The following is a 72089-nucleotide window of genomic DNA, read 5'->3' on the forward strand; positions in this document are numbered from 1 at the left end:
GAAAGCCAGGACCACAGAGATCTCTGTAGGGGAATGAGCATCCATCATTCCAACTGGGGCAAAGTCGTTACACAGATGAGCTCCGACGTAGAAGAAGCTCTACTGGGGAAGTTGTCCAAGAGGAGGATGGATCTCTGAAAGGGAACAACCATAACCAGAATCTTCCAAAGATCATCAGATACTGTCCTACCAATAAGATCATTTCTGCCGGGGAAGGAGAAATGAATAATCTTATCCAACACTCTGCTTGAGAGAAAGAACCATAAGAGGTTTCGGAGGAAGAGGACACAAGCATGCCAGGAACATGAACAAATGTCTTACCCTGTCGAGAATCTTACCATCCTTGGGAGAGCACTGAAGACATCCCCAATATCCCTTTGTCATTGTGGATATTCACCTTATTTAAAAACAAATTATGAATGATTTGATTAAAACAATGATATTTTTTTTCAATTAAAACATGCAAAACATTTGTTGAAATAGAAACAAATAAGAATGCAAATAATTGGATAAAGGCTCAAATTTATTTGATGGAATAGTAGTCTGCAGATGGCAAGACTCCATAGATCTTTACAAATTTGAAATTGGTGATATATATTGGAAAAGGGCTATATTGAACATAATGACCATTTCTCCACCAATTCTGAATCCGATGTATTTGAAACTTTGGTTGATGATGAATGAGTGAGAATCTCTGACAGATGACAGTTGTAGAACAAAGTCTTGTCAGGATGCAGTTACTTGCCAAATCCCTATTATTTTGCCTAGATTGCCCCAGGGTGAGGTACTCAATCTAGCGGGATATATACATTCATTTTTTTATGTCTCTAATTTTTGCCTGGATCGCCCTTTCAGGTTTTCAATCCACCGAGACGCTCATTTTTGCCTAAGTTGCCCTTTCGGGTTTTCAACTTAGCGAGCTATTCTGTTTTTATTTTTAGGCGAAGTATTTCTTGACTGCATCTGAATTCACAGGACGAGTGAAATCCTTCCCATCCATAGTTGTAAGTGTCAATGCACCGCCTGAAAAGGCTCTCTTAACAATATATGGTCCTTCATAGTTTGGAGTCCACTTGCCCCTGGAATCGGGCGCGAAAGACAAGACTTTCTTGAGCACAAGGTCGCCCTCTCGGAACACACGAGGCTTGACCTTCTTATCAAAGGCTTTCTTCATCCTTTGCTGATATAACTGACCATGTCACATAGCAGTTAATCTCTTCTCTTCAATCAAATTTAACTGGTCATAACGACTCTGAACCCATTCAGCATCAGTCAACTTGGCTTCCATCAAGACTCTCATTGATGGGATCTCCACCTCTACTGGGAGCACGACCTCCATGCCATAAACGAGAGAGAAAGGGGTTGCCCCTGTTGAAGTACGGAAAGATGTACGATATCCATGTAAAGCAAATGGCAGCATCTCATGCCAATCTTTATACGTGACAACCATCTTCTAGATAATCTTCTTGATATTCTTATTAGCAGCTTCAACAGTCCCATTCATCTTAGGTCTGTAAGGAGAAGAATTATGATGTGCAATCTTGAACTCAATACACAGCTCTTTCATCATTTTGTTGTTCAAGTTAGATCCATTATCAGTAATGATCTTATCTAGCACACCATATCGGCATATGAGTTGATTCTCGATAAACTTCACAACCACCTGTCTGGTCACATTTGCGTATGATGCTGCTTCAACCCACTTAGTGAAGTAATCAATTGCTACGAGAATAAATCTGTGTCCATTGGACGCTTTCGGCTCTATCATGCCAATCATGTCGATTTCCCACATAGAGAAAGGCCATGGTGATGAAATCATATTCAAAAGTGTCGGAGGAATATGAATCTTATCCGCATAAATCTGACACTTATGGCATTTCTTCACATATTTGCAGCAGTCAGACTCCATTGTCAGCCAATAGTAGCCTACTCTCAACATATTTCTAGCCATGGCATGCCCGTTGGAATGAGTACCAAATGAACCCTCATGGACCTCAGTCATCAACCGGCCTGCTTCGTGGCTATCCACGCATCTGAGCAGCACCATGTCAAAATTTCTCTTATAAAGCACATCACCATTAAGGTAGAAACTTCCTGATAATCTCCTCAGAGTCTTCTTATCTTTCACAGATGCCCCAGGCGGGTAAATCTGGCTTTGAAGGAAACACTTGATGTCATAGTACCATGGCTTATCATCTTTCACCTCCTCTACTGCAAATACATGAGCTGGTCTATCCAAGCGCATCACAGTGATATTGGGAACTTCATTCCAAAGTCTTACCACAATCATTGAAGTAAGTGTAGCAAGAGCATCTGCCATCCGATTCTCATCTCGAGGAATATGATAGAAGTCAACCTCAGTAAAGAATGTTGAAATCCTCCTCGCATAATCCCTATATGGAATGAGGCCAGGCTGATTCGTTTCTCATTCACCCTTAATCTGATTAACAACGAGGGCCGAATCACCATACACATCAAGATGCTTGATCCTAAGATCGATGCATTCTTCCAATCCCATAATACAAGCTTCATACTCAACCATATTATTCGTGCATTTGAAACTTAGCCTTGCTGTGAAAGGAAAATGTGTGCCCTGAGGAGTAATAATCACTGCCCCAATACCATTTCCATATTGATTTACAGCGCCATCGAATACCATACTCCATCTGGAACCAGGTTCTGGCCCTTCATCAAGCGTAGGCTCATCACAATCTTTCATTTTCAAATACAGAATCTCCTCATCTGGGAAGTCATACTGAACGGTCTGATAATCCTCAATCGGCTGATGTGCCAAATGATCAGCCAAGATACTACCCTTAATAGCCTTCTGAGCTCGATACTCAATATCATACTCAGATAATAACATCTGCCAACGGGCAATCCTTCCAGTTAAAGCAGGCTTCTCGAAGATATACTTGATTGGATCCATTTTGGATATCAACCAAGTCGTATGATTCAACATATACTGGCGTAAGCGCTTAGCAGCCCAAGCCAAAGCACAACATGTTTTCTCGAGCATTGAGTATCGAGACTCACAATCAGTAAACTTCTTACTCAAGTAGTAGATGGCATACTCTTTCTTTCTTGATTCGTCCTGCTGACCAAGGACACAACCCATTGAGTCTTCAAGAACTGTCAGATACATAATCAATGGTCTTCCCTCCACCGGCGGCGACAGGATCGAAGGCTCATACAAATACTCTTTATTACTGTCAAAAGCTTTCTGGCAATCCTCGGTCCAATCATGGGATTGATCTTTCCGGAGGAGCTTGAATATCGGCGCACATGTGGCAGTCATGTGGGATATGAATCTGGAAATGTAATTCAAGCGGCCAAGAAAACCTCGGACTTGCTTCTCAGTTTTGGGCGCAGGCATCTCTTGTATTGCTTTGACATTTGCAGGATCAACCTCAATACCTCTCTCACTAACAATAAAGCCCAATAGCTTGCTGGAACGGACTCCAAATGTACACTTGTTGGGATTCAGACGAAGCTTGTACTTCCTCAAACGCTGAAAAAGTTTCAACAGGTGTTCTACATGTTCAACTTCTGTTCTCGACTTAGCAATCATATCATCAACATATACCTCGATCTCCTTATGCATCATATCATGAAACAAGGTGGTCATAGCTCGTTGATACATGGCTCCAGTGTTCTTCAAACCGAAGGGCATCACTCGATAACAGAATGTTCCCCAAGGTGTGATGAATGTTATCTTCTCCATATCCTCGGGTGCCATTTTAATCTGATTATATCCGGAAAATCCGTCCATAAATGAGAAGATATTGAATTTAGCTGTATTATCTATCAACATATCGATATGTGGTAGTGGAAAATCATCTTTTGGACTAGCTTTATTCAAGTCTCTATAGTCCACACACATTCGGAATTTTCCATCTTTCTTAGGCACGGGCACAATATTGGCCACCCACTGAGGATACGTAGAAGTCACCAGAAACCCCGCATCAATTTGCTTCTGAACCTCCTCTTTGATCTTTACTGCCATATCGGGATGAGTTCTTCTGAGCTTCTGCTTCACAGGCACACACTCAGGCTTCAAAGGCAGGAAATGTTGCACAATATCAGTATCTAGACCAGGCATGTCTTCATATGACCAGGCGAAGACGTCAACATATTCTCGTAGCAACTCAATCAACCCCTTCTTAACAGACTCTGCCAGGAGTGCCCTAATCTTTACTTCTCGCACACAATCTTCAGACCCTAAATTGACTGTTTCCAGATTCTCAAGATGCGGCTGAATGATCTTCTCTTCATGCTCAAGTAGACGGGTAATCTCGTCAGGAATCTCTTCAACATCATCTTCTTCCGCCTCAAATACAGGGAATTCAAAGTTGGGAGATGGTGTTGGATCATTATGTTCAATGGGTTTGATCAATCTGCATAATGATTTTGGATATAAAAAACTTTTAGAATTCAAGCAAGGAAAATCATTATGCAGATGAAAGGATTGATTTTATTTTATCTTTTTAGGGTTTTATGTGATCACCAATTTCATGCAAAAAAGCGAAAAGGGAAAATAATTGGAAAAACAAACATTTAACATGAATTTATTGAATGAAAGTATCATTGCATTTATGCGCCAACAATGTCATCACTTCTCCTTTTGGCATGGGAGAAGGGTTTTCAAACATAATGAACATTACTTTGACTTATGGATAACTGTTGGAATATCCACAGCGACCCAATTATTGCAGATCCCTCCAGGGATGATGAAGTTGCCAGAATCCTCTTTGTCCTCTTCCAAAATGGCATCAGCCTCTTCGTCTTGACCAGTGTGGATGAAACCTCCACTCTTGAACAAACCTTGCTTGTTGAAGACCCCAGAAGAATAGCCTATGCCAGCCCGGGACTTGTTGTCTTCTAACTCAATCATTTGCCCCAATCCAGCAGTTGCACCATGCTCGATGGCCAACTTCGCATCTTTGTAGGAAGCAAATGAAGAAGTTCTCTTTTCAACAGGTTCAACAATAGATAAAGCTTGGAATAGAGTTCCAACTTCATCCTTAGCATCTATGTATGAGAAGGAAGATAAATGGCTAACCAGGAGAGCCTTTTCTCCCCCTACTACTACCAGCTTCTTATTCTTTACAAATTTCAGTTTCTGGTGTAGGGTGGATGTCACGGCGCCTGCCTCGTGAATCCATGGTCTGCCTAAGAGACAGCTATACGATGGGTGAATGTCCATGACTTGGAAGGTAATCTGGAAATCACTTGGTCCGATTTTGACTAGGAGATCAACCTCACCAATCACAGTTTTGCGAGACCCATCGAAAGCCTTCACAACTACTCCACTCTGCCTCATGGGAGGCCCCTGATATGACAACTTCGCGAGAGTGGTCTTTGGCAATACATTCAACGATGACCCAGTGTCCACCAACACATTGGACATGGCGTCATCTCTGCAGCTCATAGATATATGTAATGCCAAGTTGTGGTCTCTTCCCTCCTCGGGGAGATCAGAGTCACAAAAACTCAAATTGTTATAAGCGGTGATATTTGTAACAATGCTATCAAACTGTTCTAGCGTGACATCGTGATCTACGTGCGCCACATCCAACACCTTCTGCAGAGCCTCCCGGTGTGGTTCTGAATTCAATAGTAGTGATAACACAGATATTTTGGATGGCGTTTGTAGAAGCTGGTCTACAACATTGTACTCACTCCTTTTGATGAGCCTTAGCATCTCATCACAATCTTCTTTCGTATTTCCACTCAGGCCAACAGAAGCAAGAGTTTTTAACATGGAGGCGGGCTTAGCAACAAGTGCCGGATTCGGAGTGCTCACAGCATTCCCAATCGTGCGTTCAACAAAATCAGCGTCAATACTTCCTCGAGCATCAGCCTGGGGTTTCACCGAAGCTGAAAATACACGACCGCTGCGGGTCAAACCACTGACGTCAGCAATGTTTACAACAGACGAAGAGGGTAATGGCACCTCTTTCCCACTTTCCACTGCTACAGCATTGTAGCGATAAGGAACTGCCTTCTCGGAGGAGTACGATACAGGTCCGACTGGCTTGATAGTCAGAGCTGGAGAAAACTTCTGCTTGCTACCATCATACTTGATGACAACAGGCTCAGGTATCCGGAATACCGGAGAAATTACGTTGACTTCGAGCTCATCTTCGTCAACATTTCTATTTTGAAGGATCTCGATGACTCCTTCGTCCAACATCTCTTGAACATCTCTGCGCACCTGGCGACATCCTCTCTGATTGACAGAACATACTCTGCATCTATCATAGTCATGCTCATAATGGCTATAATCACACAGCAAGCGATGCATCTCAACCAGCGATTGTCGGATATGGCTGACATATTTAACTTTGTACTTGCCAGGACAGCCCTGGACCATATTAACAAACTTCCCATGCTCGGGCAATAGGTTCTTCTTCACATTCGGACCTACGTCCTCGAAAAACAAAATCCCGCTTCTCACAAGGTCTTGCACCTTGGTCTTCAAGGGATAACAATTTTCCATATCGTGTCCGGGAGCACCGGAATGATACACACAATGAAGCTCAGGCTTGTACCACCACTGGGGGTTAACAGGTACAGCGGGAGGGTCTCGCGGAGTGATTAACTTTCTATCGATCAGAGATGGATAGAGTTCAACATAAGTCATTGGAATTGGATCAAAGGTGACCCCTTTCCTCTCATAGCTAGTGCTGGCATTGTTGTTGTTATTTCGAGGCTGGTAGGCCTGCTGTTGTGGACGCTGTTGTTGTTGCTGATATTGCTGAGTTTGCGGTTGTTGATAATGTTGAGCTTCCCTGAAAGCAGGTGCTATATGAGCCACCTGATGTTGATTATTGACTGGGCGAGCAATCTTCCTCTTCACAGAGGGTCTTCTCTTGACATGGGAAGACACAACATGTGCCTCTCCCTCCTTCTTCTTCGCAAAGCTTTCATATCTCTTTGCTAAAGAGCCTTCTTCTCGAGTTAAGCGTTCTTCACGGACCCCTTCTTCCAGTCTCATTCACATATTCACCATCTCGGTGAAGTCTGAGGGAGCACTGGCTATCATTTTCTCATAATAGAACGAGCTCAAGGTCTTCAAGAAGATCTTGGTCATCTCTTTCTCCTCAAGGGGTGGCACTATCTGAGCTGCCAATTCGTGTCACCTCTGGGCGTATTCTTTGAAGGTCTCTTTCTCTTTCTGGGACATCGCCCTCAACTGGTCCCTATCCGGAGCCATATCCACATTATATTTATATTGCTTGACGAAGGCCTCGCCAAGATCATTGAAAGAGCGGATGTTCGAACTTTCCAAACCCATGTACCACCGGAGAGCGGCACCGGACAAACTGTCTTGGAAATAGTGGATGAGCAGTTGATCATTATCAGTTTGTGTCGACATCTTGCGAGCATACATCACAAGATGACTGAGAGGGCATGTGTTTCCCTTATACTTCTCAAAGTCAGGCACTTTAAATTTAATAGGGATCTTCACATTGGGCACAAGGCACAACTCAGCAGCACTCTTACCAAAGAGGTCCTTCCCCCTCAAAGTCTTCAGTTCCTTGCGAAGCTCAAGGAATTGGTCTTTCATGTCATCCATCTTCTCATAAACGTCTGGGCCCTCAGATGGCTCAGAATGGTAGATGGTATCTTCAACCCTTGGTAAAGTGTGCACGACAAGAGGTGGCACGGACATGACCGGGCTAGATGCCGACAAAGAAGCAAGAGTTGGAGCAAAACCCTCTGGCATGAAGTTGGCGGGCATTCCCCAAGGGAACCCAACTGGCATAGATGGCGCAAAGTGAGTTGTTGCAGCAGGCACAATAGAAGTTACGATCTCAGAAATGACCGTCCTCTGGGGAGGAGTTGAGGGTGTTGGAGAAGACTGGCTCTGGGCAGCCATGAATGACTCCATCAGGGCAGTCAATCTGGCTACTTCTTCCTTCAGCTCGCAGTTTTCTTGTTCCAAATGATCCACCAGTCTTGGAGAATTGGCTCTGGTGTAGTACCGGTGAGTCAGCTTATCTTCAAAATAAATGAAGAATCACAGAGTTAGACCATAGGACAAGAAGCCTAGAGCAAAAACCTGCTTATGCACATGATGCATGCAATGTTTGTGCATATGATTTGTTTTTATTTCAGAGGAACTTTAGAGTTCTATTTGCAAATTTTGGGAAATATTACACTTTTATCACATATGGAAACATCTTATCAATAATATATGGGAAATATTTTTACACCAAAGAAGTACAACATTGGTAACCAAATACAAGGGAAAAGGAAAATGATCATCCTATGGATCCCTAAAAACAATCATCTAAAGCTCGGGACACAGGGGGATAAGATGCACAAAGCTTCTTCACCTCCTCCTCGTAGGCTGCCTCCATATCCGCCTTTTCCTTGGCGAGTCGATCGTACTTCCTCTTCCAAAACTTGGAAGACTGAGGAAGTAGAGAAGTCCATGTATCATTAGGATCATCGATGACCTGATGCTCGAGGAACTCAATCAAAGCATCCTTCTCCTTAATCTGCTGAAGCAACTCTTCTCGTTCACGGATCCAAGCACGTGAACGGTCTTCGTCTCTCAACTCCTCTACTCCTTGATCAGGGAGGGTTGAAGGCCTAGCCATAACCATAGGTGTAGGTCTAGGATACTCGTAAGGCATGAGGTACTCAGAAGCTCTCTTCCTAACCCAAGCAGTGTAAGGCTCCAAAGCAACACAGTTCTTCGGACCCAACTCATTCCTTCCTTTCCTATGAATCTTGCGCCAAGCGCGGACCATCCTAGCTTTCAAGCCTTGGGGATATTTACCCTCTTGAAAGAACACACCTTCTAACAGAATGTTATTGGGTTTATCCTTTAGGGGGAACCCAAACTGACGACGTGCCAAAACAGGGTTGTAGTTAATCCCACCACATGTACCAAGAAGAGGTACATTAGAGAATTCACCACACGAGTCGATAATCTGCACACCATCATACACACGATTGTACCAAGAGATATCATCATTAGTGAGAGACATAAGTCTCGTGGACCACAATAGACATCCCTTGTTCTCCTTGAAGGCGACCGTCTGTGGCAAGTGAGAAATAAACCACTTATACAACAGAGGCAAACAACACACAATGGCACCACCACCCTTTGCATTCCTTATATGCAAAGAAAAATAAGTGTCACCTAACAGAGTCGGAACGAGATTAAGAGCCGAGAAAATCCTAATAGCGTTCACATCCATAAACTTATCGATGTTGGGGAATAACACTTACCCATAGATGAGAAGTACAAATATGGCCTCAAAGGCGTCCTCACTCATGGCCTTCCCATAGATAGTAGCTTGAGCAATGAGGAACTCAGAAGGGAGACCTTGAATTCCTCCTTTGGTAGTCATATGAGCATCGACCAGAGATTCATCTATATGTAACATATCAGCAATCTCTTGAGAAGTAGGAATACTCTCCAAGCCACTGAACAGCAACTGGTCTAGAATAGGTATGCCCACAAGATAGGCCTACTCCTCAAGCGTAGGCAAAAGTTGGAAATCTGGAAAAGTGAAGCAATGGTACAAAGGATCATAAAACTGCACCAATACACTCATAACCCTTCGTCCACCTGAGTAGTCAGAAGAGGAAGAAGCTTCCCAAAATAAGCCTTGAAACCCAAGGGATATACTACATAGGATGTCAAATTCCTTAGCTCTTTTAGATCTGGTTATCTGAAGCTGTACTTCTTTGTATTCCTTCTTTGTCTTTCCATGTCTGAAAATTGGCAAATAGACCTCTTAATTTCCTTGAAAATTTTCTTATTATTTTGATGATATGGATGCAAATGGGTGCATGAATGCATGGATGCAACAATCACACTCAAGGATCAAGCAAAGCACACCAAACAAAGGTCATGGGATGGATCATATCATCCTTAATATCAATCATCCATTTTGGTGGATTATGGTTTACACCTTATCAACACCCAAGTTCCATTGATATTAAGGATACATGAACGGATCAACCACGAATCAAGGGTTTGTTGCAAATCATGAGCATGGAGTCTCGGTTTAGAACCACCCAAAGGGAGTGTACTAGGGTTTAACCTGTCAAACATGTTCTACAAGAGGTTCCCATAGTCATCATCCCATCTTTCGGACATTATCGGAGAAACGACTATTCGTATTCCAAAAACATTCTCAAGAGAGACTCTTATGAGTGTAGTATTGCATAACAATCGTATCAAATCTTACACTTGAACGGCTTTCGCACTACATCCTAAGAATAGGCCAAGATGGGCTTGGTAGACTAAGGTTCTTGGCTTCTAAGGTCTATATTGGAAAGAATAATGTCTAACCATAATTACTTGTGTGACATTATTGATCCCAACATGACCTCCACCAAGTGAACGGACTTGCAAGTCAACTTGCTAAGGAATAACTCCACACAAGTCAACAAGACTATGCCATTCTCTTATCCTAAGTGCACTCGAGTTCGGGTATAGAACTCATCTCACAGAGATCACCAAGCATACAAGGAATTAATATTCAAGCAATTCAATCATTACATACAATACAGTAATCCCAAATTGCAAAAAATATGTCACAAAATAATATACAACACAATATGAAAAGTAGGCAAAACCCACTTGGTCAATCATTTCCCCAACAGAGTCGCCACTTTTCTGTAGCGGGGTATTCTTTACCATTAGAGATATTGACTAAATCTAAGGTAAATCATACAAGTCGAGTCGCCACCGCACTTCTATTTATCCAAAGGAATGATTAGAAAGCGAACAAAAACCTAAAAGTTTTATCGAATCAAAAACTAGTAAGAATTTCAGAGATCTGGGTAAGGGGGTTGGTTATGCAATGGGAAGGTGTTAGGCACCCAAAACATCCTAGGTACTCCTAGGGAGCCCTTTTCATATTGGTTGTAAGGTTGGTATTTTATGAAATTTGTTTGTGCAAACATGATTGAAGAGATGAGAAGAGAATATACAAGTTATTTACATTTTGTGTTTGGATGGATAAACCAATTGCCTACGTACCATCTTTAAAAAAAGATTAGGATCAAAACCTCGTAGTTCGGGGTAAAAATCTCAAAATGAGTTGGTGAATTGATTGGTCCAAAATCCTTAAGGTCTTTTGTTATCCAAGGGAGAAAACTCAACCTAAAACCACAAATCCACCATGTGAGGATAGCTTCAACATGCTAGTGAGGGGTTAACCCTATAATAAGCATGGAAGACTCATTGTCCATCACTAAGGATACAGGTGAGTATTACATCTACCTCAAGGATAACTCAAACCTAATAGCTAAAGGTTATGGAAAAATTTGATTAAGAAGGTGGCCATTGAAACCACAAAAAGACATTTGAATGGGTTGTATTTACCAATGAAAAGTATTTACAAAATGGTCAAAGTTGACTTAGAAGTTCAATTCAAAATAAGTGTTATGAAAAGAAAGTTTGAAAATCAAAAGCATAAGGCTTAGGTTTCTAATGTTTGAAAACAATTGTTAAATGTTTGCACAAAAGTTTTGGCTTGGGTTAGAGTGGAGAGAAGAAGAAGAAAGGCTAAAGTCCTAAGCATACAAGAGGTAAGGGATAAAGAATAAGACCACAATGGAGTTCCTCTCTTGAGATCATATTGATGATCCAAGTAGCTCCCATCCTTTGGAATAAGCAATCACATAAGCATAAACTCAAGAAATCAACAATCAAATGGACTTTTGGAAAGCTCCTCAATGTATCTTGGATCTCTATCTCTTAGAAGCTCATGGCAATGGTTCCTCCATTTGGATCAATGTTGGAATCCCTAGCACAAAACACACACATCAAAAAGTTTTATAAAAACAAATGAGGAATGGACAATAGGAGTTTAGAAGTTGGTCCTTTCAAAGTCATCTTCAATATTAAGCATTCTAAAGGCCCAATGCCTAGTTGCTCTTTGACTTTTATAGCACTCTAAAGGCCCAATGCCTAGTTGCTCTTTGACTCCAAATTTGCATAGGGAAAGTCCTAAAGTCTAAGTCCATTTGTCCATTTTTTGCATTTGGTCAACAACAAACAAACAAAACACAAGCACAAAAGTATATACACAATTATGTGCTCAAATGAGCAAAAGGCAAATGTCATTAACATAAACATGTGCTCAAATGAGCAAAGGAAAAAAAAAGCAAATGAATAATATGTACAAGAATAGTAAATTGCATAAAAATAAAGTGCAAAAAGTAAATGTTAATGGTTAATGATTAGTGTTAGTAGTTAGTGTGCCATAAGGCAAATTTAGCGTTATGTTAAGCAATCGTAATTGGACTTATGTAGAAGTCACAACTATCTGAGGCCGGTCAATAATAATGTAGGCAACAACACAAGTTAGAAGTCTTGATTAGTGAACCAAGTTCCAACAACTTGCCATGCCAAAAGAAAAAAGAGGATTGATCTTGTATTGGTTTAAGTCCTTTGCATGGTTTAGGAAACAACATATCCTTAATGCAAAGCCATTCACTTGATCAATTGATCAAGATGAATTAGATTTGAATCAAGGAAGATTAAGTCTCCTCAATCAATGCTAACTTATCAACCTTCAACTCATTGATCAAAAAGAAGAAAGAAGAAGAAGAAGGAGATGAATAATGGATAATGGAAAATAAAGAACAAAGTGCATTAAATGAAATAGAATGTACCAATCAACAAGTGTTGACCAATGACATTGAGGATCATGGTCAAACAATCAAAAACAGAAATGAGATGAAGATTGGAGGTCAAGAAATGAACAAAATATTTTTTGGCATTTTTAATATTTAAAATAAACTTGAATTAAAATATTAAAGAAAGGTCAAACTTCAAAATCACTTCAAATCAACTTTGAAAAGTCCAAGTGATTTATCCTAAGTTCAACAAGGTCAAACAAAGTTTGACAAAAAATTTCAGCATTTTTAAAAGTCAGAAACTATTTTTAATCAATTAAAAATGAATAAAAATAACCTAATTGAACTAAAATCTCAAATAAATCTCAAATCAATTAATAAATTGATGAGAATATTTTTCATAGATCCATCATCATTTAAATAGGTTAGGAAAATATTTTTGTATTTTTTGAATCTCAAAAACTATTTAAAATGAATTAAAGATAACCAGAAAAGAGAAAATTCACAAAAAATATCAAATGATGAAATAAAAAATATTAAAAATCAATTTTAGAAACTAGAATTTAAATGGAGAAAAATGCAATTGGTCCCATATTTTTTGGAATTAAAATGAAGAAGTTATGAATTTTTGAAAATAAAGGAAATAAAAGAAATAAAATCAGAAATTAAGAAAAATCAAAAAAACCACAAGCGTCTGATCAAGCCTCATTAATTGACGTGGCTGATCAGACGGATGTGAGATGCGCGTTCATGGTGAGTCCAAGTCAAACGCGTCACACCTAGCATTAAAGCAAGTAATCCAAATGCATGGCTGAGATTAAAACGTGGGAGATGCATCCAATGGTCCAGATTCAATCTGGCATGGTGGACGGTTGCCAGCGCCACCGTCTTCTCCGGCGAGCATACAAGCTCCGGCCAGAGTTGCAGGTCCTCCAAACTCAACCAAAATTCACGATCCAGGTACCAAATTAAAGCTGGGGTGATGTACATCACCCCTGTGCCATCTATTTCTACTCTAGATCTCCATAGTGAGAGAAATCAGAGGTTGAAACTTGATGGTGTTCATCATGAACTTGCTTGATTTTGAAAATTGAGCATACAACAATGATGCCTCTATAGAGAGGACTTCAGATAACACAATAGCCAGGCAAATAGATCAAAGATTACGGAGTTTCGAAGAAAAAACCAGTTGATGAAAACCTTTGAACTGTGGAGCTTTGAGTCACTTTCCTTGCTTCCTCTTGCTAAACAGAACTTCTATGGACTGGATGATGAAGGTTTAGGAACTTTAGATCTAAAGATTCAACCAAATTCAGTTGAATTTCAGATCTGAAATTTTGAAGAAAATGTGAACTAGTTCCTTTAGGTATGGTTGGGGATTCAATTGTGCAGCATATCAGGCGCCTTCAGGTTCATTTAGGATGGAGGTAGGCACCTCTATTTATAGCTGGAATTGGCTGAACAAGTGAGTTTCCTCGTGTGCATGGCAAGTGGATTTCTCTTGCATGGGCTTGCATGATCATGTAGAAGGCCCAAACTCAATTGCATTTGTATGTTGATGACCAAACAACTTGAAATGGACGTGCAGATGGCAATGCAATGGCTTGTGCAATGAGTTTCAACATGTTATGCATAATTGAGCCTAAAACTTCACCTCTTCGAAAATGCCACTTGAAAAATTGAAACATAGGCATGTGGGTAATGGTTGGAAAGGTCTTGACATAAGGAACAAATGTTATGTTGGATCAAAACTCATTTGGAGTGTGGAATTTTATGAAAATAGGCCATGAAGTTTATAGTGCAAAACATGCCCTTGAGAATTTTGCCAAATTGGTCCTACTTCAAGCCCTTCTGTTTTGATGATGCAAGCCCCAAATGGAAACACCTCCAACATAAACGTTGTAGATATTTTCAAGACAATCAAAATGGACTTACATTTTGCATCATTTGGAGTTTTGATGAAGGAGTTATGGCCACTTGAAGTTGGACTTTTTTGCCTTTCAATGCATTTGGTCCAAAGTGACCTATAATGTTTTGCATTATCACATGTATTTCCTTTGAGAGTTTGAAATTTTGTTAAACATAACATTTGAAGTAGACATCTTAAGCTTTCCAATGCATTTGATCCCACTTCAAAATAATAAAAAATGAATGAGTTATGTTCTTGGGAAGTTGACCCAAAATTAGGGTTTCAGTCAAAATGACCTATAATGTCTTGGAATGGGAGATGACCTTCCAAGCTTCAAATCAATTTTTGATGAACTTGAAAGTTGTTCATATTGTCCTTAAGAACATGTTTTCTTTTGGGATCATCTCCATTTGACCAACACATAAAAAGTTAGGTCTCAGTGCACTTCAAAATAGTCAGATGGATTGACTGATCAACTTCTCAAGTCCACAACTCATATCTTGATGAATTAATGATTGAGGAAACTCAAATAAGTTCAAATATGCATGAAATGATGAATTTAAGAACTTCCCTTGATTGTATTTGACCATGGGCTGAGGTTGCTTCATTAGCAAGGCATTGTGGGCACACAGATAAATTAGGGCTCTTTGGGACACAAACTTCAAACCCTTTGACTTGCTTTGATCAAAATGATGAATTGAGATGCTAGGGAGGCATATTTAATGGATGAGAGCTTTGGGAACCATTAACATGCTTTCTTTCATCTCCTCTTGGCCATATCTTTGCAATAGTGATCTCCTAGGAGCTTGTGGACCTTGTGATTGCTCAAGCTACAAACAGAAGATGTTAGTGACATATTTTTGTGCTTTTGGTTAGTGAGTAAAGATGAGAAAAGCAATAATATACAATTGAAGCACACTTGGTGATCTCAAACCACTCACAAGAGGTCCCACCCAAAGGCAAGGGGAACCAAGATGCTTATGATCCTTGAGGCTTTACAAATGCAATGTTATGATGCCATGAGGGATCTTAGGGACAAAATTAGGGTCTTACAGATGCCCCTATTTAAGGTCATTCTAGCCGAAGAAGCGAAGGTTAAAATCTTCGTCTCGACGGGGTAGAATGGGCTTAAATAATAACAGAGAGACGAATTTTGGTCCCTAAGAGACCTCGTGATGCAAATGTATGTATGCAAAAGGTAACACTCTATGGAGATATGTGTCCACAAAGGAAACGATCAGGAGGAATTGACAATCCATTTGAGTAGTACGCTCAACGGGACAGAGACTCTTGGGACTCTTATGGGGATAAGAAAAGGGATAAAATGCGTGAGCAGGTCACGACTTGAAACTTGGGGAGCAGAAATCAATGGGAAGACCCGAGCTGACTCGAAGATGCATGTATTGGGGAATATGCCAATACAACAAAAATTGTCCATTTCGGATACTTCAGATGAAAATCCGGACTCAGGCTGGGAGAATCCACTAAGGGACCTTGCTGGGGAAAACCCAAACAAAAACTCCTCTGAGGAAGCAACAGGATGAGGTATTACCGGTTACTGGGTAATAAACTCAAAGAGACATATGATCTGAACACCGGTATAAGGGTGAGAGATACAACATGCTCGGGAAGAATGAATATCTAAGACCGGTATAAGGGTGAGAGATATCAAACATCCGAAATCATCTGAGGAAGACCTAAAAAGGTATACTTCAGCTCAGGAGAATCTGACTCCGTAGGGAATAAAAGTCATAATAGGGAGCAGGGAGGAAGGAACACCAGGGATACCGGTTACTGGGCATATAATAGGTGACCAACCAAAGCGTGAATTGGGGAATATTCCCAAGACACTCATCATCCAAAAGAGGGCTAAAAGCAAAACTCGATTATAGGATGGACATTCGATTCCAAAAAAAGGGATACGAATCTTACTCGACTAGGGAAGAACAAAAGGCTTCGACCAAAGAGTGCATGAGATATATTATCTATTACCGTCAGAACGTAGATAAGTTTAGGGACAAAATTGGGGTCTTACACTGTCATTCTTATATTATGAGTCTGGTATGAAATTAAGTTATCCTAGAACTCACTTGCAACAAAATCATGGGATATAAGTTTAATTTTCAACATTAATAATGTTTAGATTTTGGCATGAGACTTTTTCTATTTTGTATTACTTTAACTCTTATATCTTGTGCTACATATTTTTAGTAAGGTTGGGAACATTTATTCTTAGGTTATGTGGTCTTTTATGAAGTTTTTTTATAGTTAATAGAGAAAATTACACTCATTTTTCAAATGAAACGAATTTTGCGGAGTGTTCTTCATCTAGAATGCACAATAATATATTACCACAGTTATCTGCACCGTGCATGCCCATTTTTTGTAATTACTGCAAGCAACATGGTCATATTATCTCTGAGTGTCCCACACGTCCTCCACGACCAACACAACGTTCAATACAGGCATTCCATACAACTACAAATCATGCGGTTGGTCCATCCACTAATGGGGCATCAAACAATACTGCTATACAACCTGAATTGATTCAACAAATGGTACTTTCCGCTCTTTCGGCATTGGGAATTCAGGGTAAGTCTTCTAATGTTTCTAGCACATGGTTTCTTGATTCGAGTGAATCCAATCACATGACAGGTTCTTCAGAGCATTTGCACAATTTACATTCTTATCATGGTAATCAAAAAATTCAAATAGCTGATGGTAATACTTTATCTATTACTGATATTGGTGACATAAACTCTGATTTTTGGGACGTGCTTGTATCACCTGGACTTGCGTCTAATTTATTATCTGTTGGTGAATTGGTAGATAAAAATTATGATGTTAACTTTTCTAGTGATGGTTGTCTTGTGCAGGAGAAGGTGTCGGGGAAGGTGATCACGAAGGGGCCTAAAGTGGGAAGATTGTTTCCACTCCAGTTTATTTCTAATCATATATCTCTTGCTTGTAATAATGTTTTGAACTCTTATGAGGATTGACATAGAAAATTAGGTCATCCAAACTCTGTTGTTTTGTCCCATTTATTTAAAAATGGTTTGTTGGGAAATAAAAATGTTTTTAATGCCTCTATTTCATGTTCTGTTTGCAAATTGGCTAAGAGTAAAACACTTCCTTTTCTGTCTGGTGCTTATCGTGCTTCCACTTGTTTTGAAATGATTCATAGTGATGTATGGGGTATGTCTCATGTAGTTTCTCATTCTCACTATAAATATTTTGTCACATTTATTGATGATTATAGTCGTTTTGTTTGGATATATTTCCTTCGGTCTAAATCTGAAGTGTTTTCTATGTTTAAGAAATTTTTGACATATGTTGAAACTCAATTTCAAGCAAGTGTTAAATTTTTTCGCTCTGACTCTAGTGGTGAGTACATGTCTCAAAAGTTTTAGGAATACCTTCAACAAAAAGACATCTTGTCACAACGATCTTGTCCCAATACCCCTCAACAAAATGGTATGGCAGAACGTAAGAACCGTCATTTGCTTGATGTAACTGAAGGAGAATTGCGATCCAAAACGCAACGGAAATTAAAATTTCTCCTTTAGAGATCCTTACGAATGGGCATGATCAGTGATAGAATAGTTACCTCTTGCGACGATTGAAACCTTTGATGCAGATCTCTTGTGACGATTGAAACCTTTGATGCAGATCTACGGAGCGATCACGAACGTTGAATGATGACAACGCCTCTACTCAGTCCACACGAATGGATTCCTTCAATCTCAGTGCTAGCTGCTATGAATGAAGGCTTTGAGTGAGTGAGTGAGTGAGTGAGTGAGAGAGAGAGAGAGAGAGAAAACGAAAATAATGCAACCGCAATGAATGCTTCTGCACAAGGGTTCTATTTATAGAACCACTTGTGTGGGCTTCAAGCTAAAAAGCCCACTTAAGTATATTTGACCCATATCTTATAATATGCCCAAAATCACTTAAACCCATGGTACCTTACCATATTTCGTATTCTACTTAAGTACACCGTACCTTATGATGTTCTACAACTCACTTAAGGGCACCGTACCTTACGGTGTTCCTTAGTTACTCTATCTCTCATCAATCCGTCCTTTGTGTGTGACCCTGTAGGTTTTCACGGCATTGGCAATTATATTAAATCATGCATTTAACATAATAAACAGTGAGCGGTATCTAGCAACACATCACTGCTACCCAAAACACGAAAATGTCATGTGATCTGACAAATCCTTCTGTGATAATACTTATGTGCATAATTACCCTTTTGCCCTTATATCTATATTGAACACAAGGCATAGACCGTGTCATCCTTGTCCAGTTCAATATTGGGCCCATAGACATTTATCCTGTTATGTAGAATGGGCAAATTCCATCTAGGTCACTCATGTCCCTCAGCATTCTTCGTGGAGTACCCATCAACTGTCTTTATGGTTATCTAGTTACGGACAATGTTTGATCAGCAATAAAGCACTCGACTCTACATCTAGGGTCCATAGTGGTTTCAGGTCGAAGGGTTGTGTACACCATTATCACCATGAGAATAACTTATGACACTTTGCATAACATTCTATATAGTATTCTCATAGCGGGTCAATCCGGTATAAATATTACTCTTAATATTCATACCTATGTTTAAGACTTGATAACTCCTTATCCATGATCCATGAGATGTGATCATCAGTCTATATACATAATAGTCTTAATGCTTTAATGTTATCCCACTTCACAATAAAGCTCGACTACTGATACTTTAAGAATATTGTCCTTATGTTTAATGTGATCTCATGATCAAGTCACATTTGATACATTAAACGTACTAGCTATTCTAGGGACTTTATTAAACAAACGTAATAAAGAAAAAGCCTTTTATTATTAATAAATAATTCGATACAAGTACTAAAAGTATTGGCCTCTAGGGCTTACACTAACAATCTCCCACTAGCACTAGAGCCAATCAGGCATACCCCTAATGCCCACAGATCTAGTATGGCCATCATGCTTCTGCTGCGCAAGAGGCTTTATCAGTGGGTCTGCAATATTGTCAAGTGTAGGTACTCTGCATATTTTCACATCTCCTTTATCTATTATCTCTCGAATGAGATGATAACGTCTAAGCATGTGTTTGGATCGTTGGTGAAATCTAGGCTCCTTAGCTTGTGCGATAGCACCATTGTTATCACAATAGAGACCAATGGGATCCACAATGCTAGGAGCTATGCCAAGTTCACTAATGAACTTTTTGATCCAAACAACTTCCTTTGCTGCACTTGAGGCAACAATATACTCGACCTCGGTTGTAGAATCAGCAACTGTATCTTGCTTTGAACCTTTCCAGCTCACAGAGCCACCATTTAAGCAAAAAACACATAACCATTGGAATCATGCATATTAAAGCGTATCAACACTTTGTCTATGTATGTACTCTGACTTAGGCCAAGCAGTTTTGTGATCTATCTCTATAGATTCTGATTCCTAATATATAGGCTGCTTCACCTAGGTCCTTCATAGAAAAACATTTCCCCAACCAAGACTTTACTTGTTGTAGGGTAGGGACATCTTTTCCAATGAGTAATATGTCATCCACATATAATACCAGGAAAACGATCATGCTCCCACTAACCTTCTTGTAGACACAAGGCTCATCTTCGTTCTTGATCCATGAGTAATACATCACCTTGATTAGTTATGAGATATCCATATCTCTCAGGTAGGTGACGTATCCTGCCTGACCTACGCTGGTCTTGTTCTACTTGAGCAGGTTGCTCTTACACAACTGCTTGTGTTTCCTGCTCTAATTCCTCCATAGGTGTATCAATACTTTGTGATTCTTGAATTTCTTCAAGCTCTACTTTCCTCTCACTGATTCCTTTGGAAATAAAATCCTTTTCTAGGAAAACTCCAGTTCGAGCGACAAACACTTTGCCCTCAAAAGGATTGTAGAAGTAATACCCTCTTATTTCTTTAGGATACCTCACAAATAAGCATTTGTCAGATTTGGGCTCAAGCTTAGTTGAAATTTGTCGTTTCACATAAACTTCGCAACCCCAAATCTTCATGTAAGACATATGTGGTTTCTTACAACTCCATATCTCATATGGTGTCTTCTCAACCTTTTTGGATGGAACACGGTTAAGTGTGTAAGCTGTTGTCAATAGTGCATGTCCCCAAAAAGGAGTTTGGAAGATCGGCGTGACTCATCATTGATCGGACCATGTCTAACAGGGTTCGATTTCTTCTCTCAGATACACCATTCCATTGGGGTGTTCCAGGAGGAGTAAGCTGGGATAGGATCCCACACTCTTTCAGATGGTCATCAAACTCTAGGCTTAAGTACTCACTACCTCGATCTGATCGAAGAGTTTTAATATTCTTACCTAGTTGGTTTTAACTCGTTAGGTTTCACCCTTTTAGTATTAATGTTATAAATAGGCATTTCGAGATCAAGGACATATAGTCCATTGCTCATTTGTGCAGTAGCATAGAATATATCATTCAAATAAATTGAGCAACAATTGTTCTTTATTATAAATGAAAAACCAAACTTGTCCAAACAAGAAATGGAGATAATATTCCTGCTAATTGCAGGTACATAATAACAGTTCTCTAACTGAATTATTAAACCACTAGGTAAATTCAATACATAAGTTCTTACGGCTAAAGCAACAACCTTTTCTCCATTGCCAACTCGTAGGTCAACTTCACCTTTTGCCAAATCTCTACTCCTTTTCAGCCCCTGCACATTTGTACAAATGTGAGAACCGCATCCAGTATCTAATACCCATGATGCAGAAGTAGATAAATTTATTTTAATAACAAAAAATACCTGAAGTTGAAGTCTCTACTCCATTCTTCGTATCTTCCAGGTACTTTGGGCAGTTTCTCTTCCAGTGTCCAGTCTTACCGCAATGGAAGCAGGTGCCTGCCTTTGCTATGCGTCCACTAGGCTTCAAAGCAGCAACAGTGGGTCTGGGTTTGGAAACTTCCTTGCCTTTCCCTTTATCACCCTGCTTAGTGGACCTTTTGTTCTGTCTCTTTCCATTCCCGATCATCAGAATGGACTTCCCTTTTGACTTCAGATTTTGCTCAGCAGTTCTTAACATGGCCAGCAGTTCAGGAAGAGATTTGTCCATATCATTCATATTGAAATTTAGGACAACTTGACTGAATCCATCTGGCAATAATTGCAATATCACATCAGTCGCAAGTTCCTTTCCGAGGGGAAAACCCAACCTTTCAAGGTTTTCCACGTACCCAATCATCTTGAGCACATGGGGACTTACAGGGGCTCCCTCAGCTAACTTGCCTTGAAAAAGGGCTTTTGAAACTTCAAACCTTTCACGCCTTGCTTGCTCTTGATAGAGCATCTTCAGGTGTTCGATCATATCGAACGCTGTCATGTTCTCATGTTGCTTTTGCAATTCTGAGTTCATGGTAGCTAGCATGAGACAAGCAGTTTCATTGGCATCATCGACATGCTTATTATAAGCATCTCTTTCTGCCTTAGGTGCAGAACTAGGAGGTTCCTCTTCAGGAACAGGTTTCTCCAAGACATACAACTTTCTATCATGTTTGAGGACAATCCTTAAGTTTCGGCGCCAATCCAGAAAATTTGTCCCAGACAATTTTTCCTTGTCAAGGATTGATTGCAAAATGTTGTTAGAGGTGTTGGTTGTCATGGTAATCTACATGAAATTAATGAAAATATAAGTATCATTAACATATTTAATTAGGCATTTAATTAAATATGCTCCCACTATTTTACTCAAAACAAATGACCCTCATCATTTGATTCGGAAAATCCAGTTGGAAGATTTTCTAGTGGGTCGAGATCCATATTTCACTTTGTTCTAAGTCCGCGTAGGCGGATTACACAAAACTAGGTTATTTAGGTAGGAACTCCTTCCAATTGTATCTAATACAACTCTCGAAAATTTCAGTTGGGTGAATAACTCCTTATTCCAATCCATCATATGGATCATTTCCAACTCTTGCTTCTAAACATATATAATATTATTATAATTTGTTTAGTTAAGTTTGACCCATCGTTTTAGCAGTTGGATATTACAATTATCCCATCGCACCTTACTAATATAGAACATGCACCTCGCGTAGGCGAAACCTACATTATCTGATACTAGTCTTGATGAGTGCTAAAACTTGGAAAGCAAATATATATAATATTATTATAATTTGTTTAGTTAAGTTTGACCCATTGTCTTAGCAGTTGGATATTACAATTATCCCATCGCACCTTACTAATATAGAACATACACCTCGCGTAGGCGAAACCTACATTATCTGATACTAGTCTTGATGAGTGCTAAAACTTGGAAAGCATAAACTTAATATTTAATTTGAGGGAATTATAATTATTCTGATCTCACCGGCTAATTTATCATATAAATCATCTCTCACATGCATCAACACATATTCACATGCATCAACATACATACACATGCATCAACATACATAATGAAACAGTTATGGCCCCTAGCGCAATTGTTCTCCCAAGCCAATGAGAGAACCTAAGCTAACCTAATAACGATCTAAGCTTCTCCGAGCAAGATCTTCAAGGTTGTCCTCCTTTGATCTTCAAGGTTGTCCTCCTTTGATATTGAAATCTTCTCTTTCTTCATAAGATTGTCTTCTTCTCTTTCTTCATAACATTACATTACAGAAGAAACTCGTTTTACATACGAGGGATTGAGATGAGAAAAGAAGTTACATTAAGAGATTAAAAGGAGAGGCACGACACACAGGTCGTATTTAAAAACCCAAAACAAAATAAAGGAAAACTAAGGCCATAACCGATCACCACAAGACAATAATAATAAACACATTATTATTATTAATTTTAATTCCTTTAATTAATTAAAACCAAATTAAATTTCGGCGACCGATCACACTACGCAGAGTTAGTCGGGGGTCCGCTGCCCGAAATTTTTAATGAACAATTTATTTGAAATTGACGTCGTTTTGCATCAACACAACTCTTGCGCAGTCACAAAACGGTAAACCCCGAGAATTCTGGCTCTGTGAATGTGACGACCGTCACAAGCATGTTACGACCGCCACGTCCAGCTTGTTACGACCGTCAGAGGCCCATGACGAACGTCACGCGACCAAAATAACAGAAACGCCTAGAATTCTGGATCTATGAATGTGACGACCGTCACAAAGCATGTGACGACCATCACGTCCAGCTTGTTATGATCGTCACAAGCCCATGACGATCGTCACGCGGCCAAAATCAGCGCTTTTGAAACAGTCAACAGACTGATCCAAAAAGCCCTTAATTCACAACTCTTTGACTGCACAACCCTTGCGCCGTCACTAACCCTAATGCACCAATTTCAGACCGTCAAACACACCTCGATTGTTGATTCAATATGATTTATCAACAGGTCATTGCTTCACCATACTATTGTCGGATTCCGAAGCAAATGACCATTGATCGCTCAAAGGAAAACAACCATTTAGTATTTGAATGAACGAAACAGAAACAATATATCATATATACCGTACTTTGCATTAGGATTACTTATATCATATATAAGTTGATCGGTCTCAATTGCATAACCTATGGACGATCGATGTATCACTGCTTCACCATACTAATGTCGGTTCCGAAGCATAGTCAACATCAATCATCCAACTCGTACACTCATGATGCCAAATTTAATTACCCGTTTAATTAATTGATTCATTTTATCTTTTAATCATATTAATACAGAAAATAAACAGCTATCCGATTCATGGTTTCGTAAGTGGCTCTGATACCACTGAAGGAGAATTGTGATCCAAAATGCAGCGGAAATTAAAATTTCTCCTTTAGAGATCCTTACGAATGGGCATGATCAGTGATAGAATAGTTACCTCTTGCGATTTGATGCAGATCTCTTGTGACGATTGAAACCTTTGATGCAGATCTACAGAGTGATCACGAACATTGAATGATGACAATGTCTCTACTCAGTCCACACGAACGGATTCCTTCAATCTCAGTGCTAGCTGCTATGAATGAAGGCTTTGAGAGAGAGAGAGAGAGAGAGAGAGAGAGAGAGAGAGAGAGAAAACGAAAATAATGCAACCGCAATGAATGCTTCTGCACAAGGGTTCTATTTATAGAACCACTTGTGTGGGCTTCAAGCTAAAAAGCCCACTTGAGTATATTTGGCCCATATCTTATAATATGCCCAAAATCACTTAAGCCCATGGTACCTTACCATATTTCGTATTCTACTTAAGTACACCGTACCTTATGATGTTCTACAACTCACTTAAGGGCACCGTACCTTACGGTGTTCCTTAGTTACTCTATCTCTCATCAATCTGTCCTTTGTGTGTGACCCTGTAGGCTTTTGCAGCATTGGCAATTATATTAAATCATGCATTTAACATAATAAACAGTGAGCGGTATCTAGCAACACATCACTGCTACCCAAGACACGAAAATGTCATGTGATCTGACAAATCCTTTTGTGATAATACTTATCTGCATAATTACCCTTTTGCCCTTATGTCTATATTGAACACAAGGCATAGACAGTGTCAGCCTTGTCCAGTTCAATATTGGGCCCATAGACATTTATCCTATTATGCAGAATGGGCAAATTCCATCTAGGTCACTCATGTCCCTCAGCATTCTTCGTGGAGTACCCATCAACTGTCTTTATGGTTATCCAGTTACGGACAATGTTTGATCAGCAATAAAGCACTCGACTCTACATCTAGGGTCTATAGTGGTTTCAGGTCGAAGGGTGGTGTACACCATTATCACCATAAGAATAACTTATGACACTTTGCATAACATTCTATATAGTATTCTCATAGCGGGTCAATCCGGTATAAATATTACTCTTAATATTCATACCTATGTTTAAGACTTGATAACTCCTTATCCATGATCCATGAGATGTGATCATCAGTCTATATACATAATAGTCTTAATGCTTTAATGTTATCCCACTTCACAATAAATCTCGACTACGGATACTTTAAGAATATTGTCCTTATGTTTAATGTGATCTCATGATCAAGTCACACTTGATACATTAAACCGACTAGCTATTCTAGGGACTTTATTAAACAAACGTAATAAAGAAAAAACCTTTTACTATTAATAAATAATTCGATACAAGTACCAAAAGTATTGGCCTCTAGGGCTTACACCAACAGTAACACGCACATTGCTTCTCCAAGCTTCTGTACCATCCCGATTTTGGGTAGAGGCTCTTTTCACAACTGTCTTCTTGATCAATCGTCTTCCTTCTACAGTTATTGAACTTGATTCTCCTTTCTTTCGTCTTTTTAAAATTCATCCGGATTATAGTGCTTTACATACTTTTGGGTGTGTGTGTTTAGTTCGCTTGCCTCCTTTTGAAAGGCATAAGCTTGGAGCACAATCTGTTCAATGTGCATTTATGGGATATAGTCACTCTCATAAGGGATTTGTGTGTTATGATGTCACTAACCATCGTTTTCGCATTTCTAGAAATGTGACATTTTTTGATAATCAGTTTATGTTTCCCCGTGTTTCTCCTGCCATTAATGATATTGTTACTCTTCCTAAGTTTTCTATTATGCCTCAATCTATTGAACGTTATAAACCAGGTCATGTATATGTTAGACAACACAGGCATCAGGGTCCCACACCCCTTCCCAACGCTGAACCGCCACCTGATCCTATACCGGTTGAACCACGGCGTTCTGGTCGAATATCTCGTGCACCAGATAGATATTCACCAGACAGGTATGATTCCTCACATACTTCTCTGACTGCCACACTCTCTAGCATATCTATTCCTACTTGTTACTCACAGGCTGTTAAGGATGTGCGATGGATAAAAGCAATGAATGAAGAGCTTCAAGCTCTTCAAGAGAATTTCACATGGGATATTGTCTCTTGCCCTCCTGATGTAAAACCTATAGGTTGCAAATGGGTGTATTATGTGAAATTGAATTCGGATGGGTCCCTCAATCGTTACAAGGCTCGTTTGGTTGCGTTAGGAAACAAGCGGGAATATGAAATTGATTATGATGAGACATTTGCACCGGTTGCCAAAATGACAACTGTCCGCACGATCATCTATATAGCTGCTTCTAATGGGTGGACTCTTCATCAAATGGATGTGAAGAATGCTTTTCTTCATGGTGACCTGACAGAAGATATTTATATGACTCCACCTCAAGGCTTATTCTCTTCATCTAAAGGCGTGTGTAAGCTCAAACGCTCCTTATATGGTTTGAAACAGGCACCTAGAGCGTGGTACGAAAAATTCCGCTCCACTCTACTTGGATTCTCCTTTACTCAGAGTCAGTATGATTCATCTTTATTTATTCATAGCACATCTGCGGGTATTGTTCTGCTTCTTTTGTATGTTAATGATATGGTTATTACTGGTTCAGATCATGCTTCAATTCAGCAACTTAAGCAACAATTACAAGCATCATTTCACATGAAAGATCTGGGTAATCTACATTATTTTCTTGGTCTTGAGGTTCATTCTACATCCAAGGGCATCTTTCTTCATCAACACAGGTATGCTAAAGATTTGATTTCTATGGCCGATCTCGAATCGGCTAATCCGGTAGATACTCCTCTTGAGGTTAATCTTAAATATCATCGTGATGTGGTGATCTTTTGCCTGATCCCTTATTGTATCGACAACTTGTGGGTAACCTCAACTACTTGACTATTACTCGCCCCGACATATCTTTTGATGTTCAACAAGTAAGTCAATTCATGCATTCTCCTCGCCATCTTCATTTGGCTGCGGTTCGTCGTATAATTCGCTACTTAAAGGGAACCTCTCACCGCGGATTATTCTTTTCCGTTGGAATTTCTCTTCAGTTGAGTGCTTATAATGATGCTGATTGGGCAGGGTGTCCTGATACTCGTCGATCTGTTACTGGTTGGTGCATGTTTCTTGGTTCTTCATTGATCTCTTGGAAAAGTAAGAAGCAAGCAAGAGTTTCTAAATCTTCTACTGAATCAGAGTATCGTGCCATGTCTGCTGCTTGTTCAGAAATACTTTGGCTTCGTGGTCTTTTGGCTGAACTTGGATTTCCCTAAACAGAGCCAACTTCACTTTATGCTGACAATACAAGTGCCATTCAAATTGTTGCAAATCCCGTTTTTCATGAACACACCAAACATATCGAAGTTGATTGTCATTCAATACGTGACGCCTACGATGATCGAATAATATCACTTCCTCACGTCAGTACTCAGTTGCAGGTTGCAGATATTCTTACCAAGACTGTTCCACGCCCACGACATCAGTTTCTTGTTAGCAAATTGATACTCCTTGACCAGCCGCATCAATTTGAGGGGGGATGTTAATCAGGAAATAATCAAACACATTTATTGTAAATAATTTACATTCATAGGATAGAAAATTAGTCATTAAGAGTTGTAATTAGTTATGATTAGTCATTATGAGTTGTAATTACCGACACTATTATATATAGTATCAAATGCAATGAGAAAGGCATCGAGTCAGAATTTGTAACATTTAACACCTCTAGACACATAACTTATATGTTAGAATGGTATAATAAAACATCTCAAATAAAAAAGATTAAGCACATTGCTTCCATGTAAAAATATGTTGAGTACATCAAACACAATCAAAATAAAAAAGGATAATTTAATTTGATTTTGGATTCACAATATAATCAATCAAACCATCTAAATAAATGTAAGAAGATTCACCCTCTAACAAAGTTTTTCTACTTTTTTCACCCTCTAACAAAGTTTTTCTACTTTTTTCACTCATCTCCTTCACATTCTCTCTTACCTCTCCATCTTTATCCAACACACTCCTTATTCCTCTGTCAATTTTATCCACAGTTACAAAATAGTTAGGTCCACTATTAACCTCCACCCTATAATCCAACGCAATCTCCACACCTCTATCCAATCAACCATCACCCATAGCACATTATGTTGGACAGACCGCCTTCAATCACGCAAGCAAGTTATAGTAGACAAGAAGCACCGACAAATCGAATTCTTGACGTTAGGAGGTGTTCAAACATGCCAAATAAGGTCTCACTTCCACGGTTGCTAATGTCCGATTTATTGATTAGCTCATTATAATCATGTACTACTAGAAAATGGATTTGAAGCAGAAAATCATGTAATACTAGAAAATGGATTAGAATCCAAAAATGGAATAATATAAAAAAGATCCACACAAGTACCATCCTACAATGTAATGTAATTATTAATGGCGGAACATCATGAATGATGATTTAACTAGAATTTTCGTGAATTATAGATGCTTTCTTAAAGCATTTCTTTCAAAACAAAATGTCTACTCTTATTATCACATGCATGTATTTCCATGAACCTTTCATATAACGTATCTAATCAGTTTACTCATTTCCTTATCTTCCATCACCTTTTCAACTCCTTCTTCAACATCCTTACGCCCATTCAGTCTTAAACCAACTCTTCATGCCTCAACAATATACGCACAGTTCAGAAACTGATCTCCGGCCAAAGGGTAGCACAACATCTTTTTTCAAAATTCTAAAAATTCTCTTTTGATTCCTTTATAAATAAATACTACTACAGTACCTGGCTCCCACCATCTATCCTTTTCTCCCATGACATGAAGACAAAAACATTTCAATCTCATTTCACAATCATTTCACAAAGTTGTCATCCCATCCAGCAAAGCCATGACATCACTCCAAGATTCCTCTTACTTATGACAAAGACATACATCAAACACCATCTAACAATCCAAAACATACCTCTTTTTGGGAATTACAACTCAAATGTAAACACTTCTAAAAACCAGTGGTGTCTCATGCACTCTATAATTTTTATATATTTATCTATTAGTGTCTATTGTGTATCAAGAAGTGAAAATTCAAGATGAAGAAAGCACAAGTGGTGATCATCCCTCATCCTGGTTTGAGCCACCTAGTTTCAACTCTTGAGTTCGCTAAGCTTCTAATCAACCGTCATAACCGTCTTCGAATAACCGTCTTAGTTACAAAATTCCCAAACAACACTGAACCCAATGTCAACGCTGCATCCCTCCCCATCTCGGATTCACTTTACCTCATCAATCTTCCAGAAACTTCTCTTCCTCCAAACATGGATCGACGTTCCGCCGTTAACGCTCTCCTCGAAGCTCAAAAACCAAACGTCAAACAATCTGTCTCTAACCTCACTGCCGAAGAAGACCAACATGGACCCCTAGCCGCTTTTGTTGTTGATATGTTCGGCACTACCATGGTTGATATTGCCAAAGAATTTTCCGTCCCTGCGCTCGTCTTCTTCACTTCCAGCGTTGCTTTCCTTGGTTTGATGTTTCATCTTCACACTCTCTTTGAAAGAGACAACGGTGATTTGACTCGGTTTCTGCAGCAGAACGAGTTGGCCATCCCCAGTTTCAACAACTTTGTTCCTTCAAACTCTTTGCCCAGTTTTGTGCTTCATAAGGAATGGGAATCGTTTTTCATAAACTATGCAAGTGGCCTCAAGAAACCAAATGGCATTATAATAAATTCATTTGAAGAGCTTGAATCACATGCGGTTCACTCCTTTTTCTCTCATCCTGATCTAGCAAATTTACCAACTATATATCCGGTGGGACCTTTATTAAACCATGAACTCAAAACAGATAAAATCGTTGGATCCGATGATATCATCAAGTGGCTTGATGATCAACCTTCTTCCTCAGTAGTTTTTCTCTGCTTCGGGAGCATGGGTTCTTTCGATGAGGAGCAGGTTAAGGAGATAGCACATGCTATTGAAAATAGTGGTATTCGCTTCGTGTGGTCTCTGCGTAAACTATCACCGAAAGGCTTTATGCACGCGCCATCTAATTATCCACTTTCAGAGTTGGTATTGCTTTTACCCGAAGGATTTTTAGACCGGACTGCTGAAATAGGAAAGATTGTTGGTTGGACTCCACAGGCTCAAATACTTGCCCATCAAGCTATAGGAGGATTTGTTTCGCACTGTGGTTGGAATTCCATACTGGAGAGCATATATTTTGGTGTGCCTATTGCCGTGTGGCCTCTTTATGCGGAACAACAGACAAATGCTTTTGAATTGGTGTGTGAGCTGAAGATGGGTGTGGAGATCGCATTGGACTATCGGGTGGAGTTTTATGGTGAACGTAACTATCTTTTAACTGCAGACAAGATTGAAAGAGGACTAAAAAATGTGTTGAATAAGAATGGAGAGGTAAGGAAAAAAGTGAAAGAAATGAGTGAAAAGAGTAAGAAAACTTTATTAGAAGGAGGATCTTCCTACACTTATTTAGGCAATTTGATTGATTATATTATGAATCAGGTATGACATTAAATTGTCCTAGAACTCACTTACAACAAAGTCAGGGGATTTAAGTTTAATTTTCAACATTAATAATGCTTTGTTTTTGGCATGAGAATTTTTCTGTTTTGTATTATTTTAGTCTTATATGTTGTCACCAAAATCTGTTAGTTCTTTATAAATGACATTTAGAAGTCCCATAATAATGGTAAAAAGTTACTACATGATGAAGCTTGGATGAGAAACTGAGACTATCATAAGACCAAGATATAATTGTTACAATCTTACCATCCCAATTTCCTGTTGTGCAATGTAACAAAACACATATTTAAAATCAAGTGATTCTTGTACCAGAATCTAAACATCAACTACGCGTTATTTTCCAAACATAATCAGGAAATTAACTCATAGATGTCGCCGATCGAGCAAGAACATGAGCTACTTGAATAGCTTATCATAAATCAAATTTTACACAAGTTTGTAGAAAGGAAGGAAATAAACACCCACAATCAACAAATTCGGTTACTGTCATTCTTACTATCGCTATGGAAATAATCAACAAATTTTTTTAATCAAGTTCAAAACCATGTGCAGTGTGCAAGCCCAAACTCTGTTGCACAGTCCGCCCCGAGCTAAGTTCTAGTAGACAAACAGCCCCGAAAAATACACCATAACAAATTCTTGAACTTAGGAGGTGTTTGGAGACACCAAATAAGGTCCCATCTTCTGCCAATTTTGATGTTTAGCTCTTAATCACACAACCGAAGGAAACAAGCGTATACGATTGAATTTCATTAATCATGGCTGAAGTAAATAAGTCAATAATGAGAAGAATATTCTGAGATTTGTCCCCTAAGTTTATAATGTTGGAAACACAAAGCTGGTCCAAATGAGCCTTCTCTAGGGGAGGTTTTGAAATTAACAAGCCATTATGCAATTATGCAGTCTAATCCCACAGTGAGATATTTGTGCCTGAGTCTATATACATCTGTTAGCACTCCAAATACTTCTCAACACATAAAACAAATGTTAGAATGACATGATAAAACATTTCAAATGAAAAAGTATTAAGAACATTGCTTCCATGCAAAAATATGTTGAGTACATCAATCAAACACAGTCAAAATCAAAAAGCATAATTCAATTTGATACTTGATTCATAATATAATCAATCAAATGACCTAAGTAATTGTAAGAAGATCCTCCCTCTAACAAAGCCTTTCTACTCTTGTCACTCATCTCTTTCACTTTCTTTCTGAACTCTCCATCCCTATCCAACACACTCCTTATTCCTCTCTCAATTTTATCAGCAGTTACAAAATAGTTAGGTCCGCTATTATCCTCCACCCTATAATCCAACACAATCTCCACACCTATTTTCAACTCGCATGTCAATTCAAAAGCATTACTTTGTTGGTCAGCATGGAGCGGCCACGTGGCTATGGGCACACCAAAGTATATACTCTCCAGTGTCGAGTTCCAACCACAATGCGAAACGAATCCTCCTATGGCTCGGTGAGCTAGTATTTGAGCTTGTGGAGCCCATCCAATTACCATTCCAATCTCTCTCGTCCTATCTAAAAAGCCTTCGGGTAAAACCGAATCCAAGTCTGAAAGAGGGTAATCAGAGGGCGAAGCCATGGTGCCCTTCGATGGAGGTTTACGGAGAGACCATACAAAGCTGGCCCCACTATTCTCAATAGAAAGTGCGATCTCTTTAACCTGATCCTCATCGAAAGAACCTCTACTCCCGAAGCAGAGGAAAACTACTGAGGACAGAGGTTGATCATCGAGCCATTTGATGACATCAACAGAATCAGTTTTACCCTCGGTTTTGTGTTCATGGTTTAATATGGGTCCAACCGGATATATTGGTAAACAGCATAAACCAGAATGAGATAAAAACGATTGAACTGCATAGCATTCTAGCTCTTCAAATGAATTTACTATAATTCCATCAGCATTCTTGAGGCCATTTGCATAGCTCATAAAAAACGACTCCAGGTCCTTACGTAGCACAATACTAGGCAACAATTTTGAAGGAACCGAGTTAGCGAAACTCGGGATATCCAACTCAGGGAGATGCAGCAACTGATCTGAATCTACGTTGTCTCGTTCACGGAGAGTATGAAGATGAAGCACCAAACCAAGGAAAGCAACACCAGAAGTGTAGAAGACGAGTGTAGGGACGGAGAATTCTTTAGCAACATCAATCATGGTGGTGCAGAACATGTCAACAACGAAAGCGGCGAGGACTCCGTTTTCTCCTCGTTCAGTAGTGAGGTTAGCCACAGCTTGTTTGACATTTGGTTTTTGAGCTTCAAGGAGAGAAGTCATGGAGGAAGTTATATTGGAGGTTGATGGAAGAGAACATTCTGGAAGGTTGATGATGTTGAGTGAATCGGAGATGGGAAGGGACTTAGTGTAGACATCGGTTTCTGAGGCGTGTGGCAGTTTTATAACGAGGATTGTTATTCGGAGACGGTTATCACGGTTGATTAGAAGCTTCGCGAACTCAAGGGTTGATACTAAATGGCCAACATCGGGAGAAGGGATGAAAACCACCTCTGCTTTCTTCATCTTGAAGCAACAGGTTATACACTTATTGATTGTGAATGACTTTGTTTTGAATTGTTTATTTATACATTCATGTGTTATTTTATAGTAGTATATAAGAACATATCATGGCTTGGATAACTGGTATGAGATAATGAAAGTGAGGTGAGATAGTATATAGTGACCATGAAAAATTATGTGGTGAAGAAGGATTTGTAAAAGTGAATGGTTGTTATCTATATCTTGTTGGAGTTATATTCAATAATTCACAATTTGTGGTTTAGAATAATATCCTCTATAGTTCAATCTTATGGTTCTAGCTTCTTATAATATGTTTGAGACCATAACAAGTTCTTGACCTTAGGAGGTGTTTGATTTGGTTTTACTTTTTACTTTCTAAATACTCTTTTGAAAATCATGTACTACTAGAAAATGGATTAGAAGCCAAAAACGGAATAATATAAGAAAGATCGACTCAAGTATCATACAATGTAATGTAATTATTAATGGTGGAACATCATGAATGATGATTTAACTAGAATTTTCATGAATTATTAGATGCTTTCTTTAGCATTTCTTTCAAAAGAAAATGTCCACTCTTATCATCATATGCATGAATTTCCATGAACCTTTCATATAATGTATCTAATCGATTACTCATTTCCTTATCTTCCATCAACTTTTCAACCCGTTCTTCAACATCCTTTAGACCAAGCCCATTCAATCTTAAACCAACTCTCCATACCTCAACAATATATGCACAATTCAGAAACTGGTCTCCGGCCAAAGGGTAGCACAGCAACTTTTTTCGAAATTGTAAAGCCTCCAAAGTAGAATTCCAACCACAATGTGTGATAAAACAGCCAACTGAATCATGTTCTAAAATCTTTGATTGTGGTGCCCAAGAAACAATCATGCCTTTCCCTTGCTTGAAAACTCTCTCCAAAAACCCAATTGGTAACCATTGATGCAAAGTGGACCTCAAGACCCAAATGAAAGGCCTCGTTGTAGCCTCAAGAGCTAGTGCTAGTTTTTTCAAATTGGATTCTCCTATTGGATTCACCCAACTTCCAAATGACACATAAACAACTGAATTAGCCTTTTGATTTGTTAGCCACTTCAAACAAGTTAAATCTTCTTCCCAGAAACTTAGTGTTTTAGTTGATTCTTGAGGCCTACAAATAGAGCCTATAAATAATACATTTTGCTGCTTAACTCTGGTTTCAGAAGGAAAGGAATTCACCAAGATCCATTTAAGGTCTTTTGATCTTTCCAAAGTTCTCATCCAAAACTTAAATCTTGCTTTTCTTGCATCAATTGTTCCAATAAGCCATGGTAAATCATTGGTTGAGACTAAGGGCAATGTAGGTAAAAAGGTAATTTTTCCTTCATGTTGTGGAACTCCTGCAAATATATACATAATAATGTTATCATTAACTTATAATTATGACGGTTGAAAAAAATACACACAAACTAAATCAAATTGAATTGCACTAAACCGGACTATTAAACCGCACCAAAAAGGGCCGACTAATTCAAAATGATTCATTTCACCGTCCACTAGCACGGTCTATTTAAAGACAGAATTGAGTTCTGTATGGACTGACTCAACACAGAGATTGTTAGCACTTAATTCTAACTAAAGACCTTGAGAAGAAAACACTCAAGTCTCAAGCTTTCAGCAACAGACCAATCTCCGGAGGCTATGGAAGAAGGATGTGATGTTAGAGAAGAAAACAAACCTGTATCGGATATGAGTCCAGTCCTAAGCATCTGAGGTATGGCTTCAATCAAAAGATAAGATGCAAGCATTGCTGGCCAAAACCCAACAGTAGTGATCCCAAACTTCCCAGCCACTTGTATGGCCCAAGATGCCAACAAATCAACAACCATCAAACACACTTCACCAAGCCTTTGATTATTTTGAAGAAACTCTTCCAAATGGTTTGGCATTATGTTCTCCATGGATGACTCAATGGCAAAGAAATCAGGTGTTGTTGTTTCCTCTTCAATCCCATCTTCCAAACCAACAACACACTTAACAATCTTATCATCATCAACATTAATCTTCTTATGAACATGTTGAGGGAGGATCATCAAGGTTTCAAATCCTTGAGCTATAAAAGATGAGGCTAGATTTTGCATGGGATTAACATGTCCCTGTGCAGGATAGGGAACCAAAAGGATGATTGGTTTCTTCTTCATATTCATTAATTAATATGGTATACTTCTAATTCCCTCTGAGGGACACTATATATACTAATACTCAATGTTTTAAATATCAATCACGGTCGCATTGCGGTCGCATTGCAGTCGCATAAAGATTTTAGGAGTTTTGATCAATACATGTATAAATATTGTGATACTGATTACAAACCACAATTTCTATTTTATTATAAAAATGATGAATAGTATCGACTCATTTCGATATCGTTATCGTCATAGTTGTTTTCTAGGTAAGTTACCTTATTTAAAACCTTAGTTATAGTTCTATACAACATGTTTATATGCATGTGCCCCTAAAGAGTATATTCAATTGGAGGATGACCTGTGATATTTAGTTCACACATAGCATTTGAGCTGTTTGTGCCTCACTCATAGTGGGAGTTTGCCGGAATTATACTCAATTGGTTGTACACAAAAAGCAAAAGCTTTCTTTCTGAAAAAGCAACAGTATGAATGAATGCACGTGTTAATCATGCAACGACTCACTTCTTCATAGGGCATGTTCGGTTGGTTCTAGAAATAGGAATGCAATTAATTAGCAATAATGTACTTCCTTTTCCACTAGCTTCAAAATAAAAGCTCAAGTGGAAACTTTTTTTTTCTCGTGTCTAAAATATAAGTGCTTTTTATTTATTTTATTCATTTTTAAAATAATTGACAGATGATTTTTCCGTTTCTTTGGACTTTTCATAACATTCAATGATATTTAGAGTGTTAATTAGAGGTTTATTGTCAAATTAAAGATGTTTATTTTTCAATTAGTATGTGTTAGAAGTGTAATCCTAATTCAACTTACACTTTATTTAAGTGTCATTTAAGAGTTTAATTTGAGACTCATTTCGGTTTAACAATTCAATTTTTGAGTATGTATAAATAATGAATTTCTATTCATTTAGAGTGTGTGAATCAATTGTAGCAAAATTTCAAATTTTAATAGTATAAGTTAGTAACATATTTACATTCTCTCTCTTCCATCTTTATCATCTTCATCTTCTTCCTTCTTGTGCACTAACAATTGGTATTTAGAGCTCCGATTCATATTCAAATTGAGAAACACCAGTGTACGTGAGACATGTATGATTGATTATGCTCATTTAATTCATAGTGAATTGAATATCTGAATCGAAACAGAATCACATTTTTTTATTATGAAGGATTGGGAAACACGAGTGTTAATGAGATTTGAGTGAATTTGCACAAGATCGAAGATCAACGGTGGAAACGGTAGCTTGAACACAAAGCTTCCAGTCTTTGACAAAAAGAATTGGGATCGATGGATGATTCAGATGTGTGTGTTATTTGGCGCTCAAGATGTTCTAGATCTCGTCAATGACGGTTATGCAACAGTTGCAGTTGAATCACAAAGAAACACGCATAGAGAGATGAAGAAGAAGGATCAGAAGACTCTGTTCTATATCCATCAGTGTGTGGATCTAAATGTGTTTGAGAAAATCACTGATTCAACGACGACGAAGGCTTCATGGGACACACTGGTCGATGTTATGGTGGTGATGCATCAATGAAGAAGGTGAAACTTTAGTCTCTACGTAAGCAGTATGACAATCTCAACATGAAGAACAATGAGAAAGTACCTGACTACATCTCCAGAGTGATTCTGATCACAAATGAGATGAATTCTTGTGGAAAGACTCTCTATGAATAATTAATTATTGAAAAGGTATTGAGATCACTTACTCCTAAGTTTGATTACATTATTGTAGCAATTGAACACTCTAAGGACCTTAGCAACATGAGAACTGAAGAGTTACAAAGCAGTCTAGAGGCACAAGAGTTGCGTCTGACTGAGTGAAACTCTGAAAGAGAGGTAGAGCAGACTCTGAAATTATCTTCTAGTAAGAAGAATTTGAAGCAGTCTTGGTCAAGGGCCAAGAAAAGACTTGATGGTGGTTATCTTAAGTCAAAAGTCTCCAACTCTGATGAGAAGAAACATCAAAAGGGAAATGAGAAGTTTGACAAGAAGAAGGTTCAATGCTACTATTGTAAGAAGTTTGGTCACTTTGTTGTTGACTGTTGGTCAAACAAGGAAAGAAAATCAATAGAAGCAAACATAATCATATGAAAGTCTAATGATGAACATATGTTGTTGATGGCTTTTGAGTTTGATGGTGGATATTTGGTAGATTGGTGATATATGGACATTGGTTTCTCAAATCACCTAACTAGGAACAAATAATGGATGATTAATTTTGAATCTAGAAAGAGGACAAAAATAAGATTTGTTGATGATAAGTATCTAAACGTTGAAGGAATAGAAAAACAGTTATTAGCGTCGGCCACTTTCGGACGCTAAAGGTGGAAAAACAGACACTAATATGTGGTTAGCGTCGGTTTAGCGTCGGTGTCGGGCCTTGAGTAAAAGGTGCGAAGCTACTGTGTAACGTCGGCTGAAGATACACCGAGGCTACGTAGCATCGGTGGAACGGAGGCTAACGCGGACACTAATGGGACCGACGCTATATTGTTTAAAAACCATGAAAAGTCAATATTATGTTTAGCGTTGCCCTGTCCGACTCTAAAGTCAACAAAAAAAGTCAACGTTTTTTGTATGCATCGATCGACTGGCATTGAGGTCAATTTATAAAACTCATGAAAAAAAGATAGCGTCCGTGTCACCGACCCTAAAGTCAACATAGAAAAGTCTATAATAATATTTAGCCTTGCATACACCGACTCTAAAGTCAACAAAAAAGGACAATAAAGATGTTTAGAGTCGGGTTGCAACATGACAACCTCACTCGAACAAATTTTTTCAATCCACTCCATCAACCGAACAATATCATATTTATGGTAAAACATTTGGAAACAATCTTAAACATTCGTGAAAGAAACTACAAAAATTCTACCCACATTAACTTTCAAAAAACATACACAAAAAGTAATCACATCCGAGATTAATTCGTTCTACTAAAAGTACAAGATCAATCTTCATCTAATGATTGATCATCCAAATCGTCATCATAATGATGAGAATGTGATACAAAAGTTGAACTGTCAAATTTCTTCATCATAAATTCCTTCCAAGCATTCATCTCCCTCTCCATCCTTTGTGCAGTCTCGGTAGCAGCTTTTGCAGCCTCGGTTGCAGCTCGCATTGCTTCGTTAGCCTCTTGTAATTGGGCCGTTGCAGCCTCGGCAATTTGTTCACATTTAACTAGCTTCGATTTCACTAGTTTAAACATCACAGTTCAATCATTTTAACATCACAGAAGTACATAACCTTCTATTTGCATACACTTGATATACATATTATCATGAACCATACCCCCACACCATTTCACAGAACTTCCAACTAACAAATTATCATAACTGCAACTTAACATTTTTAGTTTCGTTATTCTTATATTTATGCTTATATTTAAATCTCTACCTTTATCTAAAGGAGCACTTTTTCCTTTGTTCTTACAGCTGTCTTGAAACTCGAGTTGTTCTGAATCTTTAATTTTTTTGTATGTTCCTTTTTTATCGTTTAGATCCCTATATACAACCGCAATATGACTGTGACCCTTCTGAAATTCATTCAGTATATCATACAGAGGCATATTCTCTGAAACACTGCAGAATGAAGAGTAAATTGTGACCACCGGGTTACCATAAAAGCATATCCACAACAAATTCAATTTCAATCTCATGTAAGGGATTTACCGAGGAATTTTTCTGATCATCATTTTTCTTAGAGGAACTGAAGCCTTTGAATCAACCATAAAGAGATTTTTAACCTGAATATATAAGTAAAAACCATTAAATTATAATGAACTCGTGACATGATAGTGAATAGGAAGTGCTTTAGTAATTTATAACAAGACGGAAGAAACTTCACATCATGATTTTCATTTCAATATCAACTCATGTCCAACATTGTTACGAGAATAACGAGAAATTCCAAGGCGTTACAAGATTTACGATAGAAGGCTAATAACGGACATTATCGTTAATTGTACTAGTAATCCACCATCCACTAAGAAAATCTCAAAAGGAAGAAGAATTACCAGAACAAGTCCCATAATGTTTGTCCGCTCTCCTGCATAAACCGGGACTCGACTATGACCCATTGTCATTATTGAATTCAGGGTTTCCCTGCAGAAAGAAAAAATAAAACGGTTAAGAACAAGAGAAGAGAGAAACATAGTGGAGAAATGACAAAGAATGCACAAACCCACAAATTTAGAGTTGCATCCAAATCAAGGGAAAATGCCTTTGATATGGGAGTCATGGCATCTTTTGCGGTCTTTTCAGTCAATTCAAGCGCTCCGGCTATGATGGTTGTCTCATCGTGCGTTAAATCTCCTCCCTTCCCAGCCTACACAAGAAAACGAAATGAATTCCAGCCATGCTAAGTCAGAGCACGAAGCAAAGCACCTAGTTCCTCTCTAACTAGGTATTTTGAATTATATATACCTCATTCCCATGGAAATTCACAAAGGTCTTGAGCTCTGCCCTCTTTAAAAGAGCAGCTTTTCCTTTACCTAACATCCAATCAAGCACCTGAAAATATCACAACCTTCTTATAGCATAAAAACTTATCTTTTAAGTGCTTATGTATAAGTCATTTCTATAACAAAAGATAAAATAAACTCAAATTGTTTTCATATAAGCTATAAACTATTTTCATAAGCTATCATAGAGAGAAAGCTAGTACAAACAAGCTAAAAATAACTTATGGACATGCCTTAAGCTGTTTTTATAAGTTCTTCCAAACAGTCTCACAACTGTCTATGCTGAAGTTAATTAAATCTAAGTCTAAGTCAATCCAAGCGTGCAATCCAAGTGTGCGCACACACACACACCTTACCTTGCTGATGGGATAAGCGATGGGATAAAATACTACAAGAAGAACACGAACAAGCGGGGCAAGCGTTGCGCCAACCATCAATCCATATCGCGTACAAATTGCTTGCGGCAATATCTAAAAACGGAAATCAGTAAACAATGCATAAGCTTCACAAAACAAGAAATTTCAGCACAATCGATTTAGTTCCAGTTAATCACACAACTAAATAAATCAACACAAACATGAACCTCTCCAAAGATGAGGATTAGAGTAACCGAAATCAAAACAGCAGCATAAGGAGGCACATTTAACTAGCTAATCGCATTCTAACTCAAACCAAATTCAAACAGAATATAGCAACCCTAACTCTGCTTTCACCCTTTAACAACCTAATTGTTTTATCAAACCAGTCCCATACATGCTAACAATCAATCACATATCAGTTTAACATTTAAAGCACTAGTTCACCCTAACAGTCGGTTAAGCATCAAATTACCATCATATCAATTGATTCAAGCATCTCTGCATAGCCATAAAAAACCCAAACCAGCAAGTGTAAAAACTACCTACATACAACCTATCAACAATCTACTTTGCATACATAAATACATGGACAAGTTGCTGCACTCAAGAGCATGAAGAGGAAGAACCAATTTGCACCAAATTCAAACCTTTGGGAAAGTCATAACAGTTACACTTGCTTGCTATTTTAACATCCTCCATTGGAAATTCATAATTCTAAACATTCTTCATTTTGACGGTCATTTTAACAAGTAACAGTTGGCTTGCTAAACTAACATCACAATTATCCATCCTAACTTTACTAACTGTCAACATAACTCTAATTTCAACTAACAAGCTAACTTGTTAATAAAACTACAACTAACTACTAACTAGCTCGAATCTTAATCACTAACACCTAACTCTAGACCAAAATAGCATCACAGATTTATCCATAACTAACTAAACCAATATCACACCATCCATTCAAGCTATGATAGTCCAACTTCATTTCATTTCACTAACCTGCTAACTGAACTAACTCAACTTAACAATGCTCTCCTTCACTAATTGATATCATAACAGACAGTTCAAACAAAATTTAACTCTTTCCTAACTAACTAAGTGCAACTAACACTAACTTAGACTCTAACATCATAACTGAATTAAAAAAACAAGGTTAATAGAAGCTAAGAGAGTTATCCATCACAACTAACTTCAACTGAAAAAACTAACATAGTTAACATTGCCCTAACTTCTAACTGTGATTTCCCAAGCTACCCAAATCTATTACCGCTCTCACTCTATAAATCAACATCATCATCAATCATTTAAGGGATGGAATCATTTCCGGTCACTGCAGAATCATCATTCAATCATTTTTTTACACATAATCATTTTTCAATCATCACCAATCGCTCATCACAAATTCTCTCACTCTCATCAAATTCTCAACTCTCATTAAATTCTCAACTCTCTGTATCTCTCATACACATCACAAGAACAACAACCACAAAACAAGGATAGTCAGAACCTATAGGCTAAAGAGATTGGAGAAGAAAAATAAAGAATCAGAGAGAATAAGGAGCAATAGATTCAGAGTTACCTGAGTGGAGCTTGTTCTTTGTTCATCCTCATCTTCATCAATCCCTACAAGACCGGGGAACTTCTCATCCTCGTAGGTAGTATTTCTTCGTTCTTCTTCCATTTTTCCTTGATTCAAGTTGCAGTCATGTAGCCTCGAACCTGAGGAATCAAAGTCCTAACACTGTAGGCTTTGATTCCTTCATCACAATGTTTAATTTTTGAATTCGTGAATTAGGGTTCATAGGTATTTCGATTCGGTTTGAGAATTTGGTTAAAAATCAGAGGAAGAAGATTTTAGATTGTGGAAGATGAGTCAAGGCGAGCAATTTGATATGTTTATTTGGAGGTTTTGACCTTCGCCACTGCCAGAGGCAATTTCCGGCGCGGCGGAACCTTTGGCTTAGTGAAAAACATGGAGAACGCCTTTGTTAGAACAAAGGATAGAGTTAATTGTTTCTTGATCCAGACTCTCCTCATTTGGTTCACGAAATAGGGAAAAAAGGGATTCACGAATTAGCATGGAATTAGGGTTTTGGTTTTGTGAAATGAAATGGAGGGAGAGTGAAAAATGACGAGGGAAAAGGAAAGAGGGAAATAAGCTGTCGCGTAATTTTTGGTCCGAAATAGAAAATTCCATAGAGTCCACCAAGCGGACTCTAATTAATAAATAAAATAAGAGTAGAGTCGGCTCAGCGGACTCTAAGTAAATAAATAGTAATTGAAAAATAATGCTACTAGATAGAATCGGTCTCACCGACTTTAAATAAATTAATCAAACATTCTGCAAAGATAACATAACAAGTAGAGTCGGTTTTGCCGACACTGATAAAAAAATAACTTGTCTTAAAAGATGTACCTTGATAGAGTCCGTTAGTGTAGGCTTAGCCGACACTATTAGTGTCCGTGTCGGTGGCCGACTCTAAACTAGGAGGCTAAAATGACTTATTCTAGTAGTGACCAGTGTACGTGAGACATGTATGATTGATTATGCTCATTTAATTCATAGTGAATTGAATATCTGAATCGAAACAGAATCACATTTTTTTATTATGAAGGATTGGGAAACACGAGTGTTAGTGAGATTTGAGTGAATTTGCACAAGATCGAAGATCAACGGTGGAAACGGTAGCTTGAACACAAAGCTTCCAGTCTTTGACAAAAAGAATTGGGATCGATGGATGATTCAGATGTGTGTGTTATTTGGCGCTCAAGATGTTCTAGATCTCGTCAATGACGGTTATGCAACAGTTGCAGTTGAATCACAAAGAAACACGCATAGAGAGATGAAGAAGAAGGATCAGAAGACTCTGTTCTATATCCATCAGTGTGTGGATCTAAATGTGTTTGAGAAAATCACTGATTCAACGACGACGAAGGCTTCATGGGACACACTGGTCGATGTTATGGTGGTGATGCATCAATGAAGAAGGTGAAACTTTAGTCTCTACGTAAGCAGTATGACAATCTCAACATGAAGAACAATGAGAAAGTACCTGACTACATCTCCAGAGTGATTCTGATCACAAATGAGATGAATTCTTGTGGAAAGACTCTCTATGAATAATTAATTATTGAAAAGGTATTGAGATCACTTACTCCTAAGTTTGATTACATTATTGTAGTAATTGAACACTCTAAGGACCTTAGCAACATGAGAACTGAAGAGTTACAAAGCAGTCTAGAGGCACAAGAGTTGCGTCTGACTGAGTGAAACTCTGAAAGAGAGGTAGAGCAGACTCTGAAATTATCTTCTAGTAAGAAGAATTTGAAGCAGTCTTGGTCAAGGGCCAAGAAAAGACTTGATGGTGGTTATCTTAAGTCAAAAGTCTCCAACTCTGATGAGAAGAAACATCAAAAGGGAAATGAGAAGTTTGACAAGAAGAAGGTTCAATGCTACTATTGTAAGAAGTTTGGTCACTTTGTTGTTGACTGTTGGTCAAACAAGGAAAGAAAATCAATAGAAGCAAACATAGTCATATGAAAGTCTAATGATGAACATATGTTGTTGGTGGCTTTTGAGTTTGATGGTGGATATTTGGTAGATTGGTGATATATGAACATTGGTTTCTCAAATCACCTAACTAGGAACAAATAATGGATGATTAATTTTGAATCTAGAAAGAGGACAAAAATAAGATTTGTTGATGATAAGTATCTAAACGTTGAAGGAATGGGAAATGTCAAAATCGGAGTAAAGAGTGACAAAATTGTTTTGATCAAGGATGTTTGGTATGTTCCTGGCATGAAGAGCAATCTGATGAGTGCAGGCCAACTAATTGAGAAAGATTTCTAGTTACTATGAAGGAAAATCTCTTGAAGTTGTATGATTCTGATCAGAAGCTAATTATGCAATCTGATCAGGAAAGCAACAGAACATTCAAGGTGAATGTGGAAACAAATTAAACTAAATGTCTTAGTATAAAAGGTGTTGAAGGAGACAGTGAGTTGCGGCACAAGAGATTGGGGAATCTGAGTTCTAAGAAGCTGGTACATGGCATTCCTAATATTATGAAGCCTAAGAAGTCTTGTGAGATATGCGTGAAAGGCAAGCAACCTAGATTTCCATTTGCATCAAAAGTGGCTCCAAGAGCAAAACATGTTTTGGGAGTAATGCATTTTGATGTATGTGGACCATTTGAAGTACCTTCACTTGGAGGAAACAAGTATTTTATGTCATTTATGGAAGAGTTCATAAGAAAGACATGGGCAAAACTCATCAAGTTTAAGCATGAGGTGTTTGTTGAGTTTCAGAAGTTCAAGGTGAAGATTGAAAAACAAAGTGGTCAAAAGCTGAAAATTCTCAGAACTAGTGATGGAGGTGAGTACAAATCTATAGAGTTCAGAAAAGTTCTGTGAGGAGAATGGAATTGAGCATGAGGTTACTGCTCCATATACTTCTCAACACAATGGTCTTGCTAAAAGAAGAAACAAAGTCTTGCCTAATATGACAAAGAGCATATTGGATGAGAAGAAGATTCATCATAACTTGTGGGGAGAAGTTGTTGCCACTGCAACATATGTGCTCAATAGGTGTCCAACTAAGAACCTGAAGGAAATTGTTCCTTTTCAGAAGTGGAAAGGAGATAAGCAAAGTGTTCGCCATTTAAAGGTGTTTGGTTTTGTTTGTTATAAACATGTATCCGATGCTAAGAGAAGGAAGTTGGATGACAGAAGCAGAGTCATGTTGCTTGTAGGGTACCACAATACATGTGCTTATAAGCTCTAATCTCCTGTCACTAACAAAGTTGAATTCATCTGAGATGTTATTGTTAAGGAATCAGAAGCGTGGGATTGGAACAAGTCTCAATCCAACTCTGTTGCAGTGTTAATACATGAGTTAACTTCTAAAGACATTTCAGACTCTGAAGGAGAATCTTCTTCTGAAGGGGATTCCGAGTCTGAAGATGAGACAATGTCTAAAGGTGATTCTGATTTTGAAGGAGAGTCTGAAGGCGAGTCTGATTTTGAATGTGAACCTGAATCTAATCTAGATTCTGATGATGATCTAGACTCTGGTGGTAATCAAGCCTCTGATGGTGGGCATACCTCTGAAGGGGGACCAGACTTTGAAGGTAGTCCAACATCTGATAATGTTCCAACATTTAAAGAAGATTATGAACAAGTTCAGAGACCACAAAGAATCAGACAAATACCAAGAATATTTTTAGATTTGACATGCTGCAAGATACTGAGATAGACTCTGAAGGGGACGTCATTCAGTGTACCATGTTGGTTAACTCTAAACCAGTTAGTACTGAAGAAATTCTCAAGAAGAAAGTTTGGCTTAAGGCCATGAAAGAATAACTTAAGGCTATAGAAAGAAACATGACTTGGGAGTTGACTGAACTTCCAAAGAACAAGAAAGCCATCATGTGAGATAGGTTTACAAGTTGATGCTGAAGCCAGATGGATCAATTGGAAAATACAAAGCAAGATTAATAGCTAGAGGATTTCTATAAAAATTTGGATTATATTACATTTAGGTGTTTACACTTGTAGCTAGACATGAAACAATCAAACTGATGATTGTTATAGCTACTAGTAGAAATTGGCCTCAGATGGATTTAGATGTGAAATCTGCATTTTTGAATGGTCATTTACAAGAGAAAGTTTATGTATCACAACCTCTTTGATTTGTGAAAAAGAATTAGTAAGGGGTGGTGTGCAAGTTGCATAAAGCATTATATGGACTGAAACAAGCTCCTGAATCTTGGAATCTAAAAATTGATTCATTTTTCAAGCTTCAAGGATTCATAAAATGTGAGATGGAGTGTGGTGTTTATGTTCAGCATACATATGATCGCAATATGATTCTGGTGTGTCTCTATGTTGATAACATATTTCTAAGAGGGAAATATTTATATGAGATAGCTAAGTTTAAAAAGGTGTTGATGAATGAGTTTGAGATGACTGACCTAGGAAAGATGGTATACTTTCTAGGAATGGAAATTCGTTACTCTGAGAAGGGTATAATTTTGCATTAGCTAAAGTACGAATTTGAGCTACTGAAGATATTTGAGCTTACAAATTTCAAGTCTGCAATCAGACATGCTGAAATAAATCACAAGCTAGATTATGATGTTGAGGGTGATAATGTAGATGCTACAATTCTTAAACAGTTTGTGGGCTTATTGAGATATCTTTGTAATACCAGCCCTGGCATTTGCTATGTAGTTGGAATGGTGAGTAGGTTCATGAACAAACCAAATTGGTCATGTTACCAAGCTATTGTTAGGATACTGAGGTATATTAAGGGGACTCTGAAGTATGGAGTTTTTTTTCCTTTCTGGTGTTAAATCTAAGTTAAAGATGATGTGATATTCAGACTCTGATTGGTATGGAGACAGATTTGACAAAAGAAATACTTCTAAATATTTTTTCAATTATCTGAGAGGTCTCATTTCTTAGCGCTCCAAGAAGCAACCGATGGTTGTATTGTCAACCTGTGAAGTTGAGTACATTGTAGGTGCATTGTTGTTTGTCAAGCTGTGTAGATTCTGAACTTACTGCAAGATTTGAAGATCAAGGTGGGAAATCCTGTGAAGTTGATGATCGACAACAAATCAACTATAAGCCTTGGCAAGAATTTAATGATGCATGAAAGAAGCAAGCACATTGGCACAAAGTTCTATTTTCTGCATAACCAGGTTCAGAATGGAGTGCTTGAAGTTTCTCACTGTAGCACTCAGAAGCAGCTGATAGATATTCTGACCAAAGCAATCAAGACTGAACACTTTATCCAATTGAGGAATGAAATTAGTGTTGTTGATTTCAGTTCTGAATGTGGATTAAGGGATGGTATTGAAGGGTAATTCTAATTTAGTTAGCATTTCATTTAAGTGTGATTTAAGAGTTTAATTTGAGATGTATTTGGGTTTGAGAGCTTAGCTTATGAGTGTATAAATACTGAACTTATGTTCAGTTATAGTGTGTGAATTAGTTGTAACAGAGTTTCAAATTTCAGTAGTAGAAGCTAGTTACAGATTTATATTCTCTATCTTCCATCTTCATCTTCTTCCTTTTTGTTTACCAACAATATTTTGGACCAAGGAAGAGGAAGGATACTTTAAGAAAAATAATATTTCCTTCTTATCATTTTATGTGTCTAATTTGAATGTTTTACAATAATTTTAAAAAATGTTTTGATATTAATGATAAAATAATTTTTATTTATTAAATTACTTTTATATATAGTTAATATATTAATTAGATATAATCAATAAAAATATTATTAAAAATGTAGAAAAAAAATACTATTTTAAAAAGATAAATAAATTGAGAAAAATATATATTACAAAGAGACTAAGAGAGCAAGTGGAAAGGAATCATATATAATATTAATGTCTGCCTAATAAGAAAAACTGCAACTTAATTAGAAAGGACCATGTCACATATATTAGAAGTTTTTTCACCTACAAGTTCGATGAATTGTATGGATGACTCATCCCTAGAACTTAGAACTCTGTCAATTTTAGATATCATTTGTAAAAGATTTTATCATATAAGTTCATATGTTTTTGTTGTCGACTCGATTGTTGGACTTCCACAAAAAGATCTTTGCCGCCCTACGGGATAAATACATTTTGGTAAATACATTGTTAGACTTCCATAGGAAAATCATTGCTTCCCTACGAGGTAAATACATTGTTGGACTTTCATAGGAAGATCTTTTCCACCCTACAGAGTAAATACATTGTTGTACTTCCACAGAAAGGCACCTGCCTCATGTTGGATGAAAACTATATAACATGCAATTATACACAATTCATAGTAGCAAGTGATAAAAAGTAAGAATTTTATTCCCATAGTGAACATGTAATAACTTAGATTTATTTGCAAAAATATATTTTGTGAATGGGCATGAGTAAAGATAACAATAATTAATGGTTGTCACAGGTTCAATTTTTAAGTAAACAATGATGGAACTGAGTTTTATAAAATAATTGAAATTAATAATGGAATATATGTTAGGCAATATTACATTAATAAACTTATTTAATGTGTGTATATGATGTGACATGTCATATCATATGAGGTCGGAATGTGATTTTATGGTGTATTCCTATAACATCATAAACATACACAAGAAAGTAAGGGACAAATTTATAAGTCTCGCATTTCACTTTAGTGCATGTATGGTTTCAATCCAAATTTTCCCAATGATTGTAGCTCTTTGTTCCTAAAGTAGCTACTCTAGTGAATATGCTTATCCTACTATTTTCAATCATATTTATCACGAGTTCCACTTATTGATGGATTCCTTACATCAGTAAGCTCTTACCTTTTACTAAGATGATCAGCCAAAGATTCGGATTTAAACTAATATAATGCATGATAAAATCACTTTTTATGTCCACATGTATGTGTGTGTGTGTGTAAACGGCTAGATAACATATACAAATAATTCTTTACTATGAATAAAACTACAGAAAGTCTAAATCATTTGTTCATTTGTGATTACATTTCAGTAATACATAATCGGGGTATAACCAACACAGTTGAGGCCCGTGATAAAGATTATAGGGGTGTTATCGGATATGCTTTGCACAACCGACTACAACAATCAATATCCAACAGCGCCGAGTGCGCCTATATATTTCAAGGGTGTTTTTGGACATGATTTTCATGTTCGACTACAACAATAAATACCCCACAACGTCAAGTGTGCCTAAATATTTCAGGGGAGTAGTCGGAGACACTATGCATGTCCAACTACAACAACCAAATCCCTCAGGGGTGCTGTCGGAGACTCTTTGCACATCCGACTACAACAATCAAATACCCCATTGTCAAAGAATTACATAAATTTTTGCATAGTTGATGCCCCCCCTTCGAATCTAGCATATACAAGGGACGTGAGTGGTGAAGCCCATAGACGTCTACCTCGATCCGAGCTTTACCTCGAGGAAGGGCCGGAGATCCAATACATTTGGCCAGAAAATGATCCTTTGTGAAGTGGAGTGAAGTTAGTCGGTTTCATGTCGTACAACTGCAGACATTATCCAATACACATATATATTAAATCGGGGAAACATTCTTCCAAGAAAATGAATACATCTTAACATAACATGCTTATAAATAAGCCGCCAAACATGGCCTCGCGAAGAACTTAAGGTTATTTGCACTTTAAGAAAATATGTTTAACGCTCTTTTCTAGCACACAAACTTTATAAATCGCAAGGATAAAAACTGAACTCGGACGTTCCTCGGCCTTTAGTCAGTCAAGAATTACAATTAGAAAGGGCCTTAGATGCATTTAGATGTGAAATCTGCATTTTTGAATGGTCATTTACAAGAGAAAGTTTATGTACCATAATCTCCTTGATTTGTGAAAAGGAATTAGTAAGGGGTGGTGTACAAGTTGCATAAAGCCTTATATGGACTGAAACCAGCTCCTAGATCCTGGAATCTGAAAATTGATTCATTTTTCAAGATTCAAGGATTCATAAAATGTGAGATGGAGTATGGTGTTTATGTTCAGCATACATATGATTGCAATATGATTCTGGTGTGTCTCTATGTTAATGACATATTTCTAAGAGGGAGATGCTTAGATGAGATAGCGAAGTTTAAAAAGGTACTGATGAATGAGTTTGAGATAACTGATCTAGGAATTATGGTATACTTTCTAGGAATGGAGATTCGGTACTTTGAGAAGGGTATAATTTTGCATTAGCTAAAGTACGGATTTGAGTTACTAAAGAGATTTGAGCTTACAAATTGTAAGTATGCAATCACACATGCTGAAACAAATCACAAGTTGGATTATGATATTGAGGTTGATGATGTAGATGCTACAATTTTTAAACAGTTGGTGGGCTTATTGAGATATATTTGTGTTGTAGCCCAAAATTTCCCTTCCCCTTTTCATCCTTTCATTCAACCCTTAACTTGAGAATCATTTGCATACCCTAATGTTTCATTCATATGCATCAATCGTTCATTCATACTTATTGGTATATCATTATAAATTCAAAGCTCTTGGCTTGCAAAGCTAGGGTTTTTGTATGGATAAAACCCTAAAGGTATGACTTGGCTATTCATCTAGACATGAGGAATGTGAAACCCTAATGGCTTGATCTTTGGGACATGAATTCAACAAGGTTCCATCATGGTACTCCTCAAGGGTTTCAAGCCCTAATTTCTTGATGATTTAGTTGTAAGGCTTCATGGATGTTCTTTGGGATTTATCTGGACTTATAAACCCTAATTGGTACTAATATACTGCATACTTGATTAGGAAACATCCTAACCCATTCAAAGGCCTTGATTGAAGGGTATGCCTCATTTGAAACCCTAATCAAGGGGGGATATGGTCCTAATGTGCCTTGTGACTTAATTTTCCATCTGGTGACAAGAGTAACCCTAATTTTTTGAATTTGGACTCAAGAGACTTGAGTGGGGAATACCTCTAGCCATCGAAGCCTTAATATGGTCTCATCTTCATTGATGGTCTTCTAGCCCTAGTTGTATAGGTGGTGTGTCCTATTCAATCTCGCATTCATATTGTTGCCTTGGCTTGGTTCTATTCACTTGTGCCTAAGCCCGTTAGCCCTAGCTCAAGTCTTGGGTTCATCACATGCATTTGCTTCCATTTTCATGGCATTCCATCTAATCACCTATCTATGTCTAGCCCATAGCTTGTTCGTGTCTTGCTTGGATTCATCTAGTCATTGTTCATTCAAGTCCACTTCATGCCAGTACCAATGCCTTGGTGTTTATTCATGGATCTTTGGTTAGGTCATAGTCATCGCCCACTTTGGCCTTGGCTAGGGTTTAAGAATTCGTCTAAGTCTTGTATCATCTATACACTTCCATTGGCTTGGTCATGGTCCATTCACATTCAAGTCTTGTTATGTATCATTCATCCAAGTTTTGATTGCATGAGATCATGTGGTTGGTTTGTTCAAGTCCATTAACCATATCATGTAATTCATTTTATACCATGGTTTGATTAATCCAATTCAAAGCCAATTACAAGTCTTGATTCATGTCTATTACAAGTCATTTCAAGTATCCATTCATATTCAAGACTCAATTCAAAGCATCATGATCAAGTCAAAACCATTCAAATTCATCAAAAATCATTTACAATACATTTATAATGTTCATTCCGTGAGAAAAAAATACAAAATTTGAACGTTGACCAAATGTTGACTTTGGTCAACTTTGACCAAAGTCAACTTAATCTTTTCTACAATCCCATCCTAATCTTAATCCTAATCTCCAAGTACCATTTTGACCATTGGCTTGCCATTCATACATATGACTTCAAAATTCAAAGTTGGTGCCATTTTGCTTTGTCCAAGAAATCATGATGCATAAACACACAAGTAAAAATGCATACCAAACAAACCATGAAGTAATGATACATGATACCAAGCCTAAGGCTACAAGTAACCATCAAACATTCACAAACCATTTCAATTCAGCCACATTCCTAATAATAGCATGGTCATGGTTTCTCAACAGGCAAAGCATACCACTCTACAATGATCCTGCAGAACGAGGTTAAAACTCAGACTTGTAACATTGCATACTTCAAACCAATATTCAATGCACCACACATCATACAACAAACAACAATAGTTCATACATCGAGGCTGCAACATCATGACATCATGGCATTTCAAGCAATGCAAATCATCAGCTCAACAGCAATCCAAGCACACGAATCAATGTCAATTGGTCAACAAACCTGTAGCCATGTTCAAGCAATGCCATGTAATACAATCATCATCATGGATGGCAACGATTGTCTAAGGCTAGATATCCACTAGGCATAACATCAAACCTGGAAGCATAACAACAACAACAACATCAGCAATTCAACAATTTATCTCTGATGCACAACCTGCCAACAACATTGCAATACATCATAAGAAAACACACATGAGAGATTTTTGCACATCACTGATAAACCCATGTCAGTTGCAGCAAGGCAGTGACAGATCAAAAGCAAGGCATGAGCAAAGAAAAATCCATCTACAACCATTTGATACCAAGTTAGCAAAAGCATACATCAACATGTCACAATATGCAAGCCAGCCATTTCATGCAAATCAAGTATAACAAAGAATCAATGGCACCAAAATAATCATGGACAAGTGTTCAATATCAAAAATAACGCACCAGTAGTGCATCCATGACAAGGCATGTCAATACAGAGTTAGCATATGGTAAACACAGTTTGGAATCACACAAATAAATATTATTGTAGAAAAAACCATGGCAAACCATGATTCACCAAGTTCAACATATTAAAGCATCACACATCATTTTTCATCCATGATTCATAAACCTTGCACTTCATTCAACAAGTACACCGAGTTAAATAAATCATGACTAGAAAGAGGGCATGCACAATTGAATTTTAGGCCAAATTAATAAGTTGGTTCCTACCAAATATAACTCTTACTTCAAATTCAAATTCCAGATTAACCCCAAACTTAATCCAAAGTTTAGTTTTTAACAAACTCCAACAAACTACCCTAACCCCTGACTGGACTGCCCAATTTAGTTTTCAAATGCTATAAATCAGATCATAATCATTCAGGGAAAAGGAGGAATTCACAGAATCTCTGCATCGAGCTCTCAACCTCACTCTGCAATCTCTCTCCCCTTCACCCTCACCATATGCTCAATCCATCATTACTGTTAGAGCTTCAATCTCTGAAGCTCTAAACAGTTGAGATAAAAGCCAATCACGCACTGCAACTATTTCTCAGAATCCCTCTCTCTCACGTGTCCATATTTCATCTCAGAACCAAGGAAGAAGATTGAGAAGAATCAGATTAAAGAGAAGAAGAAGGTGAAATCAATTCATCATAAAATTACTAATGGTGGAAAACTAAAACGATCACCGATATATTACACGTTGATTGCCTTCCACATAAGTTCTTTTTTTTTTTAAACTTCTTTTATCACACTAACATGCATATAATTTTTTTATATTTTTTATATACGTGAAGTTAGTTTTTAATATTATAATCTGCCTTCTACAATAATTTATAATAGTTAAAGGAATGTTTAATATTTATAATTATAGATATCATGTTACAATTAACATAAACAATAAAATAGCTTCAAGGTGTCTAATACTTTTATTGTTTTCAATATCTTTTATTTTTTTAACACATAATCATAAAAGATTGATAGACATTCACTTCGGATGCATTATTATTCCAGTTTCCAATCAACATAAGAAAAAGTAAATAAATGATTTTATGCTAATTTTCATAATATTTTTGAAGGAGATAGACATGGAGAAGGAAAATGGAGAAGAAAGGAAAACACCATTTCAGCCAAGACGTATATTTTAGCCGTAACTTTAGTAATGATACAACTCTTGATTTGGTATGTTATGATTGAATTTTAAAATTTATTGATTAATTTTGTTGGTTAATTATTGTGCTTTTTGACACAATTACTGCACTTTACAACTATAGAATTCTAACATTGAATTCAATTTTTTTTTCTTTTGTCATTCAAACTTATCTTTTATATTTCTAAATTTATAATTTATATCTGATATATTTGATAAATTTAAATGATTATGTTTCTTCAAGATAATTTTAAATTTATAAAAGAAAATATTGTTTGTATGTTTTTTTCACTCCTTGCTTTCACCATGTGTCTTAAATTTGGTTCTATATCTCGAAAGAAAATAATGACTTATTTATGTGTGTTTTTATGAACCATACTTTTTTTTATTTTGTTTTTATCACTTATATCTTAAGAAGAAAAAGAAGAGGAATGGAGAGCAATGATGTTATCCATATGTGAAAACAAATGGTGCATGATAGATCAATAAAAAACAGATAAATTTATGATGGTAAATAAATGAATAAAGATAAATTGTTGAGTATATTTAAAAAGTGTAAAGGAGACATATTTCAACACTTCATTGAATATTTCTACAATGTAGACAAATTTTTATTTATTAAAAAATGATGATACTAATTACTATTTTTTATTATGAAAAAAGTGAAGGCTGCAGGTTATATATATTTTTTCTGGTGATCACGTTACACCAACAACAATTCCATTCATGTATTGTCCGCTAAAGTGGTATCAGATTGGTGGTTCCTTATAACCATTGGTTATTGTTAAAGTATGACTGTCACATCAATGTAGAGATTTGCAGTAGCATTAAAAGTATCAAATATCTATACAAATATGTGTACAAGGGCCCTTATTGTGTGTCTATGGAGGTTCATAAAGGATCATATATGGATGAAGTTCAGCAATATGTTGATGCAAGATAGATTTGTCTCCCAGAGGCATTATGGAAAATATTTCGATTCACTCTTTATCGATTATATCCTTCGGTTGAAAGATTGCAGATCCACTTGTCGAACCACCATCAAGTGCGCTTTTATGATCATCAGCGAATTGCAGATGTATTAAATAATGAACGCAACTCCAAAACAATGATCACACAATTCTTTGCATTGAATCTACGAGATCCACAAGCAAGAAATTTTTTGTATAGAGAGATTCCAGAGCATTATTGTTGGAACAAGCGGGACATGGAATGGCATCGCGGGCGGTCAACCAGAAAAGTTATCGGGAGAATCTATACGGTATCACCTCCGGAAGGAGATAAGTTTTGACTTTCGACTATTGTTATCTCATGTCACATGTTCAACCTGTTGTGAATATCTTCTTACAAATAATGGCACGACTTTCAATAAATTTAAAAAATCAGCCGAGGATATGGGATTTTTAGAGATTGATCATAATATTCGTGATTGTTTGGTTGAGGCTACGAGTCTCCGAATGCCATATCCTTTACGGAGGTTATTCGTGACGATTTTAATATTTTGTGAACCTACTAATGTTAGAGGCCTTTGGAATGAGTTTTATTACACATATGCCAGAGGATTATCAAACAACTAACAATGTTATGGAATCAAACTTGACTAATATGTTGTTGAAGGACTTGAATGAGCTCTTAAACCTGCACGGTAAAAAAATTGAAGATTATGATCTCCCATCTTTACCCCCTAATACAATAGACAGAGATGCAATTCCAAGTATCATACAAGAGGAGTTAGCGATCGGTATCCCCAATGAAGATACTGAATCTGTTTCAAAGTTAAATAATGATCAAATGATTGCATTCAAAACCATTATAAATGTAATTGTTCAAAAACACAGTGGGGTATTTTTTGTTGATGGTCTAGGAGGAACGGGTAAAACATTCCTTTATCGAACATTAATGGCAATTTTAAGAAGTGGAGGAGAAATTGTCTTAGCAATTGCATCATCTGGTATAGCTGCAACATTGTTACCCGATAGTAGGACTGCACACTCTCGATTTAAGATACCTATTGATATACAACCGAGTGCCATTTGTGGTATTCAAAAGCAAAAAGATCTTGCAAATCTCATTAGAGTTGTTGCCGCAATAATTTGGGATGAAGCATCAATGACAAACAAAAATTGTTTGGAAGCCTTAGATCGATCAATACAAGACATTTGTAGCAACAGTCCTCCATTTGGTGGAAAAATTCTGATCATGGGGGGATATTTTGGTCAAGTTCTTCTTGTTGTAAGAAAAGGTATTAAGGCATAAATGATTTCAGCGTGTATTGTTCAGTCTCATTTATGGAATCATACCGAGATTTTGCGTTTGCGTCAAAATATGCGATCATTGCATGATCAAGAGTTTGCAGAATTTCTTGTTCGCATTGGTGATGGTGTTGAACCTACCAAACCAAATTACATGCTAAGGTTACCTTTACATACTGCAATCCCATGGGAAGGTGAACATTCCATACAAGTACTTATCCAACATATTTTTCCTAATTTAGAATTGCATGGTTGGGATGCCCCATATATGGTACAAAGAGCTATTTTAACACCAACAAATGATGATGTCCAAAAATTGAATGATATGATTATCGACCAGTTTCCAGGAGAAGAACATAATTTGTTGTCGTTTGATGAGGTTGAAGGAGATAATCATAATTTATACCAACAAGAATTCTTAAACTCAATTGCACAAGGTAGTTTGCCACCACATATTCTAAAGATGAAAAGGGGTGTACCATTGATGTTGTTACGAAATCTAGATCCTAGATATGGATTGTGTAATGGGATGCGATTATTATGTCGTAATTTATTTATGAATATATTGGATGTGGAAATCTTGATAGGAACCAACGCAAAAAAAATGTGTTTTTTTCCCAGAATTAAAATAAAAACATCTGCAAGTGATGGATTGCCTTTTGTCCTTAGTAGAAAGCAGTTTCCTGTGCGACTAAGTTTTGCAATTACAATAAATAAATCACAAGGATAAACCATTCCAAATGTTGGAATATATCTTCCACGACATGTTTTTAGTCATGGACAGTTATATGTGGCTTTATCCAGGGTGTTTCACAGACTACCACAAGAGTTTTAACTAGGGGAAAAATTGAAAGGAGAAGATGGTGACTACACAAAAAATGTAGTCTTCAAACAAATTCTTTTATCGCACCTGTAGGTATTTATTAAGTACATTAAAAAAATTGATCACACATTGATTCCCATTTTTGTTACACGACATGCCAAGCTTATATTGTATTCTTTATATCATAACTAAATATAATTTTCTTTTGCTTTAATATACAGTCAAACTAGAACACGGTGAAATCTTTCAATTATGTAAGGAGTTGAGACGAAAGAATGTTGAAACTTGCTTCGACATAAAAGTAAGTTATACTTAATCATTTATTTTATGCTTTTATGTTAGATATCAATTGGGTCATACTTATTCTCACTACTCTTATGCAATAAATTTTAGATAGCAGAATTTGAAGATAAATGGAACACATGGAAGGATGAACAAAGTATTTCATCCATCGGCAAACTCGACAATAAGGTGTATTTACCTTTTCCTCAATACGTATAAAAAATTTGTTTCTTGCATTTTCATCACTCTTTCACTAACATTTTTATAATCCTTATTGAAACAGGTCAAACATCTGAAAATTTACTCTATCGATTGGAGCTCCACAGTGATAACAGATAAAATACAACTTTGGGAAATAGTGAAAAGAGAAATAATATCTCAAAGGATGGAGAGGTTTTTATTTAATTCATTTAAGAATATTTTTACTCTAGAATATTTTTGAATGCATGAATTTTTAACTGTTATTTGTGGTTTATGTAAATAAAACCATATATATTTACTAAGTCCATTATTTTCCTTATTTACCAGAAATCCAGGTAATTCAGAAAAAAGTCATAGTTGTTGTTCTACCAAATCTAGACTAAAATAAAGTATCTCCATTCTCCAGGTATTATTTGTGTCGTAATAAACCATATTATATTCAAACGAGTCAAATGTTCTGAATGTATTTTTTTGATGATATGACATTTTGTCATGTATTTGTAGTTTTTTAAATCTCAAGAGCGCATTGATAAAGGGATGCGCGAAGAATTGATTCAAATCTTTATAATGTAAAAAAAAACTTGATTACACTACTTACTATTAATTTTACTATATTTTTCTCTAAAAAATTTCCAATTTAAGAGTCTTACATTTTTTTACTACAGAAAACAATTGCAGGGAAAAAGAAAATACTTCGAATAGAGATTTCATGTTCAGCATTCCTCTTAAAGAACGTCATTGATTACACAGTATCAATATTACTTTGTATGCTTTGATATAATTTTGAATATCTTTACTTACCATTTTCAAAATATAATAATATTATTTTTAATGTGACCTACAATAGAAAGCTCATAAAAAGAAAAACAAACATTTATTTTTCTCTGTTGTGCACATTAAAAAAAGCGGGAAAACGGGTACGGGAGTGCCCGTCTGAACGCTAGTTACGAGAAAGGAAATTGATACATGAGGGGAAGAGATAGTGCTTTTCAAAACATGAGAGAGAGAGAGAGAGTCATCTCTTAAAAATGATGGTCCAAATGATTTTTTCAAAGAAAACCATTATCTTAGTTCTCCTCTACCTCAATTCACGCTAAGAGAAAGTTTTAAGAGACCTCTAAGAAACCCCCACGCGTCTTCCCTTTCTGCCAACTATTTTCTTTCCTTTTATTTTCCTTATCCTATTTTTTCTAATTCTTTTATTTCTGATTTTTGATTGGCTGAAAGGAAATAACACGGATTGTAAATATGGGCCTTAGATTAACTTGAATTCGATGGTCAAGATTAAATCAAAGAAACACAAATGCTAACCAATTTTAAAAATGTCTATAATGTCCCTTCTAGAAATTTTAATTGATAAAAAACTAATTAAATCAATTAAAACCACTAAAATTCACACACTTTTAAATAAATATAATAAAAATAAAATGAAGACGTGGAAAATTCTATTTAGTTTTTTCTGAATTTTTTGACAAAAGAATAAAAATAAAAGGACTCAAAATGAATAAAAAATCGGGAGCAAAAGTGCTCGGAAAATTAAAATGAATGCACTAAAATGATCAACGCAAAATAAACTTTTGAAAAACAGACAGATTTTGATCAGATTTTGAAGTAAAAAACGTTCAGTTGAAAAGGTTCAGGCTGATCAAATTGCGACCGAAAAGTAGTAGAAAAATAAAACGAGCATAATAGGTCAAACTAAATGAAACATTGATCAATAAAATTGACATCTACAAGCTCGATTTCGAAACTTGTTGCCTGGTAATTTTACGCATATTTGAGAGTTGCATCAATTGGTCTATCTCTATATTCAAAATTTATTCTTGTCGACATTTTAGGAATTATGCATGATGAAATGCATGTTATGTTATACAGATGATGCAAAGTAAAGTAAAGTCAGATGTATGAAATCTTTAAAAAAACACGGATACAATTTGGGTATGACACATGTGGTGTTCGTTTTGAAGATTTGGAGACATTATCTGTTTGACTCCAAATTTGAGGTGTTTAGTGATCACAAGAGTTTGAAGTATTTAATTGATTAGAAGGAATTGAATATGAGGCAAAGAAGATAGCTCAAGTTTCTACAAGATTATGATTTTGACTTGAGTTACCATCCGGGTAAAGCTAATGTTGTAGCTGATGCATTGAGTAGGAAGTTGATGCATATGTCGATATTGATGGTTCGAGAGTTGGAATTGATTGAGCAGTTCAGAGACATGGGTTTGGTATGTGAAAAGACTCATAATAGTGTGAAGTTAGGGATGTTGAAGTTGACCAGTGGTATCCTTGAAGAGATTAGGGAGGGTCAGAAGACCAATGTGGGATTGGTTGACCGACATGTGTTAATCAATCAAGGTAAGGATGGTGAATTCAGAGTTGATGAGAATGATGTGATGAGGTTTAGAGATAGAGTTTATGTACTAGATGTACTAGAGCTTAAGAAGAGTATTATTGAAGAGGGTCATAATAGTGATTTGAGTATTCATCCAGGTACCAATAAGATGTATCAAGATTTGAAGAAATTGTTTTGGTGGTCAAGAATTAAAAAGGAGGTAGTTGAGTTTGTGTATGCTTGCTTGACTTGTTAGAAGTCAAAGATTGAACATAAAAATTTGTTGGGTTTGATGCAACCATTGGGTATTCTTGAGTGGAAATAGGATATAATTTCCATGGATTTCATGACAAGTTTTCCGAGGACGATGAATGGATGTGATTCCATTTGGGTGATTGTTGACAGACTTACTAAATTGGCTTATTTCATGCCGATTAAGATCAATTATACTTTGTAGAAGTTAACTGAGTTGTATATCCTGAAATTTTTTAGCCTGCATGATATTTCGTCAAGCATTGTGTCAGATAGAGATATAAGGTTCATGTCGAGGTTTTGGCAGAGTTTGCAAGAAGCGTTGGGTACTAAGCTGAAGTTGAGTTATGCCTATCATCCGTAGGCGAATAGTCAAACAGAGAGGATTATCCAATCCTTGGAGGATCTGTTGAGGGCTTGCATTCTAAAATAATGAGGTGCTTGGAATAGCTACTTATCGATGATTGAGTTCACTTAGAATAACAATTTCGATTCGAGCATTGGGATGTCCCCATTTGAGGCATTGTATGGTAGAAGGTCTAGGAAACCTCTATGTTGGAATGTGTATGTAGAGAGTGCAGTGATTGGATTGTAGATTGTACAACAAACTTCAGAGAAGATCAATATGATCCAAGAGAAAATGAAAGCTTCATAGAGTCGATAGAAGAGTTACCATGATACGAGAAGAAAATCACTTGGGTTCCAAGAGGGAGATCATGTGTTTTTGAGAGTTACTCCAATAACTAGTTTTGGTTGAGCTTTGAAGTCTCGAAAGCTTGCTCCATGTTTTTTTTGGTCCATACTAGATCTTGCAGAGGATATGAGAGGCGACCTACTGGATTTCCTATCCACCTCTGCTTTCTAATCCTCATGATGTGTTTCATGTGTCTTAATTGAGGAGATACATTCCAGACGCGTCTCATGTGATCCATGAAGGAGAAGAGCGGTCTAAAATGCAACGAAATTTAAAAAAATTCTCCTTTAGTGATCCTTATGAATGAGCATGATCAGTGATAGAATCGTTACCTCTTGTGGCGATTGAAACCTTTGATGCAGATCTACGGAGCGATCACGAAAGTTGAATGGTGACAACGCCTCTACTCAGTTCACACGGACGAATTCCTTCAATCTCAGTGCTAGCTGCTATGAATGAAGGCTTTGAGTGAGTGAGTGAGAGAGAGAGAGAGAGAGAGAGAGAGAGAGAGAGAGAGAGAGAGAGAGAAACGAAATTACAACTGCACAAATGCTTCTGCACAAGGGTTCTATTTATAGAACCACTTATGTGGGCTACAAGCTAAAAAGCCCACTTAAGTGTATGTGGCCCATATCTTATAATATGCCAAAATCACTTAAGCGCGTGGTACCTTACCATATTTCGTATTCTACTTAAGTACACCGTACCTTACGATGTTCTACAATTCACTTAAGTGCACCATACCTTAATTACTCTATCTCTCATCAATCCGTCCTTTTGTGTGTGACCCTGTAGGTTTTCGCGGCATTGGCAATTATATTAAATCGCGTATTTAACATAATAAACAGTGAGCGGTATCTAGCAACACATCACTGCTACCCAAGACACAAAAATGTCATGTGATCTGACAAATCCTTTTGTGATAATACTTATGTGTACAATTACCCTTTTTCCCTTATGTCTATATTGAACACAAGGCATATACCGTGTCATCCTTGTCCAGTTCAATATTGGGCCCGTAGACATTTATCCTATTATGCAGGATGGGCAAATTCCATCTAGGTCACTCATGTCCCTCAGCATTCTTTGTGGAGTACCCATCAACTGTCTTTATGGTCATCCAGTTACGGACAATGTTTGATCAGTAATAAGACACTCGACTCTACATCTAGGGTCCATAGTGGTTTCAGGTCGAAGGGTGGTATACACCATTATCACCATGAGAATAACTTATGACACTTTGCATAACATTCTATATAGTATTCTCATAGCGGGTCAATCCAGTATAAATATTACTCTTAATATTCATACCTATGTTTAAGACTTGATAACTCCTTATCCATGATCCATGAGATATGATCATCAGTCTATATACATAATAGTCTTAATGCTTTAATGTTATCCCATTTTACAATAAAGCTCGACTACGGATACTTTAAGAATAGTGTCCTTATGTTTAATGGGATCTCATGGTTAAGTCACATTTGATACATTAAACGGACTAGCTATTCTAGGGACTCTATTAAAAAAACATAATAAAGAAAAATCCTTTTATTATTAATAAATAATTCTATACAAGTACCAAAAGTATTTGCCTCTAGGGCTTACACCAACAATCTCCCACTAGCACTAGATCCAATCAGGCATACCCCCAATGCCCATATATCTAGTATGTCCATCATGCTTCAGCTGCGCAATAGGCTTTGTCAGTGGGTCAACAATATTGTCAAGTGTAGGTACTCCGCATATTTTCACATCTCCTCTATCTATTATCTCTTGAGTGAGGTGATAACGCCTAAGTATGTGTTTGGATCGTTGGTGAGATCTAGGCTCCTTAGCTTGTGTGATAGCACCATTGTTATCACAATAGAGATCAATGGGATCCACAATGTTAGGAACTATGCCAAGTTCACTAATGAACTTTTTGATCCAAACAGCTTCCTTTGATGCACTTGAGGCAACAATATACTCGGCCTCGGTTGTAGAATCAGCAATTGTGTCTTGCTTTGAACTTTTCCAGCTTACAGCGCCACCGTTTAAGCAAAACACATAACTAGATTGCGATCTAAAGTCATTCTTATCTGTCTGGAAGCTAGCATCGGTGTATCCAATTACAGCAAGCTCTTCCTGACCTCCATATATCAAGAATGAGTCCTTAGTCCTTCTCAAATACTTAAGGATATTCTTGACAACTACCCAATGAGCATCACCGGGATCATATTGGTACCTACTCGTTGCACTTAAAGCATACGAGACATCCGGTCGAGTACATAACATGTCATACATGATAGATCCTATTGCAGATGCATATGGAATCTTATTCATGCGATCCCTTTCTTCCTTAGTTGAAGGGGATTGTGTTTTTGATAGACACATGCCATGTTGCATAGGTATGAATCTTTTCTTGGAATCATGCATATTAAAGTGTCTCAACACTTTGTCTATGTATGTACTTTGACTTAGGCCAAGCAATTTTTGTGATCTATCTCTATACATCCTGATTCCTAATATATAGGTTGCTTCACCTAGGTCCTTCATAGAAAAGCATTTCCCTAACCAAGACTTTACTTATTGTAGAGTAGGGACATCGTTTGCAATGAGTAATATGTCATCTACATATAATACCAGGAAGACGATCATGCTCCCACTAACTTTCTTGTAGACACAAGGCTCATCTTCATTCTTGATGAATCCATATTGTTTTACTGTTTCATCAAAACGAAGATTCCAACTTCTGGAAGCTTGCTTCAATTCATAGATTGATCTTTGTAACTTACATATCTTTTGGGCTTCTTCTGGTATGTCAAATCCTTCAGGCTGTGTCATGTACACATCCTCAAGAAGATTCTCATTAAGGAAAGCAGTTTTGGCATCCATCTGCCATATTTCATAATCATGATATGCAGCCATAACAAGTAAAATTCGAACAGATTTAAGCATTGCAACTGGTGAAAATGTTTCATCATAGTCAACCCCATGAATTTGTTTATATCCTTTTGCAACCAGTCTTGCCTTATAGGTATGTACCTTACCATCCATGTCAATCTTCTTTTTGAAGACCCACTTGTATCCTATAGGGTTAACTCCTGCAGTAGGCTCTACCAAGGTCTAAACCTAGTTTGTGTACATGGAATCCGTTTCAGATTTCATGGCATCTAGCCACTTCTCAGACTCGGGACCAGTTATGGCTTCTTGGTAGGTCACAAGCTCATCTTGATCCATGAGTAATACATCACCTTGATCAGTTATGAGATATCCATATCTCTCAGGTAGGTGACATATCCTGCTTGACCTACGTTGGTCTTGTTCGACTTGACCAGGTTGCTCTTCCACAACTACTTGTGTTTCCTGCTCTAATTCCTCCATAGGTGTATCAATGCTTTGTGATTCTTGAATTTCTTCAAGCTCTACTTTCCTCTCACTGATTCCTTTGGAAATAAAATCCTTTTCTAGGAAAACTCCAGTTCGAGCGATAAACACTTTGCCCTTAGAAGGATTGTAGAAGTAATACCCTCTTGTTTCTTTAGGATACCCCATAAATAAGCATTTGTCAGGTTTGGGCTCAAGCTTAGTTGAAATTTGTCGTTTCACATAAACTTCGCAACCCCAAATCTTCATGTAAGACATATGTGGTTTTTTACCACTCCATATCTCATATGGTGTCTTCTCAACCTTTTTGGATGGAATACGGTTAAGTGTGTAAGCTGCTGTCAATAGTGCATGTCCCCAAAAGGAGTTTGGAAGATCGGTGTGACTCATCATGGATCGGACCATGTCTAACAAGGTTCGATTTCTTCTCTCAGATACACCGTTCCATTGGGGTGTTCCAGGATGAGTAAGTTGGGATAGGATCCCACACTCTTTCAGATGGTCATCAAACTCTAGGCTTAAATACTCACCACCTCGATCTGATCGAAGAGTTTGAATATTCTTACCTGGTTGGTTTTGTACTTTATTCTTGAATTCCTTGAACTTTTCAAAGGACTCTGATTTGTGTTTCATTAAATACACATAACCATATCTACTGAAATCATCAGTAAATGTGATGAAGTACTGAAAACCTCCTCTGGCTGGTATGTTCAGTGGTCCACATACATCAGTATGTATGAGGGCCAAAAGATCATTAACTCTTTCACCTTTTCCTATGAATAGAGACTTTGTCATCTTTCCAATTAAACAAGATATGCATGTTGTTGGTGTAAGCCCTAGAGGCCAATACTTTTGGTACTTGTATCGAATTATTTATTAATTAATAAAAGGCTTTTTCTTTATTATGTTTGATTAATAAAGTCCCTAGAATAGCTAGTCCGTTTAATGTACCAAGTATGACTTAATCATGAGATCACATTAAACATAAGGACACTATTCTTAAAGTATCCGTAGTCGAGCTTTATTGTGAAGTGGGATAACATTAAAGCATTAAGACTATTATGTTTGTAGACTGATGATCACATCTCATGGATCATGGATAAAAAGTTATCAAGTCTTAAACATAGGTATGAATATTAAGAGTAATATTTATACCGGATTGACCCGCTATGAGAATACTATATAGAATGTTATGCAAAGTGTCATAAGTTATTCTCATGGTGATAATGGTGTATACCACTCTTCGACCTGAAACCACTATGGACCCTAGATGTAGAGTCGAGTGCTTTATTGCTGATCCAACGTTGTCCGTAACTGGATAACCATAAAGACGGTTGCTGGGTACTCCACAAATGCATGCTGAGGGACATGAGTGTCCTAGATGGAATTTGCCCATTCTGCGTAACAGGATAAATGTCTATGGGCCCAATATTGAACTGGACAAGGATGACACGGTCTATACCTTGTGTTCAATATAGACATAAGGGCAAAGGGGTAATTATACACATAATTATTATCACAGAAGGACTTGTCAGATCACATGACATTTTCGTGACTTGGGTAGCAGTGATGTGTTGCTAGATACCACTCACTGTTTATTATGTTAAATGCGTGATTTAATATAATTGTCAACGTCGCGAAAACCTACAGGGTCACACACAAATGACGGATTGATGAGAGATAGAGTAACTAAGGAACATCGTAAGGTACGGTGTACTTAAGTAGAATACGAAATATGGTAAGGTACCAAATACTTAAGTGATTTTGGCATATTATGAGATATGGGCCAAAATACACTTAAGTGGGCTTTTTAGCTTGAAGCTCACACATGTGGTTCTATAAATAGAACCCTTGGGTAGAAGCATTGTAACTCAAGTGAAGACTTGGAATTTTGTTTCCCTCTCTCACTCACTCAAAGCCTTCATTCGTACCAGCTAGCACTGAGATTGAAGGAACCCGTTCGTGTGGACTGAGTAGAGACGTTGTCATCGTTTAACGTTTGTGATCGCTCCGTGGATTTGTATCCAAGGTTTTGATCGTTACAAGAGATCTGCACCAAAGATTTGAATCGCCACAAGAGGTAACGATTCTATCACTGATCATGCCCATTCGTAAGGATCACTAAATGGAGAAAATTTTAAACTCCATTGCGTCTTGGATGGCAATTCTCCTTCACATGTCTCATATGATTCATAATCAAAAGAGTCCAAGAGTCCATCTTTATGGAGTTTGGAAATGCGTTTCTCATTTATGTGGCCTAATCGACAATGCCAAAGGTAAGTTGGATTTAACTCATTAGGTTTCATCCTTTTAGTAATAATGTTATAAATAGGCATTTCAAGATCAAGGACATATAGTCCATTGTTCATTTGTGCAGTATCATAGAATATATCATTCAAATAAATTGAGCAACAATTGTTCTTTATTATAAATGAAAAACCAAACTTGTCCAAACCAGGAACGGAAATAATATTCCTGCTAATTGCAGGTACATAATAAAGTTCTCTAACTGAATTATAAAACCACTAGGTAAAGTCAAGACATAAGTTCCTATGGCTAAAGCATAAACCTTTGCTCCATTGCCAACTCGTAGGTCAACTTCACCTTTTGCCAAATATCTACTCCTTTTTAGCCCCTGCACATTGGTACAAATGTCAGAACCGCATCCAACATATAATACCCATGATGCAGAAGTAGATAAATTAATTTTAATAACAAAAATACCTGAAGTTGAAGTCTCTACTCCATTCTTCTTATCTTCCAGGTACTTTGGGCAGTTTCTCTTCCAGTGTCCGGTCTTACCGCAATGGAAGCAGGTGCCTTCCTTTGTTATGCCTCCATTATGCTTCAAAGAAGGAATAATAGGTTTGGGTTTAGCAACTTCCTTGCCTTTCCTTTTATCAGCCTGTTTGGTGGGTCTTTTGTTTTGTCTCTTTCCATTTCCGATCATCAGAATGGACTTCCCTTTTGACTTTAGATTCTGCTCAGCAGTTCTTAACATGGCTAGCAGTTCAGGAAGAGATTTGTCCATATCATTCATATTGAAATTAAGGACAAATTGACTGAATCTATCTGGAAACGATTGCAAGATCAAATCAATCACAAGTTCCTTTCCGAGGGGAAAACCCAACCTCTCAAGGTTCTCCACATACCCAATCATCTTGAGCACATGGGGACCTACAGGGGCTTCCTCAGCTAACTTGCCTTGAAAAAGGGATTTTGAAACTTCAAACCTTTCATGCCTTGCCTGCTCTTGATAGAGCATCTTCAGGTGTTCGATCATATCGAATGTTGCCATGTTCTCGTGTTGCTTTTACAACTCTGAGTTCATAGTAGCTAGCATGAGGCAAGTAGTTTCATTGGCATCATCGACATGCTTCTTATAAGCATATCTTTCTGCCTTAGGTGCAGAACTAGGAGGTTCCTCTTCAGGAATAGGTTTCTCCAAGACATACAACTTTCTATCATGTTTGAGGACAATCCTCAGATTTCGGTGTCAATCTAGAAAATTTGTCCCAGACAATTTTTCTTTATCAAGGATTGATCGCAAAATATTGTTAGAGGTGTTTGTTGTCATGGTAATCTATATGAAAATAATGAAAATATAAGTATCAATAACATATTTAATTAGGCCTTTAATTAAATATGCTCCCATTATTTTACTCAAAAGAAATGACCCTTATCATTTGATTCAGAAAATTCCGTTGGAAGATTTTCTAGTGGGTCGAGATCCACATTTCACTTTGTTTTAAGTCCGCGTAGGCGTATTACACAAAACTAGGTTATTTAGGTAGGAACTCCTTCCAATTGTATCTAATACAACTCTCGAATATTTTAGTTGGGTGAATAACTCCTTATTCCAATCCATCATATGGATCATTTCCAACTATTGATTCTAAACATATATAATCTTATTATAATTTGTTTAGTTAAGTTTGACCCATTGTTTTAGCAATTGGATATTACAATTATCCCATCGCACCTTACTAATATAGAACATGCACCTCGCGTAGGCGAAACCTACATTATTCGATACTAGTCTTGATGAGTGCTAAAACTTGGAAAGCATAAACTTAATATTTAATTTGAGGGAATTTTAAATTATTCTGATCTCACCGGCTTATATATCATATAAATCGTCTCTCACATGCATCAACATACATAATGAAACAATTATGGCCCCTAGCACAATTGTTCTCCCAAGTCAAAGAGAGAACCTAAGCTAACCTAATAACGATCTAAGCTTCACCAAGCAAGAACTTCAAGGTTGTCCTCCTTTGATATTGTATTCTTCTCTTTCTTCATAACATCACATTATATAAAAGAAACTCGTTTTACACACGAGGGAGTGAAATGAGAAAAGAAGTTACATTAAGAGAATAAAAGAGAGGCACGACACGCAGGTCGTATTTTAAAATCCCAAAACAAAATAAAGGAAAACTAAGGCCATAGTCGATCACCACAAGACAATAATAATAAACACATTATTATTAGTATTAATTTAAATTCTGTTAATTAATTAAAACAAAATTAAATTTTGGCGACCGATCACACTACGCAAAGTTAGTCGGGGGTTCCGCTGCCCAGTCAGCGGACGGGAGTTCCGCTGACCGGTCAGCGGACGGGGGTCAAAAGGGCAGCACCCCCTTGTGCGGTTGTTAGAGGCAGCGCCCCGACGCAAATTTTAATGAACAATTCATTGAAATTGACATCATTTTTCGCATCAACATTTGATACTTTAAAGCACATCTCTTGCGCAGTCATAACCCTAATTGCATAACTCTTTGACAACACAACCCTTGTGCTGTCATGAACCCTAATGCACCAATTTCAGACCTTCAAACACACCTCGATTGTTAATTCAGTATGATTGATCAACACGTAATTGCTTCACCATACTAATGTCGGATCAAGAAGCAAATGACCACTGATCGCTCAAAGGAAAACAATCAATAAGTGTTTGAATGAACGAAACAGAAACAGTATATCATATATACCGTATTTTGCATCAGGATTACTTATATCATATATATAACTTGATCGATCTCAATTGTGTAACCTATGGACGATCGATGTATCGCTGCTTCACCATACTAATGTCGGATTCTGAAGCATAGTCAACATCAATCATCCAAATCATACACACATGACGCCAAATTTAATTACTCGTTTATTCTTTGATTCATTCTGTCTTTTAATCGTATTAATACAGAAAATACATAAAATAAATAGGTATCAGATGCATGGTTTCGTAAGTGGCTCTGATACCACTGAAGGAGAAGAGCGGTCCAAAACGCAGCGGAATTTAAAAAATTTCTCCTTTAGTGATCCTTACAAATGGGCATGATCAGTGATAGAAGCGTTACCTCTTGTGGTGATTGAAACCTTTGATGCAAATCTACGGAGCGATCACGAACGTTGAATGGTGACAAAGCCTCTACTCAGTCCACACAAACAGATTCCTTCAATCTCACTGCTAGTTGCTACGAATGAAGGTTTTGAGTGTGTGTGTGTGTGTGTGTCTATGTGTGTGTGTGTGTCTATGTGTGTGTGTGTGTGTGTGTGTGTGTGTGAGAGAGAGAGAGAGAGAGAGAGAGAGAGAGAAACGAAATTACAATAGCACAAATGCTTCTGCACAAGGGTTCTATTTATAGAACTACTTATGTGGGCTGCAAGCTAAAAATCCCACTTAAGTGTATGTGGCCCATATCTTATAATATGCCAAAATCACTTAAGCGCGTGGTACCTTACCATATTTCGTATTCTACTTAAGTACATCATACCTTACGATGTTCTACAATTCACTTAAGTGCACTGTACCCTACAGTGTTCCTTAGTTACTCTATCTCTCATCAATCCGTCCTTTTGTATGTGACCCTGTAGGTTTTCGCGGCATTGGCAATTATATTAAATCACGTATTTAACAAAACAGTGAGCGGTATCTAACAATACATCACTGCTACCCAAGACACGAAAATGTCATGTGATCTGACAAATCCTTTTGTGATAATACTTATGTGTACAATTACCCTTTTGCCCTTATGTCTATATTGAACACAAGGCATATACCGTATCATCCTTGTCCAGTTCAATATTGGGCCCATAGACATTTATCCTGTTACGCAGGATGGACAAATTCCATCTAGGTCACTCATGTCCCTCAGCATGCTTCATGGAGTACCCATCAACTGTCTTTATGGTTATCTAGTTACGGACAATGTTTGATCAGTAATAAGGCACTCGACTCTACATCTAGGGTCCATAGTGGTTTCAGGTCGAAGGGTGGTATACACCATTATCACCATGAGAATAACTTATGACACTTTGCATAACATTCTATATAGTATTCTCATAACGGGTCAATCCAATATAAATATTACTCTTAATATTCATACCTATGTTTAAGACTTGATAACTCCTTATCCATGATCCATGATCCATGATCCATGAGATATGGTCATCAGTCTATATACATAATAGTCTTAATGTTTTAATGTTATCCTATTTCACAATAAAGCTCGACTACGGATACTTTAAGAATAGTGTCCTTATGTTTAATGGGATCTCATGATTAAGTCACACTTGATACATTAAACGGACTAGCTATTCTAGGGACTTTATTAAACAAACATAATAAAGAAAAAGCCTTTTATTATTAATAAATAATTCGATACAAGTACCAAAAGTATTGGCCTCTAGGGCTTACACCAACAATCCAAGTGGACGATATACATGTGAGAGAGGACCCAACTGTTGAGGCATCACCCATGCGGATAGAGGATCGAGAAATGAAGCAGTTGTGTGGTAAGGAGATTTCCTTGGTGAAGGTAGTGTGGGGAGTACCAGATGGTGGAAGCATAACTTGGGAGCTCGAAAGTCAGATGAGAGAGTCGTATCTGACTCTGTTTCCTTCAGGTAATTTTTTAGGGCGAAATTTTTTCTAAGTGGGGAACAGTTGTAACACCTCAAATTCGATTAAATTATTTAATTGAATAATTTGGATTTATTTTATTTAATTATTTGATGTTGGTGTGAATTAAAATAAGATTATATGATTATATGTTGTCTGGGTGTGATATTGGTAGGATGTGGTCAAAAATAGATGTTTGGTAGGATGATTAGAAAATAACTACAAGATGGACATTTTTATTAAATAAGGGAATTTAGTTATTTTATTTATTTAATTAGAATAATGAGAGTTTTTAGTAATTAGGCAATAGCTATTTTATTTAATGGGTTGAAATAAAATAGAAGAGTATAAATAGTAGGGAGAAAAGGAGAATATTATTAGTATTATTTTATTAAAATAAAATTAGAGCCAAGAGGGGTATAATGGTAAATAAGAGGATAAGTGAGGGAAATGGTGTAAGTCTCTAATTGAGGGAGATTAGGTCGATGATAAAAAGGTTAGAAAGAGGGTTGGAGAGTTTTTATGTAAAATCAGAATTTGGTGAGAAGAGGATGAGACAAAGACTAAGGCATATGAAGAACTCCATTAAAGAGCTTTAAGGAACTTTTGTTGGAAAATCAAGGTAGGGGGAGAAAGGGCTATCAATAACTGTGAAATTTCATGATGGGGTAGAGAAGAAACGTCCTTACTCTCATTGGGGTTCCTAGGTTTTCTTTGATAAATTATTGTATGATGAAATTCTGGAAATGGTTGGTTGATCTTGTGTGTATATGTGTTGCTATGACTGAATCTATGTTTGAAAATCATGAATATGCATGTATAAAATTCTTTCATTGATGAATGTTTGAATGATTGAGTTGTGCTCAAGATTGATGATGAAATTGTTGTTGAAATTCTTGATGGATTACCATGAATCATGATGAAATAGGTGTTGTAACATGTGAAGGTTGTGATAACATGATTTCATTGTTTAGTTCGTGTTGGAGTTGATTAATTTTTGGGAAAATTGGTTGGGTTCATGTATGGTGGTTTAGAGAGGAAAAAGAAGATGAACATGTGTAGAAACATAATTTTTTAGAAAATAACACAGTATAATCAGTAGCGAAAAGTGATTGTCACATAATTACAATTGATTGAACTGCTTGGAAAAGTGATTTTTTAAGAAGTCAGT

At 37.2% G+C, this 72089-nt stretch overlaps 5 protein-coding genes across 5 annotated transcripts; 2 read left to right on the forward strand and 3 right to left on the reverse strand.

Annotated features, from left to right (window-relative positions):
- The first annotated feature begins 29272 nt into the window (after positions 1-29272).
- Positions 29273-30936, forward strand: LOC127117799 (anthocyanidin 3-O-glucosyltransferase 2). The gene has a single exon (XM_051047906.1). It carries the CDS (start codon positions 29409-29411, stop codon positions 30843-30845), a length of 1437 nt encoding a protein of 478 aa, XP_050903863.1. The 5' UTR covers positions 29273-29408; the 3' UTR covers positions 30846-30936.
- Positions 30937-31944: 1008 nt separating this feature from the next.
- Positions 31945-33533, reverse strand: LOC127117798 (anthocyanidin 3-O-glucosyltransferase 2). Its single transcript, XM_051047905.1, has one exon. It carries the CDS (start codon positions 33396-33398, stop codon positions 31959-31961), a length of 1440 nt encoding a protein of 479 aa, XP_050903862.1. The 5' UTR covers positions 33399-33533; the 3' UTR covers positions 31945-31958.
- Positions 33534-33869: 336 nt separating this feature from the next.
- LOC127117800 (UDP-glycosyltransferase 82A1) lies at positions 33870-35734 on the reverse strand. Its single transcript, XM_051047907.1, has 2 exons — positions 35117-35734; positions 33870-34778 (listed from the first exon to the last, which is right to left on the reverse strand). Exons 1-2 carry the CDS (start codon positions 35583-35585, stop codon positions 33919-33921), a joined length of 1329 nt encoding a protein of 442 aa, XP_050903864.1. The 5' UTR covers positions 35586-35734; the 3' UTR covers positions 33870-33918.
- A 2781-nt stretch (positions 35735-38515) lies between these two features.
- Positions 38516-42097, reverse strand: LOC127121712 (DUF21 domain-containing protein At1g47330). The gene is made up of 10 exons (XM_051052158.1): positions 41996-42097; positions 40757-40810; positions 40638-40700; positions 40411-40524; positions 40017-40103; positions 39779-39918; positions 39608-39695; positions 39264-39337; positions 38989-39173; positions 38516-38787 (listed from the first exon to the last, which is right to left on the reverse strand). The coding sequence occupies exons 1-10, from the start codon at positions 42095-42097 to the stop codon at positions 38540-38542; spliced, it is 1155 nt and encodes a 384-aa protein (XP_050908115.1). The 3' UTR covers positions 38516-38539.
- Positions 42098-55351: 13254 nt separating this feature from the next.
- Positions 55352-56056, forward strand: LOC127121713 (uncharacterized). The gene has a single exon (XM_051052159.1). It carries the CDS (start codon positions 55352-55354, stop codon positions 56054-56056), a length of 705 nt encoding a protein of 234 aa, XP_050908116.1.
- The last annotated feature ends 16033 nt before the right edge of the window (positions 56057-72089 follow it).

This window comes from Lathyrus oleraceus, chromosome 2, assembly GCF_024323335.1.
Source record: "Lathyrus oleraceus cultivar Zhongwan6 chromosome 2, CAAS_Psat_ZW6_1.0, whole genome shotgun sequence".
Taxonomy (NCBI): domain Eukaryota; kingdom Viridiplantae; phylum Streptophyta; class Magnoliopsida; order Fabales; family Fabaceae; genus Lathyrus; species Lathyrus oleraceus.

Coding starts and splice junctions, on each gene's coding strand:
- LOC127117799 (XM_051047906.1), top strand. CDS start 29,409: ATGAAGAAAGCACAAGTGGTGATCATCCCTCATCCTGGTTTGAGCCAC.
- LOC127117798 (XM_051047905.1), bottom strand. CDS start 33,398: ATGAAGAAAGCAGAGGTGGTTTTCATCCCTTCTCCCGATGTTGGCCAT.
- LOC127117800 (XM_051047907.1), bottom strand. CDS start 35,585: ATGAATATGAAGAAGAAACCAATCATCCTTTTGGTTCCCTATCCTGCA. Junction 34,779..35,116: donor TGGACTCATATCCGATACAG/GTTTGTTTTCTT, acceptor ATATATTTGCAG/GAGTTCCACAACATGAAGGA.
- LOC127121712 (XM_051052158.1), bottom strand. CDS start 42,097: ATGGAAGAAGAACGAAGAAATACTACCTACGAGGATGAGAAGTTCCCC. Junction 39,174..39,263: donor ATGATCAGAAAAATTCCTCG/GTAAATCCCTTA, acceptor TTCATTCTGCAG/TGTTTCAGAGAATATGCCTC. Junction 38,788..38,988: donor AAGTGCTCCTTTAGATAAAG/GTAGAGATTTAA, acceptor TGTTTAAACTAG/TGAAATCGAAGCTAGTTAAA.
- LOC127121713 (XM_051052159.1), top strand. CDS start 55,352: ATGCCAGAGGATTATCAAACAACTAACAATGTTATGGAATCAAACTTG.